At 59.0% G+C, this 67,886-nt stretch overlaps 4 protein-coding genes across 4 annotated transcripts in view; 2 read left to right on the top strand and 2 right to left on the bottom strand.

Annotated features, from left to right (window-relative positions):
- The window catches only part of HSD11B2 (hydroxysteroid 11-beta dehydrogenase 2), a 17,971-nt gene extending 17,827 nt beyond the window's left edge, over positions 1-144 (bottom strand). Inside the window, exon 1 of the mRNA XM_074151751.1 lies at positions 1-144. This exon is cut by the window's left edge and continues 127 nt beyond it. Within this exon, the coding sequence (XP_074007852.1) occupies positions 1-144 (144 nt within the window).
- Positions 145-8,362: 8,218 nt separating this feature from the next.
- On the bottom strand, positions 8,363-25,217 carry FHOD1 (formin homology 2 domain containing 1). Its single transcript, XM_074151237.1, has 24 exons — positions 25,025-25,217; positions 18,096-18,202; positions 17,905-17,969; positions 16,449-16,516; positions 16,245-16,350; positions 15,960-16,054; positions 15,452-15,563; positions 15,277-15,371; positions 15,045-15,188; positions 14,728-14,942; positions 14,459-14,569; positions 14,158-14,181; positions 13,585-13,638; positions 12,985-13,151; positions 11,858-12,753; positions 11,459-11,611; positions 11,125-11,307; positions 10,766-10,885; positions 10,401-10,562; positions 10,111-10,301; positions 9,838-10,030; positions 9,601-9,754; positions 9,339-9,515; positions 8,363-8,816 (listed from the first exon to the last, which is right to left on the bottom strand). Exons 1-24 carry the CDS (start codon positions 25,199-25,201, stop codon positions 8,734-8,736), a joined length of 3,852 nt encoding a protein of 1,283 aa, XP_074007338.1. The 5' UTR covers positions 25,202-25,217; the 3' UTR covers positions 8,363-8,733.
- A 4,273-nt stretch (positions 25,218-29,490) lies between these two features.
- SLC9A5 (solute carrier family 9 member A5) lies at positions 29,491-41,615 on the top strand. Its single transcript, XM_074151444.1, has 16 exons — positions 29,491-29,623; positions 34,919-35,221; positions 35,868-36,034; positions 36,332-36,410; positions 36,708-36,885; positions 37,017-37,237; positions 37,413-37,615; positions 37,926-38,015; positions 38,146-38,216; positions 38,913-39,042; positions 39,215-39,303; positions 39,453-39,579; positions 39,710-39,880; positions 40,467-40,536; positions 40,732-40,863; positions 41,149-41,615. Exons 1-16 carry the CDS (start codon positions 29,491-29,493, stop codon positions 41,613-41,615), a joined length of 2,631 nt encoding a protein of 876 aa, XP_074007545.1.
- Positions 41,616-57,150: 15,535 nt separating this feature from the next.
- Positions 57,151-67,886, top strand: part of PLEKHG4 (pleckstrin homology and RhoGEF domain containing G4) — an 86,911-nt gene continuing 76,175 nt past the window's right edge. Inside the window, exon 1 of the mRNA XM_074151749.1 lies at positions 57,151-57,278. Coding sequence (XP_074007850.1) covers positions 57,276-57,278 — 3 coding nt within the window. The 5' untranslated portion in view covers positions 57,151-57,275. The remainder of the gene's footprint in view (positions 57,279-67,886) is intronic.

Raw genomic sequence — 67,886 nt, 5'->3', positions numbered from 1 at the left:
GCTCTGTAGCCCGGCCAGCAGCGCCAGGGGCAGCACTAGCCCCCGGCCCGGCCCCGGGGCTCGCCGGGCCGCCCGCAGCGCCAGGCTACCGGCCAGCGCCGCCCACAGCGCTCCGTACGCCCAGCGCTCCAGCCCCGGCTCCATCCCGGGCCCCGGCCCCGCCGCTGCCGCCGCGCCCGGCCCCGCCGCGCCCGTTTATAACCGCCCCGGCGGGGGGGAAAGGGGCGGGGGCCAGGACGGGCCCGCCCCCGCCAATGGGAGACGGTCGGGCCCGCGCCGGGCACCACCGGCACCCACCGGTACCCACCGGTACCCTCGGTACCCTGCGGCACCCACCGGCACCGGACCGGCATCCACCAGCGCCCCCCCACCACCCCCCGGCACCGGAACGGCACCGGACCGGCACCCACAGGCACCCCAACGACACCCCACCGGCACCGGACCGGCACCGGACCGGCACCCATCGACACCCCACCGGCACCGGACCGGCACCCTGGCGGGGCAACGGGGCTGGGGATGGCGGCGTCTTGCCCGACAGGGCACCGGAACAGCTATGGCTGGGCACGGCTCGGCTGGGCTTGGCCTGGCTGGGGACATCATGGTGCCACCTCGGTGGGCATGGCTCGGCTCGGTTCAGCGTCGCTCAGGACGTCATGCCGCCTACAACACAGCTCAGGATGGCTCAGGACAAGATGCCACCTAGGTAGGCATGGCTCGGCTCAGCTCGGCTTGGTTCAGCCCATCTCGGGACATCGTGCCACCTACATAGGCACAGTTCAGCTTGGCACGGCCACCTACAGCACAGCTCAGCTCGGTTCGGGATGGCTCAGAACACGATGCCACCTACGTAGGCACAGTTCAGCTTGGCACGGCTGGGCTCAGCACAGCTTGGGACATGATGCCACCTGGGCATGGCTCAGCTCGGTCCAGCACAGCTTGGCACGGCACAGCTCGGCTTGACACAGCGCGGCTCGGCTCAGTTCAGCACGGCTGGGGACATCATGCCACCTCGGCAGGCACAGCTCGGCTCGACTCGGCTCGGTTCAGCACGGCTTGACTCACTCCTGCTGCGGCTCGAGGTGTCATGGCACCTACAGCACCTACCCCCGAGGTAGGCACGGCTCGGCTCAGTCCAGCACGGCTCGACATGGCACGGCTCGGCACAGCTCAGCTCGCCTTGGCTCGGCCCGGCATGGCTTGGCTCAGTTTCCACCAGCGCCACCAGCATCCCACCAGCACAGGGCATGGCCTTCCCCCAGCGCCACCCCCTCCATCGGTGTCTCCCCTCACGGGATGGTGTCCCCTTATCTGCTGGGAGAGCACCATATGGGCACTGCCCCACCTGCCACCTGGGTCCCGGTGCCTTGGCCAGCTGTGCTGGGTTTTCTCCCAGTGCCCGGAGCAAAGGTGGGAATCCCTTCCCCACCGCTCTTCTACGCTGTGGGGCTAACGACCCCTGGGTGATCCCACACCATTTCTCAGCACCCTGCTCTTTGTTGGCCACCTGGCGTTATTCTGGGGCTGGAAGCTGGGCTCCTGGCTGGCCACGGAGCTGCGTGGCCCGAGAGAAGCCCAGCCGTGCAGTGCCGTGTGCCACGTCCGTGCCACCTCCGGTGAGCGCTGGCAGGAGCTCCCTGTACCGCCCCGGCCGGGGGGGCAAAGTCCTCTCCTTGCCAGGTTTATTACACAGGGTAATTGCTGCTCCTGGGCTGGCTTTATTAAGTGCCTGCTTTAATATTTCACCAAGTCTTCGTACTCGGTGATCCTTCGTGCGTCCCTGCCGCCTGGTGCCACTGGTTCTCACCACGGGCCTGACCCTTGGTGCCCTCCGTGCGGAGGGTGGGATGCTTCTGCATGCCAGCATCAACACTGGTCTCTGGTCCTGGAGGAGCCGCCAGTGCTGGCTGTCCCTGCCAGACCCCGTGAGCCCTGGCACGGCGGTGGCAATGGCAGCAGGTGCCTGTGCCATCCTTCTTGGATACCATCAGAAAAACACATTTCATCAGCAGCGACGGCGGCGGCGCTGCAGAAGTGCAGCGTCAAACAGGCTGGGGTGGTTTTGCTGGGGTGTGGTGGTGGGACCCGGTTGGGTTTGCAGCCCTGCTCTTCCGATCAGGGGAATGCCGGGAATGCCGGTGAGGTAGAGGAGGATGAGGGATGTTCCCGACAGCATGGCCGCGGGCTCTCCCGCAGGAATCCGCTCGCTTGCAGTGCTGGTCTACTGAACTCTGTGAAAATGATGGGGATGGCCACAAGGCAGAGCCTCGGGGGACTTGGGCTCTGAAAAGGACCTTGTTAAACATCCCCACCCATCGTTTCACGGGGGCTTGAAAGATCCTCTTGGAGAAAGGTTGTTTTCCAAAGATGTGGTCTCTAGAGAGAACATCCCTCACCACACCGGCCAGGGCAGAGCTGCCGGGACGTGCAGGGGAGTGTGGTGAGGGACACTGTGTTACAGAGACAGCCAGAACGTGTAGAGCCCATCCTGACGGTGGTGTTTCAGCAAGGGCTGATGTGGCCATTCCCAAATCACAACATGAATTTGCGCATCTCCTTGAGAGCTGGGTTGGATCATCCATCCCTTCCAGAGCTCCTCATGCATGGTTTTGGGATCTTTCTTCAGCCCAGGCTTTTTTCAGTGGTGCCCAGTAACAGGACAAGGGGCACCAAGCACAAACTTGAACACAGGAAGTTCCATGTTCCTCCTCCATGAGGAGGAACTTCTTTACTATGAGGGTGGCAGAGCCCTGGAACAGGCTGCCCAGAGAGGTGGTGGAGTCTCCATCTCTGGAGATATTCCAAACCCACCTGGACGCGTTCCTGTCCAACCTGCTCTGGGTGACCCTGCTCTGGCAGGGGGTTGGACCAGATGATCTCCAGAGGTCCCTTCCAACCCTGATCATTCTGTGATTCTGTGATGCCTTTCTAGTGGAACACCTCAAGATGGGTTGTAGACAGCCATGATGTTCTCTGTTGGTCACAGTCAGGGTTTTCCATGGATGGTCTCACCAAGAGGTCTGCTGGGGTGGGGCTGGACCACCAGCACCCTTTGACAGCCTTGACTGTTCCCCAGCTCTCCCCAAAAAGGCCAGCGTGCAGTTAGGGTGACTTTGGTGGCGATTCCCTCCAAGACAGCACCTGGCCTTGTTCCTCTTCCCATTGCTCAAAGTCGGAGGGTGCCTCCCAGCCGTGCTGCGCTGTTAGGAAACACTGGTGATAGCCCCATTACCTTTTGACCTACTTGAGGTCCTCCGTACCCGTTCTGCTAATTACACCTCACCTTTTTCAGGGGGAGCGGGGCTGGTTCGACCGCAGCCACCTCCCACACCCTTCCTGGGGCTGCTCACGCAGGTCCCCAGCGGGGGACACACCACATCTTCCTAGTGCTCCCCTCGCCCTAGGCTGTTCCTCCAGCTCAGTGGAGCCTCCCATGACTAACAGGTTTTGAGATAATTGTTCCACTCCCTAATCTCATCTGCAGAAGATTCATGACATTGTTTTCAAAGTGCCATGAGCCATTTCCAGGGGCTCTAAGCCCATGAGGGATGTGATTCATCTGTGCTGCTCCCACAGGTACTTAATCTTCTCCAAAACAGCAAGTCCTTCTTCCATGGCTATTATCTCCTTAGGAGATAATAGGAAACACCACCCAGGCAAGCACCTAACAGGGCACTTTTGTCTGTTCAGCACTGATGGAGACTTGTACCAGCGCTGGCTTCCTTCCACAGGCCATAGGGTATAGTCCTTCTCCAGGAGCAGTTGTCCCTGGAGAGGGGACAGCAGGGCTTGGGACTCCCTTGGCCATCACTTGTGGGCTGGATACCTACCATGGACCATCAAGTGCATGGGAAAAGGGATGCGGGAAGTGTCTCCTGTTAACTAAAGCTTCTTCTTTTCCATACCATGCCCTCGAAGAGCCCGTGGGATGGACCTCGATGGGTCCATCCTTTGTGGTGAAGATGTGGGACACTGGAGCCTGTTGGCGTCTGGGGCTAGAGACAGTTCCGGGGTGACAAAGACCATTGAACTGCCTGGAATTAACTCTCGTTTTGACCCACAGTGTCTTGCAGAGGACAGTGATTAATTACTCCCAGCATCAAATATTTGTGTCCTACCGCTGAACTTGGGCTGTTCTACTGGTTCTGGTTGGACTTTGCTGCCAGAGCGGGAGCTTCCTGTTACCATGGCTTTCTTCTCTGGGGAGGGCAGATCCTTGGGTGGCTGCGGTTCAGGCTCAGCTCCAGGAGATGTTTCCTGCACCCAACACCTTAACAGCCCTGTGATCCGTCCCCAAGCCCAGGGCGTGGAAACCAAACACAGGGTCTACCAAATCCCAGCCTGGAGGCACTTCCTATGGCACGGCCAACCTGAGCCACAGCCACCCAAGGAGCCACCTTGACCCTTTGTGCTGGGATCTTCTCCCCCTTCCCCCTGCCAGGACTTTCCATCCTTTGTTTCCAACTTATGTCTGACCATGACAAAGGACTTTTTTGGGGGCTTTCCTTATGTTTTGCCACTGTAAAACACAAGCAACCATTTGTGACCATCACCTTGCGCATGTGATGCTGCATTGGTGGGATCAGGCCGAGTCCCAGGCTTTGATCCTCCATCTGTGGAGGGTGTTGAGGCACCTCAGCTGGATGGTGGGCGCAGCACAAACCTCTCCCCAGCTCCTGGTAGGACCTCTCTGCTCCTGGGGTGCTGTGGCTGGAGCAGGTCCTTCAGGGATCACCAGGGCTGCTCCCCAGGACAGTGTTCCTGGCAGCATGGAGCATCCAGCCAAGCGCTGACCCTGGATCTGGCTCTTTGCAAATCCCCTTGTCTTCGGAAAATTCCTGCCTCCGACTTGTTCTTTTCAGGTTGCGCAGGATCCCCAGGTATTTACAAAACACGGCTCCGCTTCCAGCTGCATTCATGGCTTCAGGAGAGGTTTCACCTTCTGGGAAGCCGCTCCCCGAGCCTGACCTCCAGCTTTTCCACCCTGGTGAGGACCCTGTGTCGCTGTGCCCGCTGCCCTGCATGGCCCTGGCAGCCCCTTCAGCAGCTGGGCTTTCTGCACTGTGGTTCTCCAAACATGAGCTGCTTTTGGGCTGCAGGGACCTTGCTCCTTTCCGTGTGGCTGGGAAGCCTTGGTGACACTCCAAAGCACTCCCAGCTCTGCTAATGGCTGGTACTCTGCATCCCCCATCTCCTGGGGCTTTTGTGGTACCCATGCCAGGCTTTCTTTGCCAGCCCAGCATCACCCTCCCACCTCCTGTCTCTCCTGCACTCATCACAGGGCGTCTACCTCAAAATTAGGGCGATGGGGACAGGGGAAACGCAGCTCCCCCTTGCTCACGAGACAAATCCCAGGGGGAAGCTGGCTTGGCCACACTCCAGGTGACATCCTGCTGCCTCTGCCCCCAGGGGAGAGGGCAGTAGGTCGTCGCAGCTGTGACCTGGTTCCAGTCCCACGCCTCCGTCCTGCTGGAGAAGGCGGTTGCAGAGCAGAGCGTGCCACCAGCCCCAGGTTGCTCAAGAGTGTTGGGGCCAGGAGGTAGAGGAGTCGTCCTCCAGCTGAGACAGCAGGAGGAATCTGGGGGCGGGGGGGGGGGCAGATGCTCCTGATGCTCCTGGAAGGTGGCCAAGGTGCTCCGGTGCTTACAAGAAGCTCTCTGGATGGCTCCGACCCATGAACAAAAGTGAGGTTGTGCTGTCCCTGGTGGGAACGGTGCTTCTCGTGCGAGGTGGTGGGGCTTCATGGCAACCATGAGCCCAGGACTGCAGGTGGTCCCCCACCGAGCTCGGGGACGGCCGTGGGGACGTGCCCACGTGGCACGAGAGGCTGGAGCCAACACCAGAGTGTGGCAGCAAAGAGGACCCCCGCACCGGGTCAGGGCTGGCAGGGTGGGATGAAGGAGGTAGGGGACAACTGGGAGTGGATCTTCACCACCAAACTGCTACAGAAGAGGGGAAATGAGACAGCAAGTGGAGCCGGCCTCATCACCGCTGTCCCCTTCTCAACCCCCCCCCGCCTGGAAGGGGGCCAGGGCGAGACGGGGGCCAGGGACGAGTGCTGGAGAGACGGCCGAGCGCAGGGGGGACGGGAGCCCGTCCCCGCCAGCCAGACAAACAGCTAGGACCAAGGACACGGCTGTCATCCCAATGGGGACACGGAAGCGGCAGGATGTCTCGCTGGGGCGGGGGAGCAGGTTTGCAGCCCCCCTCCGGGTGCTGGGGAGGGGAGAAGAACAAACCCAAGGCCAGCAGCGAGCACCGTCCTGGAGAGCGGTGGGACATGAGGCGTCGTTTCGGGTGGCCTCACCGTGTGCGTGGCCGCCGTGCCCCCTCGTGGCAGCAGGACACGGTGGCCACGGGCTGGTGTGGGCAGGAGTCACGCAGGGGCTGAGCCCGGGTGCAGGCAGGGATGGAGGTGCCAGGTGCCCTGGCAGGGTCACCTCATCCCACCCAGAGCATCCTCCTGGGGTGCAGCAACCCCAACCCCGGCTCTGCTGATGCTGCCCGAGGCCACACGTGCCCCAGGTCCCCAACAAGCCTCATGTGTCACCCCACGAACCTGCCTCCGCTCCCAAAGGAGTCTCCAGCATCCCGCCACCCCATCGCCTTCTCTGGGCGGGAGAGGGGGGGGGGGCTGTGCCTGCCTTGGTGGGGTTTTTTGGCATAAGCCATTTGCACCGGGGCCAAGCCAAGCACTTCAGGCGCCGCTCAAGGGCAGTGTATGCCCAGAGCCGGGGTGGGAATCCTGGAAATATCACCAAGGCTGCAAAAAACCCCAGCTGGAAAAAAACCAAAGGGGTTGGCGGAGGCCTTGACTGAGGATACGGCCGTCCCGAGTGCCGCCAAACCACTTGGGGGGGTGGGTAGGGGGGGGCGGACATTCCCCAGCACCCTGCCTCAGTTTCCCCCAGTGAGCCCTTGGGAGTGACAGTCCTGGGGTGGTCACGTGTATAATGTCACTCTGGGTACCTGGGGCGTGTGAAGGGGATCAGGAAGATACTTTCCGACCCCTTTCGCCTTCCTGCTGTGCATCTGAGTGGCTCAATGTCACCTACAGTGACCTCTTCATCCTCTCTTGCAGACCCAAGTCAAGCACCTGGCGCAGAGGAGAGACAGACCACATCTTGGGACACCTCTGGACACCTGCAGCACTTGGCATGGCACCCCCGCTGTCCCCAAAGCCACCCAGGACCATCACAGGCAGCTTGCAAGCTGGGATGGGCTAGCACTGCCCGGCTCCTCCGAGGCCACCAGGGGGTCCAGCCTTCTGGGCCAGGGACAACCCTGGGCAGGGGTTTGCTAGGAGGAAGAAGCTGCCCTGCCCGGTGGAGTTTTTCTTCATTCCTTGAAAGCCACAGAGACCTGCTGTGCGGGATTCAGGGCGGCAGGCATCACCGGGGCAGCGCCAAGGTGGAGCTGCTGTGATGGATGAGGTGACATCGTTCCCAAATGCCTCTGCCATGGGTGACAGTGCCCAAAGCATTGCAGCTGGCAGAGGGAGGTGGTCAGAAATGGTACCCACCCGCCATCTAGCACCCGTGCGGAGCATCACGGCTCCCAGCCTGGGTGTTAATCCGTGCCCGAGATGGCACAAGTGGCTGTGGACCAGGAGGTGGCATATTCCTGCCTGGACATCTCCCAGGCCCCAGGGGGATAGCCAGATGCTGCTGTGGCTGATTTCCACCATGAGGCAGCCCATCTCTGCCAAGCACAGGGAGATGCTTGCGGCTTGCCCAGGGCTGGGTTTGCAGGAGGCAACGTGGCCGCTGAACTCTGGACCTGCTCCAGGAGGGACCCAGGTCCTGGTCTGGCTAAAATTCCCCAGGAGAGGTTTGTAAGGGAGAGGTGAGGTTTGAGACAGGGCATATACCCTTGATTTTGAGCGCAAGGCCACAGCGCAGTGAGCCGTCGCTCCTGCCCTTGAGCATGCAGCCTTGAGCCTGGCAGCAGTCCTCGCTCCTTCCCCCAGGGTCCCCCCCCACCACCGGTGTCCCGGTACAGCGGGGATTGCGCCATCCCTGGGAGGGACAATGGTGCAAGGCCCAGTGCTGGCTGTTTGTCTCCAGCAGCAGGGCTGGGGATGCAGCAGGAGGGATGCTGGCTTGGCCCAGAGGGGAGCACCACATCGCCCCAGCCTCTCGGGGCTCTGCAGGGGGACAGTGTCCCCAGGCAGGGCCAATCCTGGGCATCACCAGCATCACCCAGATCCTGCGAAGGACTAGGGCGACTACTTCCCCACGGGATGCCGGAGAGAGCATCACCCCTTCCCTCCTGCCACCATCACCCTTGGCCCTGCCTGCTCCAGCCCATGGCATCAGGAGCCTCCAGTTTCCCCACCCAGCAGTTGGGGTGACCCAGGCGCAGGGACAAGGGACTCCAGCAGCGTGTCAGGTCATTTTATTGCCACAGCGGCCACGGGCCAGACCCAGTTCCCAGAAGGGGTCTGGGTGTCCAGCCCCTTCGCCCCTATAATACTGTTGAGAAGATGAACCCCGAGGCTCTGTGCCCATGCACGGGCGCTGAGCATCCTCCATCCTGGCCCCCAGGGAGCAGGTCTAGGGCATCACTCCCATCCTGCTGCCCGCACCTCTGGGAGTACGACACCAGCAGGGAAAAGTGAGGTGAGACGAAGAGGTGCAGAGGGTGCCAGTCCTGGAACAGCAGGGGCTGCCACCATGCATGTCCTGCCCAGGGGGCTGCCAGCGGTGGGGAGCAGCACGAGCCACCTTGGCCACCTCAAACCTCCATGCCAGGTGCCCGCCCCAGGCCCAGCGCCTGCACCAGGTCATCACTGAGCCCGCTCTTCAGCGTCCGTCTCACTGTGGGAAGAGGAGAGAGTGGCACTGGCAGCGCTGGCTGCCAGCATCTCCACGTGGTGGCCCTGGAACGCCAGCGAGGGCAGTGGTGGCATGATCTGGTCTCAGGGTACCTCCTGCTGTGGCCTGGTGGGCTCAGCGTGGGCGGTCAGGGGTGGCCAGTGGGGAAGGAGACAGGCATGGGGACAAGGGACAAGGGCACAGAGGTGGGACAAGGCATGGGGACAGAGAACAGGAACAGAGACAGAGATGAGAGAGGACATGGGAGACAGGGACAGAGGTGGGACAGGGACGCAAAGATGGGAAAGAGCATCTGGGCAGGGACACGGGACAGAGTACAGGGACACAGAGGTGGGTCAGGGCGTGGGGACAGGGACATGGGAACAGGCCACAGAGGTGGAACAGGGCACAAGGACAGGGACACAGAGGTGAGAAAAAGCATCTGGGCAGGGACAGAGTACAGGGACAGGAGCAGAGCATGGGGACAGAGATGGAACAGGGCATGGGGACAGGGACAGGACTTACAGGACTTCCGATTGCCGCGGGACCTCCTGCGCTCCTTGTTGGCGCAGGGCCGGGGGTTGGCGTTGTGAGTCACCGACTTCACGAGCCGGTCCATGATTTCATCCGAAGCATCGTCTGGGGAGCTGGGAACATCCTCCTGGGCTGGAGAGCCCTGGGCCGGGCTGACATGCCCTGTCCCTGCACGGGGACAACAGGGACGCTGGCATCAGCTGTGCCCAGCCAGCCGGGCATGCCTTGAGTGCCTCTGCCACCCCGCTCCTACCCCGGCTGGCCCGGCTGCGGCGGGCATGGGTGTCCGTGGGGGAGGTCAGGAGGCTCTTCATGCTCTCGTGACCCGCTTCCATCTGCTCCTGGGGGCCGCTGGACACCACGGCGGGCGGCGAAGCGACCTCAGCGACGCTGGAGAACTTCTCGGTCTGCAGAGGGAGGAGAGGTGGGCATCAATGACCTGGTGGGACATCATCGCCTGGTGGTGGTAACTGGCCGAGCAGCCCCGTACCTCGGTGATGAGCCGTCCCCGGGTCTTGTTGCGCTCGCGGTGGGCGGCCCGTTTCTTCTGCTGCTGCAGGACGCGCTCCCTGCAGGTGCGGTACTCCAGGGCGAACTCCCGCAGCAGCTTGCAGATGGGTGTCACCTTCACATCCCGCGCTGCACTCACTGGGTACCCCAGGTACAGCAGGAAGGAGTGAAACCTGCGGGGACATTGGTTGCAGCGGGCCACCAGCGGGACCACAGGGTTCCCGCTGCCTCCCCAGGACCTTGAGCCACCGACCTGTTGAGGACGCGCCTGTGCACCACCTTCAAGACGACAATGCGCTGGGTGCTGTCCTTGAGGAAGTCCGTCAGCTTGCTCTTCAGCACCGGCTTGGTCTCGTGCTTGGCAATCACCTTCAGGTTGTCCCAGGAGGCCCTGCACCTCCGCTCCAGCTGCACCAGGCTGTTGGCCAGCTCGTCAAAGTCAACCTGGAAGAGTCAGACATCAGTCCTCGGCCACGCTAGTGGAGCTGAGCAACCGTGGGACCTGCACCCTTGCCTTGCCGGGTGTCATCTACCTTGCCTCACCTTGGCAGAGCGGGTGATGGAGGCAATCTCCGAGTAGAGGTCAGTAGTTTCTGGGAACTTCTCTACCACCATCTGGCAGAGATGGTGGAGCAGGGACTGCCGGTGCACTGTGTCCTTCACTTCTGAGACCTTCTCCAGGTAGCCCAGCTCAAAGCCTCTGCTCTGAAAGCCCAATTGACTCAGTGGGGCCTCTCCGTCCCTCCGCCAGCAGATCATGCAGACCCACTGGGTCACCACCAGCACCTGAACCACCCAACCTCCATCCCAAGCTTCACACAGTCCACCTTGGGTACCCATGCACCATGGCTGGTCCTGTCCTTGCAGCACTCAAGACAGGCCACATCCCTCCATACCCTGCTCCTCACCTGGGAGCCATTCAAGAAGTTGCCCATGGCCAGCAGCGTGGCCAGGATGCACTTGAAGGTGTGATTTCTGGCCAGTTGCTCCATGCCCACCTTCAGATCAAAGAGTGGCTCCGCGATCTCCTGGGTGAGGAGAGAGGCAGGTGAGACCCCTTGGCCACCCTCTCCCTTCAGCATTCACCTTTGCCCATGAGAACAACCACCTCATGGTCAACCCAAGCCCATGCTTGCACTGGGGACATCCCCAGCCAGGACAGCACCTCCCATACTCGGACATGGCTGGTCCCCACCAGGAACATGCTTGGCTCAGCGCTCAGCACCACTGGGAGAATGGAGAGGCTGTGGGGTACATGGCTCTGTACCTGCTCCAAGCTCTCGTAGTCCAGTTTGAAGGCCCAGAGCTGGAGCCTGGCTGTGAGGTCGCTGATGGAAGACAGAGCGAGCAGGAACTGCTCTGCAGAGCCCAAGGGCACATCAGGGTTGGCCAACTGGGCCTCCTGGATCTTCTGCTTCTCCTCCTCAGTTGGGACCATGGTCAGGATTTTCTAGAGCAGGCAAAGAGGATGTGTTAGACTCCAGACATGTCACCATGGGACGTGTCACCCCAGGGCTGGCAGCACAAGCACAGAGGCCTCCTGGCCAGGGGAAACGACTCTCATGAGGGCCTCAGAGGGGACGAGCTTCTCTTGTGCTCACCTCAATCCCTTCCTTATTGACCGCAAATTCATCAAAGCTGAGCACAGCTGTCTTGATGATGTGCACAGGTGGCAGCACTGTGAGGCCAATGTTGATGGCATTGCTCCTCTTGGGATCCAGCACCACCACCACCTTCTTCCCATCGATGGCCTTCTGCAAAGAGGACAGGATGGATGGGGACAGCCAGGCAAAGGGGACACAGGGAGCTGATCAGGGACCCGGTGGTGAGCCAAACCTGCGCACTGCCTATCAATGTCCCCACCGAGCCTCCAGACGGTGGGTACCCATTCTCAGCACAGAGTAGGGGTGACAGTGCATGCATAGGGTCCCCACAGGAACTAAGAACCTTCCTCCCACCCCTCAGGTCCCCTTGACTGATGGGTGCCAGCCCACTGATACCTTTGAAGCTGGCACTTCCTTTGACCGTGACTCAAAGAGATGCTCCAGTTTGGCAACATTGACCTCGACGTTCTCCAGGGACGCCCACACTGTCGCCTGGCCGAACCTGCCTGGCCCCACAGTGCCATCCAGCTGCTTCAGCTCCTTCCAGAAGAGCTTTACTGTCCTCTTCTTCTTGGCTTGGGTGGGACCATCCGTTGCTGAGGGGTCTGGCAGTCCTGGGGGAGGTGGACAGCCAGGGACCACAGGAGGTGGAGGTGGTGGGAAGCCAGGGACCACAGGAGGTGGAGGTGGAGGTGGCGGGCAGCCAGGGACCACAGGAGGTGGAGGTGGAGGTGGCGGGCAGCCAGGGACCACAGGAGGTGGAGGTGGAGGGGGAACCATGAGACCTCCAGCACTCGTTGCGTCAATGCGGGGAGGAAGGAAGGAGCCATTGGTCATGGACCCTGTGTCCAGGATGTCGAAGTCTTCTTCTTCCCCCAAATCGGTGAAGTCCAAGTCCTTGATCTTCAGCTGCATGGGGCTGGCCTCCAGGCGCTCCCACGTTAGCTCCACGTCCTTCTTGATGGGCATCATCCCTGTGTTCTCCAGCTTCTGTGTGTGGGTCTCGGCATCTACATTGGACATGGCACGTGCCAGCTTGGCGTGAGCGCTGGCCACTGGCCCGTCCGGAGACCTGCTGCGGAGCCAAGCACCCTCCTGCTCCTGGCTGCCACCTCCTTCGGCATCCATCTCCACCTCACCCTGGGCCATGGGGGACAACGGGACCTCAGGGAAAACCTTCTCCCTCCCTGGTTCCGAGGAGCCCTTGGCATAGAGCATGTCCAGCATAAACTTGGTGTCAGAGGAGATGGCGCTGCAGGAGTCGGTGGCGTCCGGCCGAGCCAGGCGAGACCCTGCAAGGAGAGGAGCAGAGGCTGGGAGAGCCCGCTTGGAGGGGACAAGTGCTGCTGGGCTGCACTTAGAGCTGGGGTCCTGCTCCCCAGCAGGGACATGCTCAGACGCTGGAGTTCAGAGTGGGACAGGGAGGTACCACCCAGCTCCTCCATGGTTCTGGGGCCACTAACAGCCACCCCAGGGACCCCGGTGAGCCTAGAGCCAGGAACACATACCCCGGCAGCACCTACTTATGCTGGGTGGCTCCGTCCCAGGCTCAGGGATGCCGCTGTCCCTGTCCCACGCGAGAGCGGTGGGATGCTCCAGCGCAGCATCACCGAAGACATCGAGCCGTCCCTTGGCCATGGAAGAGATCTTCTCCTTCTGGGCTGCAGCCAGGTTCTCCAAGAAGCGAGCTCTGCGAGACAGGGGCGGACATTGGCTGGGAGCAAGGCGGGCATGGGGACAACGGGCAAACCACGCCATGCCACACTGCACTGCCACACTGCATTGGCCACACTGCATCGGGGACCCAGAGGATTCAACCTCCTCTGAGACTTGCAGAGAGACAGGTGATGCCACCACAGCTTGGGGACAGGGATGCCACAGCCCCATGGGAGCCAAAGGCTCGTGCTGTCAAGGTGCCACTGTCGCTTGTTGGTCCCAAAGGACCTGGTGGTCCCGCTGCCCTTGTCCAAAAGCTGCAAAACCCAGGAGGGTGTCCGGGCAGAGAATGGTGGGAACCCTCCTGCTCCTCATGCCCTGCGTGGCTGGAGCCCAGATGCCTCCAGCCAGGCTCCGGCCCGAGGAAGCGCATGCCTGGAGACAGACACACGCATGCCTCTACTTACTCAAACTTCCTCAAAATAGGCTTGTCCCCGCGCAAGGGGGGAGCATCCTCCCGCCTGAGGGAAAACAGGGTTTAGCCCCCCAGTTCTGGCAGCCCCCCAGGGCTTGTGCCCCCTACATGCACTCGTGTGGGACCTCACTCCACTGTCACCCCATGGCGCCGGGGTGGGGTTTGTGGGGAGCCGGGAGAGCCCCAGAGAGTCCCCTCCAGCCCAGGCACCGCATGGCACTGGGTGTTGGCGGGACGGGGCACCGTTCCCCCACCAGAGCCACCCAGTTTGTCACCAGGATGGCAATGCCAGCCTTGGGGAGGGCTGCGCTCCCCACCCCGCCCCGGCAGGGACAGCTCACCCCAGAAGAGGGGGGCGATCAGAGGGTGCCATCACCCCATGGGGGATGCTGGCGATGGGGGGAAGTGGGCTGGGGTCCCGCTGGCAGGAGCTTGGAGGGGAGAGGCGAGGGAGGGGGGTAGCGAGGTGGGTGCAGGGGGCAGCGAGCGGGGCAGGGCAGCACCCGCACCCGCTGGAGTATCCCGCTGGGAAAGGAGCACACGCGTGCAGAGCCCGGGCACTTACCAGACAGGGGCAGTTTGGCGCAGCCTGCAAAAGGAAAGATAGAAAAAAAGAGTGGGCAGAGGAGAGGGCAAGCGTGGGCAGAGAGGAGGAGCCAGGAGGAGCTGGAGCAGAGCTGTGTGTGCCTGAAGGATGCCCTGGATGGACCCTGTTGGATGCCTGCTCCCCCGTCACGCTGCTCTCCCGCTCTGCAGCCTGTCCAGACCCTGTTTACCCCTGGGATAGGCGCATTCCACGCTCCTGGGACCCCCCTCTGCCACCCCATGGGGACCCCCCATGCACCCAGCCCCTCCTGGCTCCTTACTTGTAGACGCTGCGCTCGCCCAGACCCGGGGCCTGCTCCTTCTCAGCTGGGGGGGAAGCCAGGGACAGCCGGACGCTGGACGCACTGTTGTAGATGCTGCTGGGACAGGGTCTGGAAGAAGAGGTGACAGGGACTGAGAGAAGGTCCCCTGGGGTTGTCCTCCTCCACCCTGGTACCGGGAAGGGACCCGAGTGCTGCTCACGCCGCATCCCAGCACCTTTGCCATCCCAGGAGCATCCCCACCACGGGCCACCTCCAGCCACACTTACTCCACTGGGCTGCTCGGTGCGGGGACAGATGGGGTGTCCTTGGTGGGGGACTCCTTTGGAGTGCCAGGAGACCCCACGAGTGGCTGGGCATTGGAGCTGGGCTCTGGGCAGCCACCCTGGGATCGCCATCCACGCCGTCCCTCGTCTGTCCTCCTCCGTTCCTTGCGTCCCCCCGAGGGTGGCTCTTCCATATCATCCTCCAGCTTGAGAGCACTCTGCAGAGGGGACGGGGGAGGATGGCACCCGAGCATGGCACCCCTGCCACCCCACGTACCCACCCTCCCCGCTGCCACGGGACGTGGCTGTGTCCCACTCACTTCGTAGAGCGTGAACTGCTGCTTCAAGTCCAGATCGGTGCCTTTGTTGCCCAGGTACTGCTGCACCACCCGCTCCATGCCCTGCTGCTCCAGGCAGTCCGTCACGTCGTAGAAGGTGTCCTGGTCTGGGAGGGCTGCCAGTGTCTGAGCAGGACCAGAGGGACTGATGTGACCCACGCTGAGCCCCCTCAGCATGGCATTGTGGGGGTGCCCCGCCACCCCCTCCCCAGACCTTGTTGATCAGCGTCATGGCGAACACCAGCAGCTCCGTGTCAGCCCCATTGCGTTGCTCCAGGATGGCCATCAGGTTGGACCACGGGCACGTGCCTGGGAAAAGCGACATGCGAAGGTGACAGACGGGCCATGGGAGGGGACATCGCCCCGCAGGAGGCTGGGGCTGCTCCCACCTCTCGCCTGGTCCACGACGTTGACAGCGCGGATGAGGAGCAGGGCATTGGGCTCTGTGTACTCCACGAACACCAGCAGCAGCTTCAGCGCCATCTTCACCACCAGGCGAAACTGGGACAAGGGACGGTAGCTGGGACGGTGGCAGGGGACTGCCAGCACAATGCCAGGGCAGTGTGGGTTGGCTGTGCCCATGCCCCAGGGCTGGAGGCTTTGGGGCCAGGGATCAGACTAAAGCTGTGATGCTGATGGCCAAGGGGCACCAGGAAGGAACCTGGAGTGGGACCCTCTCACTCAAGCTCTGTGCCCAGGAGCATGGTCACATCAGGACAGGGACCTCTGGAGACCCTGGGTGACTTCCAGATGGGAGGGAGCAGGACCCAAGGCACCCAAAGGTACCAGGGCACCCAAAGGCAGACGGTGGGGTAAATCCCCCGAGGGATGGTACAAGGAGACAGCCACAGGCAGGTGTGGGCACAGGCAGCCCCTCCGAGGGCAGGGGGGACTTACCGGGCTTCCTGACAGCGTGTATAGCCACTGGACGGTCTCGTTGTGGTTGATGACACCCTGCATCCCGTCCACGAAGAGCATGATCTGGCTCAAGGCTGCAAGGCAGAGAGTGGGCAGGGTGATGGCGTGGCAAGCAGGGCAGGGCTTTCCCACCCCTGTGCAGCATCGCCACGCCACGGGCAAGGGCTGGCAACTGCCTACAAGGTAAGCCCAGCCAAACTCTCTTGCTCGCCCTGCTGAATGCCAGCCTTCCTCCCTGAGCTGCCCCGGTACCCAAATACCGACCCCGCAGGATGTAATTCTGGTAGTTCTGGTCGGCCTCTGCCCCCACTTTGATCAGGCACGTCAGCCCCTCCAGGTTCACAAACTCCGGGACCAGGTCCTTGTCCTCCTGTGGGGTAAAGGCCAGGTGTTACCCCAGCGTGAGGAGGCAGGGGTGGGCATCCAGCAGCCTCCCCAAGCCCCCCCGCCACACTGGCATCACCCTACCTGAAAGAGCTGCTTGAGGGAGAAGAGGGATCTCCGCAGCTCCGGCCCCTGCGAGTTGTACAGCTTCTCTGGAAGGAAGGCAGAGACACGATGCCATGGCCTGACCCTGCAGGGGCTCACTGCTGAACTGGGGCTCCGAAATGCTCCCAGTGCCTGGGAAAGCCCTGCATCCTGGCTCAGCCCCGGTGCCATCACCGCCCGGCTGTCGGACACACAGGGTGGAAGCAGCTGCAGCTCCACAACTACTTATTTCAGCCCTGCCACCTTCCTCTATTTCCATTTCCTTTTTTTTTTTTTGCCTTTTTTTTTTTTTTTTCTGCCCAGCAATGACATAAATATCCCCTCTGGTTTCCTGTGCAGAACCGAAACTGGAACATGGGCAGGAGGCTGAGCTACTTTTAGCCGTCCCTCCCCGGGCACAGCCCTGGCACGGTCCCGGAGCCCCCAGCAGCCCCGTGGCTTGGGAAGGAGTCGCAGGATGGGGACGGGAAGGACGGTAGCATGACACCGTCTGCTTGAGGACAAAAGGACGGTCACCAAGCTGGAGCCTGGATGGAGATGACACGGTCATGGGGACAGTGGGCAGGAGCCAGCACGGAGCAGCCAGGGCAACAGGAAGCTGGAAAGCCCCACTTCAATTAGCAGAGACCAAAGGCATCGTGAGCCAGCGCTTCCTGCATCCAAAAATTGAGTTATCTGAACATCCTGAGTTATTTGGGTCAGGTTTAGAGCCGTAACAAGCCAAGACCAAGCTGTCCGAGGAGCCCTCCAGACATGCCAATGAGGGCTCTGTAAAACACGAGGTCCCGGCAGCCTCCTCCGCTCGTTTATCGGCTTGTCAGAGCAGCCGAGAGAGAAAGCAGAGCAGCCCGGGGCTCAGCCGGAGCCTGGGAACTGCCAGCAAAGAGTACGACCCCGACCCTGGCCTTCCTGCAGGGAGAGGGCTCCGTGCCCTGTCCCTTCCCAGGCTGCTCGGCATCGCTCTGCTCAGTGCCTGTTTGACCCCCTGCTAAGGAGAAAAAAAAAAAAAAAAAAAAAAAAGAAAAGGCTTGAGAGTTCTGAATATTTTGCAGGACCTCCAAGTGGGCTGCCCGAAGCCGCAGCAGCACTTTCTGCTGCGTGAGAGCTATTTGTTTGTATCCGGCAAAGCTATATTTAGAGCTCGCCTGAATGACCCAGAATATCTGCAGTGGGCTCCCAGCCGGAGAGGCAAAAGTCCCGATCTCTGAGGATGGAGGGGATTAACCCAGAGGGTCCCCCCCAGCATCATGGGGACCATGTCCCCCGCACCTCTGGAGGGGGTTATGGGGCAGGAGCAGCCCTGGGCTGTGTCACTCCCTCTCTCCATCACCGAAAGCCCAGCCAAAACCCACTGTGGAGATCAAACCCCCATCATCCAGGGGGGCCGAGCCACTGGACCCACACCAGCCTGGAGGAGGGAGCAGCCCCGACTCACCGATGATGGCATGGACTCGGACGGAGAGCTGTGTGCGCAGGATGAGTGTGGGCCGTCTCCCCTTCCTAGGGTGGGGGGAAACAACACGTGAGCACCTACAGCAGGACCACCACGGCCCCCCGCCCGTGGCCCCCAGCGTTCACATGCCCGTGTCCCGTCCCCGGAGGGCTCTGGCACCCCAAGTGCCTCACCTGACCTCCTCGTAGAAACCCTCCAGGTCATCCTTCTGCTCCAGCAGGGACAAGTCGAGGTCCAGGTAGTGTCCGGAAGGCGAGACCTGCAGCGTGCAGTCCTCCAGCTGGGGATGCAAAAAGCCCAGCTGAGTCCCGGTGCCCACCACATCCCTCCCGGCTCCCGGAGGATGCAGCATCTCCGGGTCACCCTCCCACCCGCACCAAACCCACCAGGCAGCTGCATTCCAGGTGGCAGGTCCCACTCTGTCCCCAAGCGCTGGCCCTGCAGGGAGATGCCCCAGCACCCTCCACCCCAGCCCGGTGGCAGACTGGGGAGAAACATGGAGCCTCAGGCTGGGAAAAGGCAGAGCAAGTGCGGCCCCGTTGCCGCCGGGCTCCTTGTCAATCCTTGGCAAGAGGCTGAACCGCTCCCTGGGGCTCCACTTAGTCTGCCAGGGTGCAACCAGAGCAGGATCCATCTCCTCCCAGGGCTGGTGCCTTCGTCTGGGTGGATGAATCACCTCTGCCTGCAGGGACTGGGTCTGCGGGACCCGCCAAGGCACCCAGCCCAGCCCAGGGACACCCCAAAGCAAGGCAATTCCCACGGGGATGTCCCCCGGCTGACACAGCCTCTGGCTCAGCCCGCAGCTGTGTGGCATCTTCCAGCCACAGGGGGAAAAGCACAGCCCAAGGCCAGGCTGGGGCGAGGGCATCTCCCCCAAAAGTCCATGCACAGCACCCATGGTGCACCCCAGCCACAGCGCCCACAAAACCCCCGAGCCACCTGGGAGCCAGCGGCAGCCTGGCAGGGCTTCTGGGCCAGCTCCCCATGGGACAGGGCAGAGGGAGGGTAGTGCCAGCACTCCTGTCACCCCAGCGCATCTGGTCCCTCTTCCTAAAGCCTTTGCAGCCCCCCGATCCCCTCTCCCGGCGCACCCACCTCACCTCCCAGCTCCTTTCCAAATCCGCACAGCAGCGCTGCGTAACCCTCGGGGGAGGTGAGGGTTGGTGATAAAACCCTGTTATTGGGTTTTAAATAAAACCTTCCCCTGATCACCCTCGGGCAGGCTGGAGACCCACAGCAAATGCTGTGTACAGCTCCTGCATCTCCACGAGAGCCCCGTCTCCTCAAGTCACAAGCTCATGCAACGGCTCACACGTACGACTTCACCACGACTCTGACGTTAAAACCAGAAGGCAAAGAAAAACACGCCACGTGCATTTAATATAATTAATGACCCTGACTAAGCCTTGGGATAACAGGCAATTTGGCAGGGCACTGCCGTCAGCTTGGACGCAGTTGTTGTGTTGTTAGTGTCCTGCTCCACCTCCTGCGGCTGCTGGCCACGCCAGCCGGCCATGGCAACGGGCAGCAAACACAGGTTGCTGGCACCGGGCGAGCGCTCCTGGCTGCCAGCTCTGCCTCCGCGGCGAGTGTTGCTAATGCTGACCCCACGCAGGGTTTGCTTGCTGGGGAAAGAAAGCTTCAATTCCCGCACGGGGAAAGGGCTCTCCTGGGCATCCCTGCATCCCCTCAGGCAATCCTGCATCCTCCTGGGCACAGGAAACCCCTCCTGCATCCCCTCAGGCATCCCTGCATCCTCCTGGGCATCCCCTCAAGCATCCCCCTGGGCATGGGAGACCCTTCCTGCATCCCCTCAGGCATCCCTGCATCCTTCTGGGCATGGGAGACCCCTCCTGCATCCTCTTGGACATCCCTGCATCTTCCTGGGCACAGGAGACCCCTCCTGCATCCCTGCGTCCTCTTGGGCATGGGAGTCCACTCCTCCATCCCCTCGGGCATCCCTGCATCCTTCTGAGCATCCCCTCCTGCATCTCTGCATCCTCCTGGGCACTGAAGATCCTTCCTGCGTCCTCCTGGGCGCTCAGAGTAAAGAGCATCTCACAGCTCCAGCACAAAAGCTTTGCCTTCTCTGGGCTGGCAGAGCCCCAGCAAGCCAGAGTTACTGTCCCCAGCTCCTACCAGTGACGTGTCCCAGCTGGCGGGGGAGGCCAAGACCCTGGGACTCGACCCTGTATGTTTCCCATGCGAGCTTGGCAGCACTCCCCACGAGGGATGCTGCGAGTGCCTGGCCCTGGGTTTGGCTATGACCCCCCCTGGTGAGCACCAGCCCCCGGGGATGGAGACGGGCTGTCCCGGGATTGGGCTGCCCTGCCAAAATTCCCAGGGTGGCACTTCCGCACCAGGGAGCACCGACTGCCCCGGGGTTGGGGTTAGTCCTGCGCCCTTGGATAAGGTTTCGAGCTGTGCAGGATCCGAGTGGGGACCTCAGGGTCACGCTGCTGGGGACAGCACGTTGGGGCCATGGGGTACTGACAGCCCCCGGTGTGGGGTGGATGAGATCCATCCGTCTCCTGCCTGTAAAACTGTTTTAAAATGAGCTGGGCTTTGAAGGACATGGGGACTTGGAGGCAAAGGAGAGCTGTGGGAGGAGGAGAGTGTCCCACGCTCACACCTCCAGCAGCATGGATGTCCTTAGTCCACCCTATTGCCTCAAGCCTGAGATATGGGAAAGGTGGAAACACACGGATGTCCCTGAGCCCTGAGGAGAGACTTGGGCGTATTGGTGGAGGACATGCCCTGGCAACGTGCACTGGCAGCCCAGAGAGACCCCCGCGCCCTGGGCTGCATCCCCAGCAGCGTGGCCAGCAGGGAGAGGGGGGGGATTCTGCCCCTCTGATCCGCTCTGGGGAGACCCCCCCCTGCAGGGCTGCCTCCAGCTCTGGGGCCACCAACAGCAGAAGGATATGGACCTGTTGGAGCGGGGCCAGAGGAGGCCACGGAGATGCTGGGAGGGCTGGAGCCCCTCTGCTGGGAGGACAGGCTGAGAGAGTTGGGGGGGTTCAGCCTGGAGAAGAGAAGGCTCCGGGGAGACCTTAGAGCCCCTTCCAGTCCCTCAAGGGGCTCCAGGAAAGCTGGGGAGGGACTCTGGATGAGGGAGGGGAGCCATAGGACGAGGGGGAAGGGTTTGACACTGAAAGAGGGGAGATGGAGATGAGATATTAGGAAGAAATTCTTTGCTGTGAGGGTGGTGAGAGCCTGGCCCGGGTTGCCCAGAGAAGCTGTGGCTGCCCCATCCCTGGAGGGGTTCAAGGCCAGGTTGGGGGGGGCTTGGAGCAACCTGGTCTGGTGGGAGGTGTCCCTGCCCAGGGCAGGGGGTGGGACTGGGTAGTCTTTAAGGTCTTTTCCAACCTAAAGCATTCTATGATTCTCTGATCCTACCAACCCCCAGCAGCTATGACCGGCTCAGAAGCTCAGCAAAGACACATGTGCCAGCAAGCAAGTCCCCAGGGAAAACCAGCTTTTCCTGGAATGACACTGTCTGTCCCCCCCCCGCAAACCACGGGGATGTGATGGAGACCTCTCCACCTCCAAGACGGAGACATCCTCCACCCACAGCTGCACTCACACCACCCACCACGGCATCACATCTTCCTGCTCACCCCTATCACGGCATCCCCACGCCGGAGGATGCTCCAAGGCCGGGCAGTGAATATTCTCTTTATCTGCCAGCAGAGGAAACACTTTCTCCCCTCCCGCCGCTAACACTTTCTTTTTGTGATAACCACAATTTCCCAACATCGCTGCGACTCTTCTAGGGAGGCTATGGGGAAATTGAGGAAAAAAAAAATATCTATTATTTGCTCCAGTTGAGGCAGAGCTCGAGGCAGCAGTTAAAGACAAGGCAGCGGCAGGTCAGAAGCACCCAGCATCACAAGGGTCTGGTCACCTTCCCAAAATACGCGGGGGTTGAGGGTTTATAAGAGCGATGCCGCTGGCAACCAAAAGCAGCCACCGCGATTCGGTTTCAGGGCTAAGAGGGGTGTTTATCGCCAGGGCACTCGGCCACTGCCTCCTGCCTGACGGATGGCAGCAAGTGGGTGGGAGCACTGCCATTGCCTTATCACAGGGGGGTAAAAAATAATACCCCGGCCGGGAGGGATCTCTGGAGGTCACCCAGAGATGGTCCAGAACCTCGCACTCGCTCACGCGTGTCCCTCTTGAAGCTCCTCCAGCCAAGCTTGTTGCTCGTTAAGAGATCTCGTCACTGTTGTTTCTCATCGACAGCGGGAGGATGCCAGTCCTGGCAAGCAGTCGGTATCCCGGCAGAGCCATGGCACGAATGCCTGGCCACAGCTCCTGTCCCAGGACCATGCCGGGAGGTGGTGAGCGCCGGAGGCCGCTGAGCACCAGCGCTCAGCTCTCAGCATTCAGCACGAAGCCGGCGGCAGAGTTTCAAAGCGGTTAAGTTGGGGGGGGGACAGCAGCGCTGCCGATGACCCCGTCTCACCGCTTTCCCGCCTGCCAGAGGTTAAGAGGGGCAAAGGCCCTCAGCAAAGCCCCCCCTTGAGCCGGTTAGGAGACAAGAGGAGAAGCAGGGATGGTGGGACGGGGCTCGTGTGCTTCACAAGTGCACAAAGGTCGCCCCAGCAGCTCTTCTCTCTCAAGCCCGAGAGCTCGCAGCGAGTTTATAAATCCCAGTCCGGCGAGCTCTTTGCTCTCCCCCAGGTTTCCGGGGTAGGAAGGGGAAAGCAAAAGTCCAGCCCCCTGGGTTTTGCAATTGTTTGGAAAAAATCCCTAGATTCAGAGGTGAGATAGCACTGGGGGCAAGGGAGTGCAGTGGCCTTTGTGGACCGAGGGGACAGCCAAAAAAAAGAAAATCTGCCTGGCCAAAACCTGCCTGCGGAGGTTCAGAAAACCTCCACACCCAGCGCGAGCATCACCCAAGGGTACTAGAAAAATGCTGGAAAGCAGGAGAAGATAGTATCGGCCGGGAGCCGAACAATGCGGCAGCGGCAAACAAAGAGGGAAGGTATTTTCAAACACAAACACACTTTCCGGCGAGCATGAAAAAGTCATCAGCGGTGAGTCGTGCTCGGAGAGAGGAAGCGCCAAGGGTGTCACGGGGCAGGACGGGCTGTTCGAGGCAGTGACGCTGGCACGGGAAACCTCCTGCTCATCATCTCCAAGCTGTGCCCAGGGAGGGCAGGATCCAGCTGGTCCACCATGGCAGCTCATCCCCTGGGAGCCTGTGGTTTGGTTCTCCTCCGATGATGCGGGGACCCCCCCATCCCAGCTCCCTCCCGGCCGTTGCATCCTTCTCCCGGTGCTTTGCAGCCCCGGGCACGCTGCCCAGCATACGTCACCTTGGGACAAGCCTGGCACCGGGCATCCCCAGCTGGATATTTTTTACAGCCAGTTCCTTGGGAAAAATCCGACTGTTCATTTACTAATTTTAGGGTGGCGAGTAATGGATCTGAGCGAGCGCTACCTGGCACAAAGGGCACCAAGAGAGGTTTCGGCTGGTTGTGCCAGGGTAACGACGTCTGCGCGGCACTGGGGTGCCAGCTCCAAATTGGGACTGAACCTCGGGAGACCAACCTCGCTCCGCAGGGTGTAAATCCCGTGGCAAGAGGCTCCTGATGGAGGCATTGGCTCGTGCAATGCCCAGCCAGCATCCCAGGTTGTCAGGTCGGAACGGAGCTCCGAGTAAGGAAGCAAGTGTGGTTTATAACCTATATAAACAAGGAATCTGGCTTTTTAACCCAGAGCAGGGTCCCAGCTGATTTTGCCCATAATTTTGCCATGGGGTGACGCAGGGAAACTACAGAAAAAAAATCAACTGGAGCTTGGCTTAGGCAGGGAACAGAGCCTGAACCCCCCCCCAGGATTAACACACCTCTGCCGGGCATGGGACCTCCTTGCAATGCTCCTGCCCTCGGGAATGTCACGTCCAGCTCCCCGTGCCACCATGGCAGCACCCCGGGCTGGTGATCCTGTTACAGCCAGCTCCTGCCCAGGGAGGAGAGCACACGCCTGAAATTTGAGTTTGCTCCATTCGTCATGTCTCGGGGCTGCTTGTTCCCAAACAAACCCTGTTTAGTCACCGCCTAAAAATCCCATGACAGCGACAACATGAGCCGTGGCTGCTTTGCTCCAAGAAAAATCAAAAGGGGGCTAAAAGGGAGTTTTTTTCGTGCAGGGAAAGGTCTCACAGCCATCCCCTCTCCCCTGGCAGGCCAGCAAGCTCGATGCCAGGCACACTGGGGTGATTTCCCCCTCCTGCTGTGCTCAGTTCCCCCTTCTGGCTCCGGGCAGGGTACACCCCCCCTGCCTGCCTGGGTCCCTGGCTCTCCGCAAGATAGAGATGCTCAGCCATCGCCAAAGCTCTGCTGGGTCCCGCGTTCAGAAGGAGGAAAACAAGCTGGTCCCCATGCTGTAAAGGATGCTCTGCAAAAGCATCACGCCAACAGAAGATACCCAGGAGGGAGGGACCCCATCTCCTCTGCTCCCCAGCCCGGATCAGGCCTGAGGGCAGGCAAGCAAGACCCAGCCCCTGGCTTCAGCTTCGGCCTCCTGCCTTCCTCCCGGCCGCAGGAAATTGCTCAGCACCAATTTCCGCGCCGCTCTCCGGCAGCAAAGCTGCCGCCGAACCCGAGGGGCGAGGGGTTGGTGGCTCCGCTGTCACCTCCCCAAGGCCCACGTCCGGCAGCGAGCGGGGAGGCTGGCCGGGTCCCCGGTTAGGGAGCCAGCGCGCTCCCGCCGAGGCTCAGCTCCACTCCCGGTAGCCGGCGTGGAAGGGGGATGCTGGGGTGGGAGAACGCTGCCTGGCTCAGCCCCGACGGCACGGGGATGGACGCCTGCCTTCATCCTGCTTCCCCCTGCCCGGGTTCCTGCCTGCTCTGAGCAAGCACATCCTCTTCCTCCCCGCCGACTCATCCGGGGCCGGCCGAGCGCTGGCATCTCCCGCGGCTGCTCACGGATTCTGCCGTGACTCACACCGGGACCGTCGCCCGGGATCCGGGAACAGAACGGAACGGGACGGGACGGGACGGGACGGGACACACCGACCCCCGTCCCTCGCCTCCCCGCTCCTTCCAGCCGACAATCCCCCACCACCATCCCGCCCCCGGCTCCCCCTCACCGGCAGCGGGGCTCCAAGCAGGCGGTGCAGGGCGGGCAGCTGCGCCCCCAGGGGCAGCGCCTCCTCCACGGCGTAAACCGGGGCTCTCCGGGGCTCCGGGAAGCTGCCGCAGCCGAAGGGATCCGCGTCCTCCAGGTACTGCACCCGGCAGGGCACGACCGGCTCCGGCTCCGCCATGGCCGCGCCGCCGCTGGGCTCCGCTGGGCTCCGCCGCCGCCGGGGGGCGGGGGCGGACAGGCCACGCCCCTCCCGGCCACGCCCGGCCACGCCCCTCTCCGGTAACGGTCCCGCGATGGTTGGCGCGCCCTCCCGCGGGCGGCCCGGCGGAGGAGGGGGGCTCTGTGCGTGATCCGGGCGGTGATCTGGGGGATGCTCCGGGGGGGTGATCCGGGCGGTGATCCGGGGGAATGTTCCGGGGGGGCGATTCGGGGGGTGATCCGGGCGGTGATCCGGGGGGATGCTCCGGGGGGTGATCCGGGGGGTGATCCGGGGGGATGCTCCGGGGGGGTGATCCGGGGGGTGATCCGGGGGGTGATCCGGGGGGATGCTCCGGGGGGGTGATCCGGGGGAATGTTCCGGGGGGTGATCCCGGGGGTGATCTGGTGGAATGTTCTGGTGGGATGCTCCGGGGGGGTGAACCGGGGGGATGCTCCACGGGGATGCTCTGGGGGTTGTTCCAGGGGGATGCTTGTCCTGATTTAAGCGACACAGGACTAGTTTCTCTTCTAATGCTTGGGAAAACTGCACTTTTAGAAGACTCTGGTGTCTGAATTGGTGACAACATTCCCTTTACAGCCAGCTCCGGGGTGCGGGTTTCAAGGCCTCAGTGTTTTCGAGCTCCCCAGGAGCGGGGACGAGGAGGAGCGAGACCCGGGCACTTGCCCCAAGCTGCCAACAGGGTTATTTCATACCATGAACGGCACATTCAGTATAAATTAGAAACTTTGCTGAGGAGTCCTCTCTCTCTCTCTCTCTCTCTCCCCTCCTCGATGCCTGGGATCCTGAGAACTCCTTGCCCCGGTGCCGGAGCCCTGAGCCCTTCCCTTCCTCCCGAAGCCGCAGCGCTCGCAGTGTCCCACATTGGCTGTCCCTGCGGGGAGGGCATGGCTCCCTGGGATGGGACGGGCTGGGGACAGTGTGTTTTATATTGGTATCGGGATCAATGCTGGTTCTTTAGTGCTATTAATGTTAGTTATTTAGTCTTATCCTATTCAATCTATGTATGCTTCAATCCCCATGTTTCCTCGTTTTTCCTCGATTCCCCTTCCTGGGTGGGGAGGGGTCATCGGGTGAGAGAATAATTGTCTAAATGACAATAAATTGTTGTGGGTTTCTCAAACCATCACAATGCTCCAGAAGGATGCTCTGAGGGGATGCTCCACTGGGATGCTCTGGCATGAGGGATGCTCCAGGCTGCCCAGTGGGGCTGCTCACCCCAGGTGAAGTGGAGCACAGGTGGGAGCCTGTGCTGAAGGGAGGTGGGCCCATGCCAACCTCATGAAGTTCAACGAGGCCAAGTGCAAGGTCCTGCACTGGGTCAGGGCAAACCCAAGCACAAATCCAGGCTGGATGGCAAGCAGCCCTGAGGAGAAGGTGGAAGAGAAGCTCCACATGCCCTGGCAACGTGCACTGGCAGCCCAGAAAGCCCCTCACATCCTGGGCTGCATCCCCAGCAGACACCCCCCCCCCAGTGCTGCCTCCAGCTCTGGGGCCACCAACAGCAGAAGGACATGGACCTGTTGGAGCGGGGCCAGAGGAGACCACGGAGATGCTGGGAGGGCTGGAGCCCCTCTGCTGGGAGGACAGGCTGAGAGAGTTGGGGGCGTTCAGCCTGGAGAAGAGAAGGCTCCGGGGAGACCTTAGAGCCCCTTCCAGTCCCTCAAGGGGCTCCAGGAAAGCTGGGGAGGGACTCTGGATGAAGGAGGGGAGCCCTAGGAGAAGGGGGAAGGGTTTGACACTGAAAGAGGGGAGATGGAGATGAGATGTGGGGAAGAACTTTGGTGTGAGGGTGGTGAGAGCCTGGCCCAGGTTGCCCAGAGAAGCTGTGGCTGCCCCATCCCTGGAGGGGTTCTAGGCCAGGTTGGAGGGGGCTTGGAGCAACCTGGTCTGTTGGGAGGTGTCCCTGCCCAGGGCAGGGGGTGGGACTGGATGGTCTTTAAGTTCTTTTCCAACCCAAACCATTCTGTGATTCTACAATTCTATGAAACTCCCTGTTCTGGGGCAGGGGGAAGGCAGAGGAGGGATGAGCTGCCTTGCCCTGGGCAGCCTGGAGCCAGGGGTGCAGTGGTTCCACCCCGGCACCGAGGCTGGAGTTGATGCCGATGAGGTTGTTACGCATCCAAGGTGTTGATGCTAATGAGGGCATCCAAGATGGATTGTGTATGGCTATGGTGGGCTTGAAAAGGAGGAGCATGCAAAGCAGAGCCGGGACCTCCAGGAGGGCTTTGGCTGCACCGGGGATGGGACTAGGGACATGGAAGGTCTCGTTGCTCTTGGACTCGGCACAAAGCATCTGGGCTCCCAGTAGGAGTGAGGCGTGAGCAGATTTGGGGGAGCACCGGTCTGGGAGGCACCTCTTCTCCGCGCCAGCCCTTGCCAGGCCATTCCCGCGCTGCCTTTCCCGGCGGGAGCCAGCTGGCAGGGGGTGGCAGCAGCAGGCTGCTTTCCCCAGCTGTTTTCTTCCCCTGGAAAAGATTTTCCGCATACTTGTGCCAGGTCAGAGAGATGGGAAGAGGTGATACTGGGAGGTGATGCCGGGGAGGTCTCCTGGAGTTCACTCCAGCGGGCTCTGGCTGACACTCGATGTCTGAGGGTGCCCCATAGGCAGTACCAGCCAGAGGGCTCGGTCTGACCAAGGTGTCCTTCTGTCCTGGCTCCAGGGACACACAGACACAGCTGACAGCACTCTGCCAGTGTCCCTTCTTGCCTCCTGCCAAGCGGCATCCCTGCTCCCTGGACTGTCTGAGCGTCCATCGCTGCCCGCCCGGGACATGGGGCCCCGGATCTGGGAGCCACAGGGATGGGACGTGGGAGACAGGGCACCCCACGAGCAGGGGGGGTGGCCCAGGGTCAGTGGGCAAGTGAGAGCTTCTAGGGGTGCCTGAGAGGGGCTGGGGAGGTGAGGGGGACCCAGAAACCATAGGTGCTCCCCTGGGGTGCACCCAGGCTGGTGCTCAGGCAGCGGCTGGGGCAGGGATGGGTGGTCTCAGCCGGCAGCAGGAGGGGCTGGGCTGGGAGGGGGATGGGGTGGGGAGACTGGGAATCCGGGGGGTGCAGGAGGACTGAACCAGGGTGAGGGGACTCGGGCAGAGCAGGGGCACCAGGGGAGGGCAGGGGGAGGGGGACTGGGGTGATGCAGGGGGTACCAGGTGGGCACCAGGGGCCTGGCATGGGGCAGGGGGCACTGAGATGGAGCCAGGGGACTGGCAGGGGGCACCAGGGTGATGCAGGGGGGACTGGGGCAGGAGCCAGGGGACTGGCATGGGGCAGGGGGCACTGGGTAGGAGCCAGGGGACTGGCATGGGGCAGGGGGCACTGGGGCAGGAGCCAGGGGAGTGGCATGGGGCAGGGGGCACTGGGGAAGGAGCCAGGGGACTGGCAGGGGGCAGGGGGCACTGGGGAAGGAGCCAGGGGACAAGCATGGGGCAGGGGGCACTGGGGAAGGAGCCGGGGGACTGGCAGGGAGCACCAGGGTGATGCGGGGGGGAGTGGGTCAGGAGCCAGGGGACTGGCATGGGGCAGGGGGCACTGGGAAAGGAGCCAGGGGACTGGCAGGGGGCAGGGGACATTGGGCAGGAGCCAGGGGACTGGCAGGGGGCACCAGGGTGATGCAGGGGGGACTGGGGCAGATGCAGGGAGGACCAGGACAAGTGCAGGGGGACTGGAACGGGTCAGGGAGCACCAGGGTAATGCAGGGGGGAGCGGGTCAGGAGCCAGGGGACAAGCATGGGGCAGGGGGCACTGGGCGGGATCCAGGGGGCTGGCATGGGGCAGGGGGCACTGGGTGGGAGCCGGGGGACTGGCAGGGGGCAGGGGGCACTGGGCAGGAGCCAGGGGACTGGCATGGGGCAGGGGGCACTGGGTGGGAGCCGGGGGACTGGCAGGGGGCAGGGGGCACTGGGTGGGAGCTGGGGACTGGTACAGGGCGGGGGGGGGCAGGGTGATGCAGGGGGGAGCGGAGCAGGCGCAGGGGGGCCGGGATGGGACCAAGCGGGTGCAGGTGCGCTGGGGCGGAGGGGGCTGCAGGGGCGATGCCGAGCACCGCCAGGGCAGTACCGGGCACCCGGGGCAGTACCGGGGACCCGGGCTGGGGGGGAGGCCGCTGCGGCGGGCGGAGCCCGTGGCGTGGGACGTTGCGGGGGGGGGGGGGGGGGGGCCGGGCCGGCGCGGCCCCACGTGCGCGTGACGCGGGCGGGGGCCGGTGGCGCGGCGGAGCGGCGGGGAGCGGCGGGGAGCGGCGGGGAGCCATGCAGCCCCCGGCGGCCTCCCCCGGCCCCGCCGCCCCGGAGGGCGCCGAGCTGCTGCGGTGGCAGTGGCGGGAGGTGCAGGCGCCCTGCCTGGTGGCCGCCTGGATCCTGGTGGCCAGCCTGGCCAAGATCGGTGAGTGTCCGTTCCTGTCGTGTGTGTCCGTCCGTACCCACCCCCCCCCTTTCCACTTCCCCGGTTCCCCCCGGGGCTCCGGGAGCAGCTGCGCTCACCCCCGGGGCAAGCAGGGTGGGATGCGGCATCCCCGGCGGGTGCGGGGGCATCCGGGGTGAGGGGTGCCACCTCACACCAGGACACGGGTCATGGGGACAAACGGCCGGAGCCTGGCTGGTCACCATCCTCAGCCGGGCTGTGGTGGCCTGGCGTGACCCCTCACCACGTCCTCCGTCCCCTTCTGTGGGATGGCAAGCGGTGACGAGGTGAAGGTACAGCCCGAGGGACGATGCAGGGGCCCGGTCCCCTTTTCCCCAGGAGGAATGGACGGGTGGGTGCAGAGGAGGGAGGGTTCAAGAGGAGGAGAGGAGCTGAGATGTCCAGCAAGGATGTCCCGTGCCCCAAAGGCTGCCATTGCACCTGCCACCAAACAGGGCTGGAAGCTCTGATCCTTCCCCAGCCCCTGGGAAGGGCTGGGGATGGGTCCATGCCTGTGGTCCCTTCCGGTGGGTCACCCCAGGTCCGCACGGCCTCGGGCTCTCCTGCTCCCCAGCATGGGACCAGGCAGGTGAGGGGAGGCTCCGCCGCGAGAGGCTGCGTGGGAAGGTGCGGGGAGGACGTGTGTGAGCTGCCGCAGGGCTGTGCCCCCCACCAGCACCCTGGGTGACGGGGAGGGGACACCCATGTGCGGGTGCCCAGCAGAGTCCCCAGGGCCTGGTCCCCTGCGGTGTCCCTGCTGGGCTCAGGGGACGAGACCATGACCTTGAGGCAGGTTTCCTCCTTGGGGGGCCCCGATGTGGGCACAGCTCCCCGTTGCCGGGGTACAGGCATCCTCTTAGTTTGGAGCCGGCTCAAGAAATGCAGGTTTGGAGATAAGCAGGGGAGTCTCTGAGCCGCCGGGGACCAGCAGCAGCTGTCGGTACACAGGGGACAGCTACAGCTGTGACCACCGGCTGGCCTCTGCCTGTCCCGAGCAGCATCAAAACCAGCGCTGTGGACCTCGCGCTCCTCTCTTTCCTTGGCCTTCTCACAAGGGAGGCCTAAAGCATCGCGAGGAATGAATTAAAGGGCGTCGTGAGCTTAAAAATCCAGCCCTCTGTCTGCAGCTGTGCCACCTCCTACCTGCAGAAGATCAGAGAGACGATTCCTTTCCCTGGCTTTATATTTTTTTTTCTCTCAAATGTCTCCTCGGAGCTGCTCCCTGTGTGGGTTTCCCTTGATGTGCTCCCCTTTGCCCCTAAGTTGGGGTCATTCCCAAGCCCCCAGCCCCACCATGCTCTTCCAGGCTTGAGGCGAGCTGATGGCCACCCTCCCTCTCCATCTGGGTGGCACAGCCCCGGTGGTGGGTACCTCCGGGATCAACGCATCCGATGGGTCCGATAGATACTTGCAGCCCAGACCTGGAGGCAGGGCTGTGGGCAGCACCCTGGCAGGGAGGGGGTCCCCGGATGTGGCACACGCGGTCCCCAGGGTGGAGGGGAGCCCATGGAGGAGATGGAGCTGGAGGTGGTGGGTGTCGGGGGCCGGGAGGGACCGTGGAGGCCAGGCGTAAGCTGGCGCAGAGGAGCGGCGGCGCTGGGCTGCCATCTCACAGCCCTGTGACTGCAGGGGAGGAAGCGGCCCCGCACCCCGGCTGATGGGGAAGTGACACTGCGGGCTCTGTTCTCGCAGGCGGTCACGATGCCAGGGTGCCCCCCCGAGCCTGCAAACACCCGGGGCGGGGACAAACTGGCTTGGGTGTTGCCTTCCTGCCCAGCGAGGCATCATCCGGGCTTTGCTGCCCTTTTCCGTCCTTGGTCAGAGCACAGATCTACGTGAGCGGGTTGTGGGGAAGAGGGAAGTGATGACGGTTGCCCCAAACCTGCTTCTCACCCACGGCTGCCCCGTGGGTGGGGGTTTTGCCAGCAAATGGATGTTTTTCAGCCCAGCAGCATCCCCGTGGGGCACTTGCACCACCTCTCCTTGCACCATCACCTCTGTCCCCAGCTCTTTGTGTCTTGGTTTAGGTGTTTCGCCGTTCCCAAAGCACCGGAGGAGGTTTTGGCCCCGAGTCCTCCCAATGGCAAATCCTGTATTATGGATGCCTGAGTGTGGATTATGGTTCTGAAGTTAATTCACATGTGGCTGAGTTACTGTTGCTGTGGGAACCTTTAGATGCTGAAAATCTTGCCTGGCGCATGTAAAATTAGAGCTCGTTCCACCCGTCCCTGCTGGCTGCTCCCCTGCGGCGCAGAGGAGCTCGTGTGCTGCCATTTGTTGGGGGGGGGGTGTGTGTGTGACAGCATCCATCCCCTCTCTGGCAGTGGATTTTGGGACAAGCAGTGTCGTTCCCATCGATGCTGCTCCCTTCTTTGCCCAAGTTTTTGGCTCGCGGGAAAGAATGACGGGTGACAGCCGGGAGCCATGTCCCCATGTCCCCATAGCATCTCTGTGGGCTCTCCAGTCGGCCAAGGGCGTATCTCTGCAGCACGGGGAGTGCAGATGGGTTGCCGGAGAGGGGAGCGGGGATCTTGGCAATGCTCCCGAGTGCGCAGAAAGGGGCTGGACGCCTCGTTCCCTTCTTGAGAAACTTCAGAGCCTTGTTCCCGTGGGCGGGAAGCAATTTCGCAACCTGCCGCAGGCGCTGAGCGAGCGCCGTTCGCCCACCGGCGCTGCCTTCGCCGGGCTGGCGTGGGGTGAACAGGGCTCTGCGGTCACTGAGCAGGAATTCGGCTGGGCTGGAGCTCGGCCAGCCCTTCTCCGGGCTTTGGTGGAGTTTGCTTGGAGGGCTGTGGTGTCTGTAGGGCCACCGCCTCCGGGGCTGAATGATGATGACCGTGATCTGAATGGCCACGGAGATGCTGGGAGGGCTGGAGCCCCTCTGCTGTGAGGACAGGCTGAGAGAGTTGGGGGCGTTCAGCCTGGAGAAGAGAAGGCTCCGGGGAGACCTTAGAGCCCCTTCCAATCCCTCAAGGGGCTCCAGGAAAGCTGGGGAGGGACTCTGGATCAGGGAGGGGAGCCATAGGATGAGGGGTAATGGCTTCAAACTGAAAGAGGGGAGATTGAGATGAGATGTGGGGAAGAAATTCTTTGCTGTGAGGGTGGTGAGAGCCTGGCCCAGGTTGCCCAGAGAAGCTGTGGCTGCCCCATCCCTGGAGGGGTTCAAGGCCAGGTTGGAGGGGGCTTGGAGCAACCTGGTCTGGTGGGAGGTGTCCCTGCCCAGGGCAGGGGGTGGCACTGGATGGTCTTTAAGGTCTTTTCCAACCCAAACCATTCTATGATTTTATGAATGGCAGCCTCTGGCAGTGAGCGGAGGCGGCTGGGGATGAGGGTGGATGCCATGGGCTCTGTGGCCAGGGTGCTTGGCTGCAGAAATATGGCAGAGGGTTGGTCCTGGGTGCTCTGCGGCTCTTTCCCCTTGAGGTGGTTGGTGATCGAGCTGCAGGTCAGGCCGCCCCAGTGCTCACCGCTCTGCCCTTGCTGGCTTTGGCAGTGCTCCCAGCGCATTATGGCAGGGGAGCAGTGCCGGGGCTCACCAGGATGGCATGGACAGGGTTCACCGTGCCAAGGAGCACCACAAGTCACTGTGAAGGTCTCAATGAGAGGAGAAGTGTCCCTTCACCTGCCTGCTCGGTGGTGAGCTCAAAGCTGTTGTATCTGCTTAGGAACCAGATCTTTGACATTGAGTTATCTCCTCTAATTCAGTGCTCAGCGGCGGTGAAGGAAAGCAAATCAACTAAGGTGCTAGGAAAGAAGAAAGGAAGAACATCAGGAGTCCGCGACCTCAGTGCCCAGGGTGTCCCCATCTCAGGGACACTGGGACTGGTTCCAGAAAGGGTAGAGCAGGACTGGGACAGGTTCAGAGGAGAATGACAAGGGCACAGAGACACAGAAGCCAAGTATTGAAGCACTGCCTGTTCCTGGGCTCCTCTCCAGGTCTGTGCCACTGGAGACGGGACCCTGGGCTAGGCAGGGCTGTGCTCTGTCCATGGGGGATCCTAAGGAGGGACGAAGCCAAGTGACCTACGGGTTGACGTGTGACCATAGCACAGCTTTCCTTCTGGTGGGATGACTTGGCACAAGCAGTGGGCACCTTCACTCCAGCTAAAGGGCTTTAAGGGACTGGGGTTTGGGTTGGCAGCAGGGCTGGGCTTGCAGCCAAGTGACGGCACAGAGGCTGCTCTGATGTCCCTTGTACCTGCGGGGTGCTCGAGGACAGAGGTGGCTCTGGAAGTGCCTGGAGGAACCCACTCCTCAGAAGCAGGTTTCTTTGTCTGATGGCCAAGCCATGCTACAGAGCTGGGCGGGATGTCACAGGCGATGGCAGAACTCAGCAGTGGGGCGGGCAAAACTGCTGTGACCCTCCGCAGCCTGTCCCCAAGCACTGCCCTTTTGGGTGGGGAGATAGTAAAAATACAGCACCCTGCGCTAGGGAGGAGAAATCCGCAGGGATGGGGGGTTGCACAGCTGGAAGCTGGAATGATTTGGGATTACCTGGGTTCCTGGAGGAAGGAGTCCCCTTGTGCTGGCTGGCATAGTGTCCCCCTGGCTTGTGCCCGAGCTGCAGGCTCAGTGCCACATCGCTGAGGGATGAATACCGGGGCATACTCTGCTTGCTTTAAAAAAAAACCCCATACCCTGTTCCCTGGCAGTTTAAGATTTGCTCCGAACCTCGCAGGGAATAAGCTGATTATTCAAAGCATCGCTAAATGCGCAGCTCCCGCGCCCCTGTTTTTCGCATGCAGGTAGTTCAGCCGGTGCTCTGGCACGGAGACCGGCCGACTGCCTGGTGCTGCAGTGGTTCGCCTGCTGCTCCCTCTGCCTGCTCAGACAAGGCTGCAAACAAGGTCACCCCGACGTCACCAGGGCTGAGCATCCTCGTCTCTGAGTGGGGTAACGTGTCCTGGTGAATCAGGAGGCCTTCGCTTGAGCAGCAGCTGGCATTGCTTGTGACACCGTGAATGTGCTCGCTGGCTGCTTTTGTCCTTTAAGTGTGGATACCAGAGGCCAAGGAAAGCAAAGTGGCTTATTAGACAGTGGCTGGGGAGGAGAGGGAGATCTCAAAGAGTCAAGGACCTGAAATTCTGACCTGGGTACTAGCTGGAAGGTCTTCTGCACGCAAATGGCCACGAAGCAGCCTTAGGTACTCCCTAAGGGAGTACCAACGTCCCTGGGGTCCGTCATGCATCAGCCAACCCTTCCATGGAACTTGTGGATCTGGGATCCTCTGTCCCTGTGCTTGTTTGGCTGATGCTCTCATTCTTCCTTTCCTTCTAGTTTTCCACCTGTCAAGAAAGGTGACGTCCATCGTCCCAGAGAGCTGCCTCCTCATCCTGCTGGGGCTGGGCCTGGGGGGCATCGTGTTGGCCGTGGCGAAGAAAGCTGAGTACCAGCTGGAGCCCAACATGTTCTTCCTCTTCCTTCTGCCCCCCATCGTCCTCGACTCAGGCTACTTCATGCCCAGCCGGCTGTTCTTCGACAACATCGGCGCCATCCTCACCTACGCGGTGGTGGGAACGCTCTGGAATTCCTTCACCACCGGCACTGCGCTCTGGGGGCTGCAGCGGGCCGGGCTCATGGGTGGGTGCACAGGGCTGCCCAGCTTGGACCACATCACCAAAAAATGAGTCGGAGGGTGCAAAGCACCCCCAGGTTCAGAGCCCACTGCCTGGCCCTGCCATGGATTCCCAGGAAGCGTAGCAGGAGCAGGGTCCTGGCATCCTGGGAATGGTGCTCTGGCAGGACCATCAACCGTGCAGGACAAACGGGCTCGGCACTGGGCTGACTCACGTCTTTGCTATTTTTGTCGCCGACCTTGGCTAGCATTGCTTGCTCACTGCTGCGTTCCCTGTCCTCGGCTGGAACCACTGGTTGTGGCTCACCTGGGCCATGTTTTGAGCTCTCCTGAGCCCCAAGGAATTGCTTGATGCCTGGACTTGAGGTGGGGCTGCTGAGCCTCCTTCAGTGCCTACCTGCCAGAGGGGCAGCGATGCACCTGGATGCCAAGGGGGACATCCAAGCCCCACTCCCCTCATGTTGCAGTAAGAATGTGCTTCACCTGGTGAACCCTGGAGGTCTGGGGACACTCCTGGGCTCAGCCTACTGCACTCCAAGTTGGGATGTTGCGGCCAAGTCACCGGGAGCAGATGAGGGACAGGCTTGTCTCAGCCTGGTGATCTGGGCTCTGGGGCGGATGGTCTGCCTGAGTTTGGTCCTTCTGTCCCAGCAGATCCAGGTGTCGAAGCTGGGCTGATGGATTTCCTGCTCTTCGGCAGCCTCATCTCAGCTGTGGACCCTGTGGCAGTGCTGGCCGTCTTCGAAGAGGTCCATGTAAATGAGACCCTCTTCATCATTGTGTTTGGCGAGTCCCTCCTGAACGATGCTGTCACTGTGGTGAGTTGGAGCTAGGGGGTCTCTAAAGTGGAACCTGACGTGGGTCAGGGCACTGGTGTATCCCAGGATGGGCAAAGGATGCAGGTGACATCCCCAAGCCAGGGGCAGACCCACGCCATGCTTTCTGGGCCCACTCTCCTGGCCTGGGGGGACTTTGCCTGCCGAGATGAGCTGTGTCACCTGGCAGATGTGGGGCAGGCGATGCCTCTTCTGCAGGGTCCATCCTGTCCGCAGGGGCTGCCCCTCTCAAGGCAGGACGATACCCTGCCTCCCCCAAGGGATTTGCCTTGCCTGCAGGTGCTGTACAAGGTCTTCAACTCTTTTGTGGAGCTGGGCCCAGCACACATCCATGCCACGGACTACGTGAAGGGGGTAGGTGAGTATGTGCCCCACCAGCCCTTCCAACTCTTCCTCCGGCGTGGAAGTGTAGGGGGTGAGCACGGGTGCTGTCATACTGCAGGGTGGGCACTGAGCACCACAGCTCAGTCATCTCCATCCCAGCTGTCATCTGGAGCAGGCACATGCTGGCCATCACCATGGGATGCCTTGGTGGGGACCCAAGTGGGAGCATGCAGTTTGGCTAGCCCAGCACAGCATGTCCATGGGGCACAGGACCTGGGCTCACTCACTCATGGTGAATCCCAAAGGTGCAAGCGAATCTTCTCCCCACCAGCCTCCTTCTTCCTGGTGAGCCTTGGGGGCACAGCCGTGGGGCTGCTCTTCGCCTTCCTCCTGGCCCTGATCACGCGGTTCACCAAGCGTGTGCGCATCATTGAGCCGCTCTTCGTCTTCCTCCTGGCCTACGTCGCGTACCTGGCTGCCGAGATGGTCTCGCTCTCCTCCATCCTGGCGTGAGTACTGGGGTGCCCCCAGGGGTGCGGCCAGGAAATCAGGGGTGCAGTGCTGGGCAGCAAGAGATGGCGAGCAGACCCACTCCTCATCCCGCCATAGCGTCATGCCAGCTCCTTCTGTCCCTCTGCAGAGTCACCTTCTGTGGGATCTGCTGCAAGAAGTACGTGGAAGCCAACATCTCCCAGAAATCCCGCACCACAGTCAAATACACCATGAAGACGCTGGCCAGCAGTTCAGAGACCATCATCTTCATGTTTCTGGGCATCTCGGCTGTGGACACTTCCAAGTGGGCATGGGACACAGCACTGGTGCTGGGCACCCTGTTCTTTATCCTGCTCTTCAGAGCTGTGGGTCAGTCTGCCCCGCTGTACTTCTGATCCAGCTCTTTTCATGCCAAAAAGTGGCATCCCCCAAGAAAGGCTGGGGCATGAGGCCAGACGTGGCTCCTGGCTGGGGTTTTGCCCTGTCCCCAGGAGCAGGCAGGGCTCTGTTGGCATCCGAGGCTCTCCTTCTCCTTCTTCCCTAGGCGTTGTCCTCCAGACCTACGTGCTCAACCGCTTCCGCCTCATCCCCCTGGACAGGATCGACCAGGTGGTCATGTCATACGGTGGCCTCCGCGGAGCCGTAGCCTTCGCCCTGGTCATCCTGCTGGACAGGGCGAAGGTGAAAGCCAAGGACTACTTTGTGGCAACGACCATCGTGGTGGTGTTCTTCACTGTCATTGTGCAGGTGAGGACAGGCACCGTGCCCTCCTCCTCTTGCCCAGAGCTCACCTGGGGGGTCAGATGGGCACTTGGGGACGTGTGCTTGGGGCAAGTACCTCTTTTCAAGCCACCTTTGGTCCTCCGTGCCTCCTTAAAGTACATCAGTGCCAGGAGGCACCGAGCACCAAAGGTGACTTGAAAACGGGTTGGAAGGTGTGTGCGTGGCCAGCACAGCTGCTGTCCCCAGTCACTTCATGCTGCTTCTGCTCCCCATGCCCCAGCCACGCACCTTCTTGCCCTCCCAGTCTTTCCTTTGCCTTCTCCTGCTGTTCCAGGGCTTGACCATCAAACCCTTGGTGACGTGGCTGAAGGTGAAGCGCAGCGACCACCACAAGCCCACGCTAAACGAGGAGCTGCATGAGCATGTAGGTGCTGGCGCTGGGGGCTGCCCAGCTCTCCACACCGCTGGGGCTGGGTGAGGGCGATGCACGGCCTGGGCACCCCTGGGGCACCTGCAGCCTCGCCACTGCTCTCACCCTCTTCTCCTCGCTCAAGGCCTTTGACCACATTCTGGCAGCGGTGGAGGACATCGTGGGACACCACGGCTACCATTACTGGCGGGACAAGTGAGTGTCTTAGCCAGGATCCTTTGCTGGCCATCAGGTGGATGGGGGACACGCGCCAGCCATGGGGACATGGCAGGGTCCCTGCTGGAGGGCACCCTGCTGTAGGCAGAACCAGGAAGGCTGTGTTTCTGTCTGTCAGTCCGTCTGGAAGGGAACCATCTGGCTGCTGTTGTGCAGCAGACCGAGGTCCCAAAAGCATCCCAGAGAGAGGTTGTGCAGGTGCAGCTGGGGATGCTGTGAGAGCTGGTATTGCTCACCCACGCTGGAGCTGCTGGGGGGCCGTGGGGTGTTCCTGGTGGTGGCGATGGCCCTGTGCCTCCCCACAGATGGAGCTGCACTGGGCGCTGAGGAGGGAGCAGCCCTGTTGAAGCCTAGGCAGTGTTTATCTGCATCGTGGCAACAGGAAAAGGATAGGAAAAAGCCGGTTTCCTGGAGGGGAAGCGCTCCAGCGGGGCAGCCGTGCCGGTCCCAGTCCCACTCCCATCACCTCCTGCAGACGCGCTGGTCTCCGGCTTCCCCTGGGGCAGGGATGAAGGCTCAGCATGTCCCCTCCCCTCCTGCCCTCCCTGGCAGCATATTCCTGGATCCAGCCTGCTCTCGCCATGCTTTGGACACTCTCAACCATGCGTGGGCAGGGGGTGCCCGGCCATGGTTCCCGGTGGGAGCTAAACCGCCCTTGTCTTCATCTCGTGGCAGGTGGGAGCAGTTCGACAAGAAGTATCTGAGCCAGCTCCTGATGAGGAAATCTGCCTACAGGCTGCGGGATGAGATCTGGGATGTTTACTACAAGCTGAACATCCGTGATGCTATCAGCTTCGTTGACCAGGTTGGGGCACATGGTGGGGGATGGGTGGTGGGATGGCCCCGACAGGAACTGGCTGGCCTGTGGCGGTGGTCTACCCTGTGTATGGCCACGACATGTCCCCTCTGGCCGGGCTGTGGGGACGCCCCAGCCCAGCTGGGTCCCCGCTGTCCTGATGCCAGCCTTGCCTTCCCAGGGTGGACACGTGCTTTCGGCCGCCAAGCTGGCGCTGCCCTCCATGCCCAGCCGCACGTCCATGTCGGAGTCATCGGTCACAAACCTCCTGTGAGTACGAGCATCCCTCCAAACCCCGGGGCAGACCTTGCTGCACCCCCCAAAGCCTCCCCTTTCCCCGGGGGGTGGGTTGTGCCGGGGGGCTGGCGGGGTACGGGCATGGAACCCAGCATCTCCCATCATCTCCACCTCCTCCCCAGGAGGGAGAGTGGGAGCGGCGCGTGCCTGGACCTGCAGGTGATTGACACAGTACGGAGCCGCCGGGACAAGGAGGACGCTGCCATGCACCATGTTCTGCGAGGGAGCCTCTACAAGCCCCGCCGGCGGGTGAGCACTCCCCGGCCGTGGCGTGCGGCTCACCCCGAGGGTAGCAGCCCCCCGCAAGAGGAGCAGGGATGGAGGATGCTCCGTGGGGTCAGCTGCTCACCCTGTGTCTCTTTGCCTCTCCCTCGGCCAGTACAAGGCCAGCTACAGCCGTCACTTCATCTCTCCAGATAAACAAGAGCGCCAAGATAAAGAAATCTTCCGGCAGAACATGAAGAGGCGGCTGGAGACCTTCAAGTCCACAAAGCACAATGTCTGCTCCTCCAAGAGCAAGGCCAGGCTGAAGGAAAAGGGCAGGAAAAAGGCAAGCGCTCCCCAAATGCCTGCTCCCTTCCTAGCTCTGAGCTTTGGCTTCCCCCAGGCTGCAGCCAGTGAGGTCCTTTGGGAGTTAGTTGAGGTGCTGCAGGACATCGGCAGCTCCAGAGCCAGCGGTTCATCTCATCTCAGTCCTGCGTTTGCTGCATCTGAGCATGTGGGTGTTGCATGTCCACATGTCCCCACCACGTCAGCACTGCTGTAGGGTGGCTGTTCCCTGGGCAAAGTGGTCCCAAGCCCTGGAGGAACCCCATGTTTGTTTTCCAAGAGTGCTCAGCATAAAGTAGCCTGGACATCGGTGCAGATCCAGGCTCAGAAGTGTTGGCACTGTGCTATAAATTAAGCCTTGGGTGTCTTCTCTTGTTTGGAGGCTCTTGAAGCCATTGCAGCTGAGCTGTTTGCTGTAGGGCCATGAAGATGCAATGTCTAAGGAGTAGGAACCACTGACTGCCAGCTGCCTTCTATCTGGGGGTGGGAATCTGTGTCCCTGGGGTTACCCTGGCTTGCAGGGCCACCTGGGTTGGTGTTAGGGGTTTGCACAAGGCAGGTCCCAGCCAGTCCCTCTTCCTTCGCAGAAGAACATCTCTCTGACCAGCGATGCAGCCAATGGGAAGACGCAGAGAAATGTCCCCTGGCAGGAGGCAGGTAAGGCTGGTGGCAGGCGAGGTTTGCAGGTCCTGGCAAGGGGATCTGGTGGGGTGGGATGGAGCAGCTCCCTGTGCCTGCCTGCCCGCTGACGGCACCCATGGTTGCACTAGCACCAAGTCCTTCTCCCATGGGTGCAGTCCTTCCCCCATCGGGTGTCCGTCCTCCAAACCAACTCCTTCCATCTTGCTGCAGCTCCTGTCCTGGTGATGGTCAGCTCAGAGGAGGAGGAGAGTGATAGCTCGGAGACAGAGAGGGAGGACGATGAAGGGATTGTATTCATTGCTCGAGCCACCGATGAGGTCCTGCAGGGAAAGACAACTCCTGGTAGGCACTGGGTCTCCCACGCCAGGGCAGCTGCCATTGGGTAGCCTGTCCTTCCTCCACCTGGGGAGCAAAGTTGCCTTGGCCTGGGCAAAACCAAAGTCAGCAGAGCATGAATGGGAGAATCACTCTTCTCTGTGGCTCTGGAGGGACAGCACTTGGGCTTCCTGGTGGCTTCTGCATCCCTGGGCCAGCTGGCCACCTGGTAGTTGTTGGTTCTGCAGTGCTTGCAGGGCCCAGGGAGAGAGCAAGAGCTGTGTCTCACTGTCCCTCCTCCTGCCCCTCCAGGCAGCCTGGACGTCTGCCCCAGCCCCTGCATCATCCCTCCATCACCCACCTTGGCAGAGAAGGAGCTGCCGTGGAAAGGAGACCAGGCTGATCTGGCTGTTTACGTCTCTTCGGAGACCACCAAAATCGTGCCAGTGGATATGCAGAAGGCGTGGAACCAAAGCATTTCCTCCCTGGAGAGCATCGCTTCCCCTCCAGGCATCGAGAGCGGACCCCAGCAGAGGAGATTCGCCTGCCCTGTGCTGGAGGAGCAACCCCAGTCTGCAAGCCAGGTGACGCCGGAGCAGAGCTCCCACTTCCAGTTCCCCAGCCACGTCCCTAAGAGCGGCAGGTCGCAGAGTGACAGCAGCCCAGACGGGGCTGAGCAGCAGGAGCTGCAGCCTTTGATGGCCACGGAGGGGCAGGGCAGGATGCTGCCCACGGCCGAGCCCAGATGGCTGATGTTCAACAGAGCAAGCCACCTCTGAGGCAGACGGTGCGTGGGGAAGGGGCTGGGGGCTGCGGATGGGCTGCGACCTGCTGACTGCTCCGCTGTCTTGCATTGTAAAGCTTGTGTGTGTCTCCATAAACTCCAGGAGAGCCCAGTACTCCTCCTGGAGCTGTGCTCCAGGGTGGGCTTTGCCCATGCACCTACTGATGGAAAACTGGTCGATAACTGGGCTTCATGCTGCAACAGCAGGTACCAACGCCTGTCCACCCAGGAAGACACAGACCCCAAACCTCTTTCTTCCTCTCTGGTTCCTACTCATCTTCACAGCGCTGGGAGGCCAGAGATGTTCCTCCCAGAGCTGGGATCCCAGCTGGACTCGAGCCCATTGTGGCTGTGCCACCCTGAGGTGTGGACGTGCTGGCTACTTCAAGGTGGTTCCTCACAGCCTGCATGGAGCTCAGCCAGGAGCTCGGCCAGAGGTGTGCTCCTTGCCATGGCAGCTCAGCGTTCCTCAGGTTGTAGAGGTACCACGGAGGCAAGGCCATGACCTTCTCAGGACTGGGAGCAGCGCTCCTGGGGTTTGGCTCCACCAGGAGCCGGCCTAGTGAACCCGTACGCACAGGGACTCCTCTAGCAGCCAGCCTGCTGTGCCAGCCTCACGCCTCCCCTCTGGATGTGTTCCCAGTAGCTCCGGTGTTGAGCTTTCTGGCTTTGCTGGGAGGCAGCTACCCTGCACAGCATCCTTGGCGCTCCTCCTGCCCACCTCCCAGTCCCTCCGTTGCCTGGGGGCCCATCAGCTGGGAGGGCTGGTCGTGGAGTGAGCAGCAGGTATGAATGTACATCAGGAACAGGGGCGATGGGCGAGACAATGAGTGCGTCTTCAAAGGTCTGTCCCCACCACCTGCCTCCCAGCCACCCCTGGGCCCTCCTGAGAGGGTGGTGGGATGCGGTGGCAATGGCCCACACAGTGAATTATTCCTTGGTGTGACCCCAAGGGCCGAGAATTCGTTCCCAAGCACTGGTTGGCATGCAAAAGCTCAGCACGGCAACTGGGCACCAGCAAAGTGCCAGTTTGGGGATGGTCCTCTTGGGGTGGGATGTTCCTCTTGGGGCAGAGTGGGGACTTGGGCTGGTAATGCCCCAAAACAGGTAAATAACTGCCTGTCCCAGCTAGGTGGGGGGACGGCAGGTGTCAAGGGGACACTTAGATGCATTGGGTGAGTGAGCCCAATGTGGGGCGAGCTGGTGGTACCCCCTGGTACTGTCAGCACGGCTCAGCAAAGGCCGTTCTGCTCTGAACCTGTTCCACCAGATGAGCATGAGGTTTTTAAAAAGGTTTTTATATAGTTTTGCATTTCTGGTATGCCTTATTCTGGTTTTGATTTCTGATACGGGGCCATACTAAATCTCTAGCTGGGTCAGTGTTTTCTGTAGCCATGGGCACCACAAATGACTCAAGACTTAATATCTTATTTGCAAGAATATTGTTTTACTGTGACAATATATGCAGAGTATTTTGTAATGTTCAATAAATCGGAGTTGGAGCAGGCATCACGTTCTGGTCTCTCTGCTGTCTTGGGAACCTTGTCACCTCCTGGTTCCTGCAGCTCCTGGTTCGGTTGTCTCTGTGCCTCTGCGCTCTTCTCCTCTCGAGGCCACAGCCCTGCTCTCAGACTCCATGTGCCTAACTGGATTTCCTAGTTTTGATAATGTTTGTGGAAAATGTGAAATTCTTTCCAAAGAGAAGCTTGCCTGCAGCCGTCATTAGGCCATGCCTCGGGGAGCAGCCAGCAAGAGGCCAGCAGAGCCCTTGCTGGGAGCCCAGATCTTCCCATGTCCACGCTTCCTCTCTCTTTGCCAAAAATATGGTTGAAATGGGTCTGTTTCAGGGTATTCTGGATCACAGGAACCTCCCTGTGTCAGTGTGTGCTGGCTTTGCTCTTCCCTTGATCTGCTGGCTCCACTTCTCCTAAAGGAGAGTAGATGTGGTTTACTTGATTTGCAAGTGGATGTTTGGCTTAGATTCAGCCTGGCATCTACTGTCACCCCTCGGCCCTTTTTGGCAGGGTCCCCATCCAGCTTCCCAGCCCCGAGAGCATTCTTTTGGTCCCTCAGGAAGCTCTGGCTCCTCCTGATGTTTCCCAGCTGCCTCGCATCCCACCACCCAAGGATGCTGGCCGAGCCGAGCTCTGCGTGCCGGACCTCAGCGCCAGCGTTTTCTGCAGACACGATGGCCTTGGCAGGGCACCAAGCTGTGCGGGCCAGACTGTTCCCCTGGAAGCAGTGGGTCTGCGGCATTCAGGTCCTCAGAGGAGGAAAAGTAGATATCTCGGCTTCGGGAAATGCTGGGGCTGGTTGCTGCTGTCTCACAGGGTTATCTGAGCCTCGCAGCTAATGTGTGTGCAGGCTCTCTGTGCCACCAGCTTGAAGCCTCCTCTTCCCACCCTTGAGCTCAGCCGTGTTGTGACCAGGGGTGGTGGCTCCTACTACACCCTTCCCCGCAGGGTTTTCTCAGTTTTTATTCTCGTACCCTACTCTCTGTATTTCCACTTTACAGGGGGAGACAGCAGGCAGCATCCTTCCTGCACAGGACCGCTCTCATCCTTCCAGCACAGCACAGAGCCGTCTCCTTCAGCCTAAAAATACCACAGTGCTTCAGTGGAAAAACACAAGAACTGGGCCAAACCACGAGCACATGTGCCCAAACCTCTGCCTCTCCAGCACGGAGCGAGGCACAGCCCAAGGAGTTGCCTGTCAGGCTGTAACCCAGAACGTACAACCCTCTGACTGTTATTATAAGCAACCCCATCCTGGAGCTGCCTGACTCTTGCGGACCCATCATTTTGCACACAGGCTTCTCCTACAGCCTGCCATTAGCTCTGCACAATTTTTTCCACCGCGACTTTACTTTCTCCGATGCTCAGCTCCTCCAGTTTCTCCGCAGAACTTGTGAAGTCAGCAGAGGATGCAAGGCAGCTCTGGTGACAGGGGCAGCAGCTGGATGGAAAAACCAAGCTGCGGGCAATGGATTGGTGTTGGCCACCTCCCAAGTCAGCTGAGCAGCAGCATCGCCCAGTCGTCTTAAAATCACCACTGCACGGCGCACACTGGAGCATCAGGTAAATTTTAAGCTGGAAGGGGCTCGGGAGGTCTGTGATCCAACCCTGGCTCTGTGCAAGGCAGGTGGCAAAGATACAGCAAGTAGCTCAGAGCCTTGTCTAGTTGGGCTTGGAAAGTCAACCTGTGACAGAGCCACACCACAGAATGATTTTCTCCTTAGGCCCAGCAAGAATTTCCCCTGGTGCAGCTTGTCCCTGTTGCTTCTTGTCCTTCCAAGGTGTGCCTCTGAGAAGAGTTGGGCTCTGGTTTCTCTGTGCCCCCCTGTAGGTAGCTTCCCTCTTTGCCTTGCCTTCCTAAAGCTGGTTCTCTCTGATATCTATCTATCTATCTATCTATCTATCTATCTATCTATCTCTCTCTCTCTCTCTCTCTCTCTCTCTTGTTCTGGAGAGCCCCAAACTGGAGCCAGTACCCAGTTGTGTCTCACAGGTACCAAGTCAAGAGGAATAATCATTTCCTTGAGCCTGCCAGCTTCACGTTCTCCATTGCAGCAAGGGTGCTGTTGACTTACGGGCAACCTTGAGTGATTTTTCATTCTGCTCTATTTCCCGACACCCTCATGTGATGCTTTCACGATGGCCCGTACAGGCACAAGCAGTGGGAAGCTAGTGAATGGGAGCCCAGCTTCCCACCTCCCACTTGGCCCCAGCAAGCACGAAGCTGGCAGATGCTTTGGCCACATTTTCATGGAGAACAGCAGGAAGGCAAATGCAGGAGAATTGAGGAATTCAGACTGATTGTGTCAGGGTACACACATTTCGGAGACACATTAGTCCATCTCTGGTCTTTCCTGCTCCTGCCTGTGTGTCCAGGCATCCATCTCACCTGGACACGATCAGAGTGAACACCTCTCCGGAATTCTCCTGCATTTGCCTTCCTGCTCTCCGCACGTGAAGCAGCCATCCCTTCTCCCTGATTTCCCTGGATGCCTCCTCTGCCTGTTGGTGAAGGGAATGATACCTTTTCACTCCGGCATCACCTCTGGAGGGGTGGGTGCCAGCCCTGGCCCCTCTCTGCCCCGCTGCGTCGGCTGGTGCAGTCGTGCAGAAGTCACTCGGCCGACGGGATGCAAGACAGCCAAGGCCACAACGGCGAACGGCTGGTGACGGAGCTGGGATCCGTCGGCAGCCAGGATGGATAATGAGGAACAGATTTGTGCTGGGCAGCGGTTCCCATGCTGCGTTCCAGGGCAAAGCGGCCAGGATGGGAGAGCCTTTGTGCTTCGCGCTGCGCCCCTCCGGCGCGTGTCGAGCCAGCCCCTCGGCTCGCCCGTGTCTCCTTGCCGGCTGCCGGCACTGAACGTCCCTGCAGAGCTGGGGACCCTTCTCCAGTGGCCGTGCCACCCGCCAGGCCACGGGGCTGGCCAGGAGGCTTTCCCCCCACCCCAGCTGTGTGGGGGAACAAGCTGCAGCGTGGATGGGCTGAGGACAGAGGAGATCAGTGGGATCTTGAGGTCAGCAGGAGCTGGGTGGGGTGATCCGCACCCCCACTTCGTGGTTCAGATTTCTCTGCATTTGCCTGGAGGAGCAAGCGCGGCTGTGGGACTCCCTGCCCTGGAGAGCGGCATGGCCGGGCTCCCACTCCAGGGGACTCTTGTGGAACAGCCAGGATGGATGCTGACATGGCGGGGGCTTTGATTTCACCAGTACCCCAGGTCCTAGAGTCGTGATCTTCCCCGCAGCCTGAGCTGTTCCTTGCAGCCACGGGGAAGGCAAAGATCTCTGAAGAAGCCACCTGGGCTCCTCTCGCCTCACCTTCTCCTGGCATCTAGCGCCGTGCAGCCAGGCTGCCCCAAAGGTAAACGAAACCTGTGGCGGGTTAGTTGGAGAGGGAGGGTGCTAAGGTCTGGTCTGGTCTACATCAGACCACAGGTTGACCCAAGCCTGTGGGCAACCCGTGAAGAAGGGCTTGGAGAGGCCAGGGTGGCCCATCTCCTTGCCGGGGGAGCCGGTGGATGCCGGTGGAGACTGGACTCTGCAGACAGGTATCTGCGCTCTCCCTTTCCATGATGGGGGGTGATTTTTGCCTGTGCAAAGCTTTGCCGCCCAGCTAATCCCACTCTTGTTGAAGTTGCAGAGCCAGGTAAAGCTTGGCTTTGGCTCCTCACTGGCTGGGGGGAGGCTGCCTTCTGGGCTGTTTGCATACCCGGAGTCTCACTGTGTGCTGGTCCCCGGTGGTTTTTGGGGACTCTGAGGCTCTCACAGGCAGCTGCATGAACCCAGAGCTGCCCCGAAAGCCCTCCTGGGCCACACCAGGGCTCTCTGGGACCACATGAGCATCACTCGTGCAGGGGTCACCTCCTCCAGGTTTCTCCCGGGCACTTAGGTCCTGCCTGTGTGCTCAGGAAGCCCCATCTCCCCAAGGCCAGGATACCCTCTTGTCGACCACACACGCGTGTGTAGATACATGTATTTTCAGATGCCATCCCTGCCCTCTCCTATTTATGTAGAAAGCTGGCAAAAGCTTCGGAAAGGTACCTCAGAAAGAGGTATGTTTTCACACGCCATGGCGCGGGGCTGGCTGATGGCAGCTGGTCAGTGACAGAGCATGAGGTTGTGTTTGCCGGGATTGCCGGGCAAGCAGGTTAGCCAGGCTGGTGGCCAACAGTTAACCGGTGACCCCAGTTTCTTTGTTTTCTCCTGCTCAGGAACAGACAGAATTGTTATAAATGTTTGATCCACCCCCCAGTGTTTGAAGCAAACAGGAAATTACAGAGACTAAAGAGCGCGATAAAGAGTAAAGAAAGCCCAGCAGCTACCTCACCGCACTTGGATTTGTCTACAAATCCAGCTCCAGGTGGGGTGTCACTTAACCAAAAGCAACCAAACCGTCCCAAAATTGCCAGAAATTGGGAGGACCGTGTCCCCCCTCGGCCCTGTTGCCTCAGGAGGCGGCGGTGTGAGGAGACCACCTCCCCTCCGACGAGGGTTAACGAGCAGCGTCCCTGCGGGGCTGTACCGGAGGATCCCCACCTCATGGAGCCCGTTCCCCGCCCCGGCCTGAAGGAGCGGGGGGGGGGGGGGGCCGCGGAGGCCGCCGCTGCCCGGCCCGACCGGCGGGTGTCGCCCCGTCCCGTCCCCTCCCGCCGCCAAGATGGCGGCCGTCCTCCTCACAGGGGCCTCGGGCGCCGCGCCCCGCTGGCCCCGGCCCAGGCCCCGGGTTGTGACGAAGGGGTAGCCTTAAGGGGGCAAAAAAAAAAAAAAAAAAAAAATAGATATGTAGTAGTTTGAGGTCGCTTTCGGTGTGGCGGAGAGCAGCCGTGCGTGGGGAGCTCCCCTGGTGGTGGGTGTGATGTGCCGGCAGGGGCTGGCAGCTGGAAGACCCCGCAAGGTGGCCATTGCTGTGGGAGGGCATCCAGCCCTTGCTCTTCCTCAGATGCCTTCATCCCGCCCGGCGGCAAACGCAGGCTGGGGCTGCCTCGTCAGGGGCAAAGTACGACCCAAATCCAAAGCCTTTTTTAAAGGAAAAAAAAAAAAAGCAGCAAAGAACACATGCTTGCAGCTCAGTAGTGGCAAGGAAGCTGCCGCCTGGACTCGAGGGCCGAGGACTGAGGGCTCCAGCTGGGCTGCTGAAGGAATTAATGGACCCGGAGAAGATAGTCTAGGGATAGCGGGAGTGTCAGTCCCATGGCTCTTGACCCGCTTGTCCCAGTTACGGCTGAGCTCCTCCAGAGGTACATGGCCCCAATCTAACAATGGGGCCAGCATGGCTCCTATGTGAATGCTAGAGGGGTCTAAGCCTCCTGCTCCCTTCCCGTGGTTGCTCTGTAGCTGGCCTTACCCTGGAATCCAGGAGGAAGAGACAGCGGTGATGGAAGATGGGCGAGTGAGAGGAAAGCAGGAGCGACCGATGGCATGAGCCCTCTGCCGTTGCAGGCCTGAGAGGAAGCTGCTCATCTCCTTCAGGAGACACATTGTTATTGCTGCTGATGGGATTAAATCCCACGATTTCCTGCTGGTGCCCTCCAGCCCATGGAGAGGATGTGCCCACCCCGGCTGTCACCATACTCACAGCCTGCTTGTCACATACTCGTGCCCAGCACAGGGTCCTCTCCCTTAGACCCACACTGTGAGTGAAGGGTCCCCAGTGTAGGACCCATGGTCCCCATCATGCCACCTCCTCTGGGAACCGGCTGTGCCCCGTGTCCCACCTGCTCTGCCTTCCTGCCTGGCACCCTCGCTGTAGGCATTCCCTGAGGTTCACTCCTCTAATTGCCAGCTTCAGATGTCCCATGGCAGACTGCTCCTATCCCTGTCAAACCAGCTCTTCCCAGTGGCATCTGAGGAGCTTTCCCATCACCTCCTGTGCTCTGGATCTACAGAGCTGGCTCCAGACTCCCATGTGGGGAGAAGACCCTGACCCTAAACTGCTGTTTGCCCGCTGCAGAGTGACTTGAACCTCAGCCTGGAGCCTTGCGGAGTGGTCTCTGTTGAGACTGTGAGATGGAGGAGCCAGATCTTTCCCCTTGGCTACCATATGGGCAAGGCTAGACGGGGGCAGAACCCATGCCTGCATGAGGAGAGACCATCGCTCGGCTCTGAGCGCGTTGCCATTCCCTGCTGGAAATCCCAGCAGGATTAAGAATTCTTTGGGAAGCACCTGGAAGACCTGCAATGGGTCTGCATGAGTTCAGTGGGCAACGCAGCCCAGCTGCTCCAGGCAACATGAGAGCTGCTCCCAGGGAACGCCCATGTGGCTGTATAAAGCACTGATTGCGTGCCCACAGCTGGAGCTGCACCTCGGGGCTACTGCTTTGCCCCAGTCAGTACTGAGCCAACCCAGCTGCTTCGCTGCCTGCCTTGATCCAGAGGAGCAAACTGCAGGCAGGTGATAGCTTTCCTTCTCTCTGGAGAGGCTCTGCCATGGGAGAATGGTTTGCAGGATCTCCTGGGATCTGCTGGGCACAGGCGCTGCAAATGCTGGCTGTAAGTGTGGGGTTTGTGAGGGGCTGGGGAATAGCAATCCTGGGGCTCATAGCGCCTGGAGCAGAGTGAAGGGAGTGCTGCGGTCCCTGGCTGTCACCCCGGGTAGGACCTGGGTGCTGGCCCTGGCTCTGCAACCCGTGGGGCAGGGACTGCAGCCAGTGGTGAGAGGGAGGGGGGCGTTCCCCTGGAGTGGGGTGGTTAGAGCTCATAGAACAGTTTGGGGTTGGAAGGGACCTTAAAGACCATCCAGTCCGACCCCCTGCCCTGGGCAGGGACACCTCCCACCAGACCAGGTTGCTCAGAGCCCCCTCCAACCTGGCCTTGAACCCCTCCAGAGATGGGGCAGCCACAGCTTCTCTGGGCAACCTGGGCCAGGCTCTCACCACCCTCACAGCAAAGAATTTCTTCCTGAAATCTAGTCTAAATCTCCCCTCTATCAGTTTGAAGCCATTACCCTTCATCCTATGGCTCCCCTCCCTGATCCAGAGTCCCTCCCCAGCTTTCCTGAACCCCCTTTAGGGTCTTGGAAGGGGCTCTAAGGTCTCCCCGGCGCCTGAAACCCCCATCTCTCTCAGCCTGTCCTCCCAGCAGAGGGGCTCCAGCCCTCCCAGCATCTCCGTGGCCTCCTCTGGCCCCGCTCCAACAGGTCTGTGTCCTTCCTGTGCTGAGGACTCTAGAGCTAGACACAGTACTCCAGGTGGGGTTTCACCAGCACGGTGAGAGTTATACTTAGAGCTCATAGTCCTCCATCCTAGCAGGGCATAGTTGGGTTTAGGTTGCTTTTGGGAAGAGAAGGGATGGGTTTTCAGCTCCAAAGTGTGTCCCAGCCCTTGTCTGATAATGGTTGATGTTTAGTATCTACTCAGGGTATCCACTGAGGGCATCTAAGTCTCTTGGTGTGGGTTGGGCGGGTATCTCATGGTTGCTGGTTGCTCAGGTGCGAGCTGGGCACAGAGCAGGGACACAAGACGAGGGGCTCCTGGTGGTGCAGAGGTATGAAGGGGTGGGGTGTCTGTCTGTCCTCACAACCCTTGCTTTGTCACATGGACCTGGAAAGAGGAGCAGGATCTCGGAGCTGCGACTGAGGATGGTGCTGGTGATAGCTGCGAGGCTCTGAGCTCCACATCTCCCGTGTCTGTGGGAGAGGGGCTGGGGGGTGGCCGCTGGGCCAGGAAGGGCGTAGGTCTGGCTGGGAGGTGAGCATATTGTCTCGGAGAGTACAGTCAACATGTGCCGTGGGGACTAAATAGCGTGCAACATCCCTGCTGGCAGGGAACGTAAAGAGATGACTGTCTTGTGCCATTAAAAACATGGGATGTGGAGAGAGACGGGTCAGTTTTAGGCTGTTCTTCAGAGATTGTCCATCCTCTAACCAGAGGTGGTGGTGAGTTTTGAAGCAGAAGTCCTGAAACCACAGCTGGATTTCTAGGCCAAGAGCACTTTGTCCTCAGGAAAGGGAGGCAGTGCCTGAACTCCAGGGAGACAAACAAGCAGCTCCTCTGAAAGGATTTAAGCTTTCCTAACTGGGTCTGCATCCTACAGGTTTGTGTTCCAGGCTCTCAGGGGGATTAGGATCTTCTCTCCAGGGTGGTCCTGTCCTGCTAACTGGTGCACCGGCCTAGTGCAGAGCACTGGGATGTGGAGACTCAGCAACCAAACAGGGGAGTCCACCCCAGTGGGGAAGTATCTCTGGGGGGGTTGTGTGCTGTAGAGAAAATGTGTCTATTGGGAAGGTGCCCAATCGGGGCAGGAGGCTTTGTTTCCATCCAGGCCTTACTCCTTCCCTCACCCCGTGCGTTCGTGACTTTCACATAAGGAGAAGTCTCTGGAGGAACCCATTGTAGAAGTGTTAACCCAAGTGCAGCATGGACGCTCCGCAAGGCCTGGGGCGCACCTGTGTCCTCCCACAAGAACAGCCCAGAGTTGCTCAGCTTGAGGCAAGTGTCTTGGGTGTACGTAGAAGCAGGACTGTTGTGTGGGCTCTGGCAGGGATCAGTGCTAGCACTGGGCTGTTGGTGAGCTGAGACCCTGGGCACTTGGGGATGCCTGGAGCAGGCGTTACACTAGCAAGTGCTCTGCACATATTGAGCCCAGCTGGCTTGTCTGGGGAAGACACTATGTGTCATTCAAGGTGTGCCTACGTGTCTGTGAGGGGAGGCTGTAAGGCTGGCACTGCCCCGCTGAGATTCCTTTGCTGTGGGACTGCACAGTACGTGCTTGCACATGTGCTGCAGTAGGCCTGACACAGGATTTTTTTTATTTTTTTTTTTCATTTTCCTTTCCCCCTGTGGCACGTGTGGGTATTTGAGAGCCCTAAGTGGGACTATCCTAATTTCTGTACCTATAAAACATCTCCTGTAAAGCCTCCTGATGGTTAACTGCGTGCCAGGCTTGCACGTGGCACTGAACAACATCTTGAAGTGGAGCCGGAGACCTAGTAATTGAGTTGCTCCTGCTCCTTCAAATGGTGAGCGTGACCAGCTGTTGTTATGTAGTCTCTCCTCCAGTCCTTCTGGGAAATCACACCACGATTATATTTCTGGCTTAAGAATTTTTTTTCCCTTAATCAGACTGGGCCTCACAAAGAGGTTGCCACTTAGTGGTAATTACTTGCTTTAGAAGCTGAATGTCTCCTGAGGATTGCAAATAGGGGATTATCAAATTAATTAGTTAAACCAAGATGTGCTTTTGTGAAGCCAAGGCCTGCTTTACTTGTGATGTGAAATAAAGGTTTAAATATTATTAAACCGTGTACAACCCCCTCTTGTCTCCCTAATGGGGACAGAACTAGTTCTTTCCTGAAACGCTGTTGTTGGTACAAAGGGCTGCTTGCAGCTCTACTTGCTGTAGCACTTGTTGCTTTTATTTGACGAAACCTGCTTCAAGAAAACGTCTGTCACTGGACTTAAGGCAGCTGCTTGTGCTGAGCAGGGTCTAACACTGCTTCTTGGTGGCTTCTCATGTTTTTACAGGCTGCCAAGGGGAATGGGGTTCATAGTGGGTGGCTTGGTGGGACCGTAATGTACACTTCTTGAACCTGTACTTTCAGAGCAGAGCTTAATCCACAGGACATCTGCATAGCCATGGGTGCGGGCACGGGAGCTGGTGGAGAGCCCCGCTCTGGTGGTGACGAGGTACCTGGAAGTAGATTCAGAGGCATCCACTGATCAGTGGGTTAGGAGGGGCTGGAGGTCCTGAAGCCCTGCTCTGCCACAGCCTGCTCCCGGGTTCTGCATTCCCTCGGAAGTCCCTATGGATATAGGAAGTTCCCTCTGCTGTGCTGAGGACTGCACCAGTGATCTTGCTAAGCTAATGTGGAGTCCATGGGGGTGTTTTCCTAAGAGCTGTTGGCCGCTGTTATGCAATTGTCTAGCTCGCATGCGTATTGCTCAAATTCCCCTAGGTCAGAAGATGTCCTTATCTGGTATCTAAAGCATCTGTCCTGTGTTTCTTCCAGAACAGCTGAGTTCTATTGGTGACAATATTGAGCTTTCCCTGATTTGCACAACTGAAAAGCAGAACTCTGCTAGCGGTGACTCAAAGGCAGAGGTCCCCTGCCTGTGCTCTTTGCCAGCTCTTACAGGGCTCTAGGTTGTGGTACTGCTTCAGCAGGCACTCTAGAAGTACTGCAGCTCCAGGAACCACATCCAACAAAGGGGAAAGGGGAGAAAAGCAGGAGAGGGTAAGAGACGTGGGTCTGAAGTTATGACCCCTGAAGGTTTCAGAAGAGTTGATGTACTGACCCCTCTCCCACCCCCTCCTCTTTCAACTCTGGGGAGGCCCTACAGCTTTCAAAGTTTGGCTCCCCATCCTTCCTGATGTCAGCGTTTGCTGCCTTTTGCCATACTTTTACCTCCAGGACACGTTGTGTTTTGCAATATTCAGCTGCCGCCGCAGCCGGGTACCAAAGCGGTTCCCTGAGGGTAAAATTGCCCTTCGGTGCATGCAAAGGAGCTGGGTCTGCCGGATGGGAAGCTGGAGCACCCAGGCTGGCAGAGCTGGGATGGCAGCAGCCTTTTGCACTGACTTCAGCAATTAAACCAACCCCGAGGAAAGCGCAGGCCTCACGCAAGAGCAAGGAGCTGCTCCTGTGAGGAGACAGTGCGAGACTGTGTGGGGGAACAAGGGCAGCTTTGTTGTCACCCTCCGTCAAGAGGGGCTTTTTAACGCCCGCTGAAGTCCTGGCTACAGCTGTCTCCCATGTGCTTGTGCGGGAAATAGATCTACAATGCAGGAGAGGAGGGAAAGGCTGCTTTGCAATTGAGGGAAAAAAAAAAAAAGAAGAAAAAAAAGCTATAACAGGATCTGGCCATGAGTAAACAGTAATGCGATGTTCCCCTTAGTGGCAGTGACAGGAAATCGCGTCACTGCCTCCAACTGGGATGGGGGTGAGCGGGAGTTGGGATCTCCAGCCTGGAAGTCCTTGTTGGGGGAAGGCGCTCCTGAGGTTCGAGGGCAGCATTGAAAAGGGAGGAGGCATGAGGTTGGGCTCTAAAGCTGCTCTTGTGTTTGACAATCCATTCACCTTCTGTTTCTATAAATGTCTTACCTACAGCCGTCGACTTTTCTGCGTTGTCCTGTATGGCGTTGGCTTGGGAACTTGTGGAGAGCTTTCAGTTGTCATGTCCACAACTGAGCTGGACACTGCACTGCAAAAAGCATATGGTAATGGCTATATAGTTTGAGTAGGACCTGGATAGAGAGTGTTGGCTGTATGGTCTGGGGAGCACCTGGCTCTGTCCCTGGTCACAGAGGTGGAAAATGGGATAGGAACCAGATATGGGCTCTGTGTGCTTACGTGGTGCCCTCCTCATCTTTTTATGGGGTTCTGCATACTCTTACATGAGTCCCTAAAAATATTGCTTTTCTGGCCCTCAAAGAGCTTGGAATTAGGTGGTTGACAGTGTCTTACCTGCTGATTCAGAGAAGAAGGCAACCTTGTGCTTCAGGCCTGCGGAAGCCACCCAAAGGGATGAGGAAAGCCGAAAGCTGCTCTCATCCTGGAGCTGCTGCCAGAGGTCTGGGTGCAGGAGACCTGACCAGTTCACAGTGACAGCATGGCAGCAGGTTCTCAGCTCCATCCCCTTCCATCTCCATGAGCTCTTGGGTTGCCTCAGCCCCACCTGGGTCTGCATTGCCTTTGTGCCTGGGGAGAAGACGTTCCTGTTTCAAAAAGTGATGTAGCTCCTGGCTTGTGCAGGAGCCTGTGGGACCCCTTCCAGCCCCACAGCAGGCTTTCAAACGGGATGTATGCAACTGGTCAGGGCTTTGGCCCATTGCTGGAGTAGCCCTGGAGATCCCAATCTTGGTACTCAGGCTGCTTGGAGGCTTCACATCTCTACTCAGAGGCTGGTCCCTTGCAGAGACCTGTTTACTGGATAAAAATAGTTGTGTATGAGAAGTTGGGTTACCCCTGGGCAGCTGTGGCCTCCTGAAAGAAAACCTGTGTATATTGGTGGGGTTGAAGAAACGGCAAGGAGACTTCCACAAAACATCTAGGCACGAGAGGCACGGTGGATCTCTTCGAACTCCTATTGCTCTGTGGCAGGGGCCGTGCCTCCAACAGAAATAGCTCAGCACTTCTGATAGCACGAGGCTCGTTGCAGCCAGCTGCATGCCATTGTGCCCTAGAGGGATGTTGCTCTCTCTGCTCCCTTTCTCGGAGGGTGGTCGGTCCATAGGGAGATTCCCAGCACCCATGGGAGGATGTTGTGAAGGTTTGTGGGCTGGGAGATGTGTTTGGGGAATAGATGAAGGGCATAGCTACTCTGCAAACACAGCCTTGTGCAGACTGTGAAATCTGTGGTCGGAGGATCTGCTGGGGAAGTATGCCTGGTTCCTCATCCTCCTGCTATGAATATAAGGGGGAAAGAAAGGCTCTCCTGCATCCACAGAGGAGATCACAAATTCCTTCAGTTGCTGCAGACAATGACAACTAAGTAGTGCCTGTGCTGGGCATTGGCAGGGATGCTCTCCTTCACCTGTTTTGGGATTAGCAACTGATCTCACCTGACCTGGGCTGGAGGTTCTCACTGTTCTGGTGTACAGTGGGCAGCTGGTGTATTGAATGGTTGGCTTTGGGACTGCTTGAACCCTTGTTTGCTGGTTATATCTGAAAACATGCTGTGAGGCCATCAGGTGCAATAGGTTTTAGGGCCAACTGTTGGCAGTGCTCCCTGGGAGGGGAGTATCTGAAGGTGTTCTTGAGCTGGACCAGCCACGTGAGCTCTGCTGTTGTCCCCATGGAGCAGGGTTTGGGAAGGCTGTGGGGGCCTGCCCCTTGAGCCAAGGTGACAGGGATGTACGGTAGCAGTCTCTCCAGTTTCAGCAGGCGAGTAGCCTGTGCTCCTCCACTTAGCCTGTCCTTGCAGGGGACATCTTTCTTCCTGCTGTGTGTCCTCAGGTCCTGCCTGAGTCACCTCTTGGGATGGCTTGGTTTATGTGACCACTCCCAGAAGGGAGGACAGCAGCCAGGTACCAGCACCATGGCCTCCTTGATGGAGTGTCAGTCCCCAACCGAGACTGCTGAGACCTTCTCGGCCAAGGCTGGAGAGGCATCTCCCAGTCCCAATCCCTGCTGCCAGGCCCTGCACCTCGTGTCCATGGCTTCGCCTGTGTGTCACTTCCCGCCCCGCTTCCCGTTAGACAAAGCCTTTGTGTGTCAGCAGATCCTGGGATGCCCCGCGGCACCTGCCTCTCCCCTCCCTCTCTGCCTCTTGTGGCTCTGCCCTTTCCCGTTGTCACTTCTGTAGGCTGTTCCCTGCCTGTTCGGTGACCTTCCCCGCTGCTCCCACTGCTCGGGCAGTATTTTGGCCCCTGGCCATTTTAAACAATTAATGGGGGGGTGGAGAAACTTGCCATGTTAAATTACTTCCTCCTTTGGGAGGGGGTGAGGTCTCCACATCTCTTGCCTGATACCAATGCAGTTTGTTGCTGTTGCCTGAAGCGGTCACTGCCTCTCTGTTTTCCTCCTAGAAGTTAGAAAAACAATATTTCAGAGCAGTCTTTTTTTGTATTTCTCGGCATTCTGCTTGACCTGCAGCACTGCCTCAGGATCTCGCGGAGCAGAGAAACTTCTTTGGACTTGGAGAAAAGCAAGCCGAGAGGAGGCGAGGGGAGGATTTTGCTGGAAACCTCTTTGGGAAGCTGGAGACCTTTTCGGGATGCCTGCCGCGGGCTTGTTCTCCTATAGCGGCTATTCACCTCTTCTCGGGCGAAGGCAGCTCCCTGCCACGGAGCATCTGCACTAAGTGGGTCTGTGCGGAGGGCCAGGCACGCTCCGAGGGACGCAGGTAGCAGCGATGCCGTAAGGAGCAGCCTGCGAGTGGTGCTGGTTCTGCCCGCATCCGTAAGGTCCCCCCGCAGGGCTGGGCAACACGGCACCCTGCGCTCGCCATGCCCCACCGCCATCTGAGCGCTGGAGTTGGCTGTCAGAGAAACCTTCGAGGTCCCCTGCTCAGCCCCGGTAGTGTCATGAGTTAGATTAGTTGGAGCTGTGCTGGGGGCGGCGAGGGCTTGGATTACAGTCCAGAACTCAAAGTGCTTCGGTGGTTCACGTCGGAGGGGAGAGGAGACGCCCCGTCGCACACATGGAGGAAAAAGAGAAAAAACGCTGCCTTCGGAAGTGAGGGGGAATAAAGGAGGCCGGGAACATGGTAAGGAAACCTCTGCAAAGGGCTCCTGCCCTGGGCACGAGCGGAGCTGTGCGGGATGGAGCTGCTATCGGGGCAGCCTGCCTGGAGCCAGCACACGGCGCTAATGCTGGGAGTGGGAAACGGCTCTTCTGGCACTTCCCGTTACTCGGGTGGCACACTGTACCCTGGGGTGCCAGCCCCGGATGGTAGCTACAGGGACATGGGGCTCTTGGTGGCAGTGGTCCCCTGCGGGGTGCCTATTGGGGTACAGCCCCAAAGTGAGGGGCTGGGATGGGGCAGGTCAGGCAGGGCCCTATTTTTCAGGCTGCCTGGATGCTGGGCTCCCCTCCTGCCCTCCCTCTTTGCCAGTCCTGCTCCAGGGCTGTGGGCGCTGCCCCTTTGCAGTGGGGTCGCTTCCCCCCTCTCCAGGGAAAGAGAGAGCTTCTGCTTCATTTTTCCTGCCCAAGGTGGGCAGCCAGGTGTTCAGAGGAACCCCTGGAGCTGGGGAAGGATCCCTCCCTTTCAGTGCCAATTTCTGCACGTGGGGATCCGTGTTTTGGGAGGGCAGAGACTGGCGAGCCCAGCTGGGCAGCAGAGCACCCCGTCTCCCTGGGAGTGGCTGCAGGGCAGTCCCCTGCCCAGCCATGCTGGCACTGCCCTGCAAACAGAGGTGCCCAGCCCTGGGGTGGCAGAGGCTGGAGTATTCACTAGCCCTGTGGCAAGATCCTGCTGAGCACCAGTCTGGCTTCTCATGGTTTGTTCATGGGCTCAGGAAAGGGCTCTGGGTGCCCGGCAGCCCTGAATCTCCTGGATGTGTCCTGCTGTGCTGGGAATAAATCATGGGCTGCTTCTTCACAGCAGAGGGAACAAAGTCCGTGAGCGGGACAAGCAGCTTGCATTGCTGCTGTGCCTGGCAGTGACTTGCTTTTTCTTAAAAGTTCAACTTCTGGGCTTGGAGAAACTCGGCTTTCATTGAAGGAAGAGTTGCCCGACTTCAGGCTTCTGCAACCTGAGCTAAGCTCATGGACCCATGTCTCTTCCCTTTGCCACCCTCCAGCTCCTCTGCCAAGAACCTTGTGGCTCTCTGTGCCTATGTCAGAACCGTGATGGCCTCTCCTCTCCTGCTGTGCACTTCCACTTCTCCACTCCAGTCAGGAGACTTCTTTCCCTTACCTCATGCCTAGTGTGTTCTCGGCAATTTTTGGTCTCTGCTGGTTATTGTGTGAAGTTGCAATCGAAGGAGAGCAGCATTCGGGGCTGTGCAGGGTGGGTGCCATCCCTCGTGGTCCCATGGGCTGCGTTTTGCCATGGGAGCTGGAGCAGGGCTCGTGACCAGCTGCTGCTATTCTGCTCCTGCAAACTGGAGGTGACTTTCTGATTCCCAAGTGCTTCATCCCCAGTTCAGGTCCTTCACCTTGTTCTAGTGTGTGATGCCAAAGCTGTCAGAAGCTGGGGCCTTGTGCAGAGCAGTGCCATGGCCAGTCTAGGTGCCACGGTGGGTTGTGGGCATGCAGGGACCATGAGGAGGGATTGTGTGCCTCTTGGGTGCTGGGTTCAGGCTTAGCAGCTGCAAGGAGCAGGAACTAGAGGCCAAGATGCCACCTAGCAATGGGTGCTGGTCACACTGTGGTCACCCGTGCTCTGTGGCAGGCGTCCATTCTCAATGCCATGGTAGACCAGTCTGCAGTTGGGGAGGTGTGATCTGTGAGCGGCTGAGTTGTGACTGTAGCTCCAAGCTGTTCAAACTGTGAATGTTTGGTGTCCTGGTGAATCAACCAAACCCTGCAGGCAAAAGATTTGGGTCTAAGTGAACGTGGGTCAGTCTGTTGGCCTGCATGAGGCTTCCCCATGGCTGCTGGCAAGTCTGCAGGACTCTCAGAGGCTTGGCTCCTGATGGGAGTCTGGTGTGGTGCGACTGCTGGCTGCCCTCTTCTGTGTGAGGCAGGGGATTCTTTTTCATGGGGTGTTTGTGCTTCAGAGTGAGGGATGCTGTAGTACATAGGGTGGTTGCAGCTGGGAGATGCCTAAAGCACCATATGTGTAAGATACCTTAGGCCAAAGTAGCCCGCTTCCACTAGAACTGACTTTTGCAGCTGTGGAAACCCCGTGGTACAAGCAAGGCAGGAGCCTGGCTGGGCTCTCGCCCTTCTTCCCCAGTAGGGATCTCTCTTCCACGGGAGGCTTCACCTTGCCTGGTGCCTGTGGACAGACCGGAGGGTGCCCCACTTGAGGAACAGTGTTCACCCAAGCAGGTTCAAAACCCTGTGCTCTTGGGGGGGGTTGGCTTGGGTGGACCCAGCACATGAGTTCAGTGAGGCTCCTGCAACTGTGTGCCTTGGGTGTGCCTGGGCTACCCTTCTCACATGGTGGCAAGCTCTCAGTCCCCAGCCATCACACAGACATGTAGAGCAGGGCCTGTGTGTATCACGACATGTGCAAACACTGGTGTCTTCCTGCAGAGAAGTTCAGGTGGCACCTCTGTGCTGGCAGGAGGATGGGTTTCAGCAGAAAATATAGTCTTTCTTTTGTCCTCCGGTTATGTCTTCTCCTGGGGTGGGAAGGAAATTAGTCTGGGAATCACAAAGAGCTTTAACCATTGGGGATCTTCTTTCTTTATTTCTGTGCCAAAGCCATGAGCAAGATGTTGGAACACAGACAAAGCCCAGAGACGTAATCCTGAGCACATGGAAGTGGTTTGAAAGCATCTTCTTTGGGGTAACAAGCTTAATGCCCTGCTTCTTTCCAGGAATGTTGGGCAGGTGAACATGCTGTTCATTGTAGCAATGATAATAATGGCTAAATGCAGGTGACAGGCCAGCTGCATCCACATGTCTCTGCCCAGCAATCACCGAATGCGTTCGGTTCCCAGATGGGAATGCAAGACTGCAAGTGTTTATGGTGAGACGTGGCAAGCGTCCAAGGAGGAGCGTGCGCTGAGTGTCAGCGCCTATTTTCTGAAAATCATTGTCCTGCAGCGTAACCACCTCTGGTCATGCTGCTGGCCATCGCACCTTGCTCAGTGCACCCTGCTCCTCAGTGGGAAGCTGGCAGAAGAAGACATCACAACGTGAGAGCCTTGTGAGAGTCTTGCTGCTGGCCATTTCAGAGAAGATGGCCAGCCAGCATGTCTGCTCCTAAATATTAGAGCACAGTCACGGCCTCTTGGGTCCCAAAGCCTCATTTTCCAGCTTCACCTCAAACGTAACCATGTCTGTGACTGAGCTGTGGAAAACTGAACCATCCTACACCCTGTGGTCACAGCCTAAACCTGAGCGTCGGCACTGAGTGAGGGTGGAAGTCACAGGCACAGGGGCTACAGGCCCCTTTAGTAACAAAGACCTGAAAAATCTCTATTAAAGCAGTCAAGGTATCTTCTGCAGAAGCTATAGACTCAACCCACCTGGGGGCACTTAATATATCATAGAATCATAGAATCTTCTAGGTTGGAAGGGACCTTCAAGATCATCTAGTCCAAACATCAATCTAACCCTGACAAAAAAACCCCATCACTAAACCATGTCCCCCAGCACCATGTCAACCCGTCTTTTGAACATGTCCAGGGATGGTGCCTCAACCACTGCCCTGGGCAGCCCATTCCAAGGCTTGATAACCTTTTCAGTGTAAAAATTCTTCCTAATATCCAACCTGAACCTCCCCTGGTGCAAGTTGAGGCCGTTTCCTCTAGTCCTGTCGCCTGTGACTTGGGAGAAGAGACCAACCCCCCCCCGGCTACACCCTCCTTTCAGGGAGTTGTAGAAAGCAATAAGGTCTCCCCTCAGCCTCCTTTTCTCCAGGCTGAACAACCCCAGCTCCCTCAGCCTCTCCTCATAAGACTTGTGCTCCAAAGTCCCCAGCTCAGAGCACCTTTTTCTTCCTGTTCCTGGCTCTACCCATGAAGGAACCCCCTGTTCTTGTCCTGCAGAGCTCATTGTAGCCAAGGTCTGGAAAAGCAAGTAGTAGCACCAGGATAAGATGTGTTGCTGGCTGTAGAACAACAAAAAGCAAGGACAGCCCGGTAGGGTAAGCTCCCCGCTTCTGGTGGTGGGATGCTCTGTGCTGTGCTTTCTACACCACTTGTGATACCAGGCTTGCAGCTTGGAGAAGTGAATGGATGTGCCCTTGTTGACTCTGAAGGTCTGACCACGCTAATATCTCTCTGCCACATGGGGTGCCTCATCTCTGTTGGCTGGCCTTTTATCTTTCATTAAAAAATGAACAACAACAACAAAAAAGGACCCTTTCTTGTGGTAAGTGCTCCTGGCTGGTTTCATATGTATCCTATTTTTTGCATCACTGGATACCAAGCTGAAATTTCCAAGATCAAAGCAGCACAGAATGAATCTGAAAGTCTTTGGTTTTGCTCAAATTTACCATCCTGCCATCAGCCTGGGATGCCCAGGATGACCCCTTGCTCCAGGTGGTGCAACCAGCCATTGATTTGAATGGTGTCAAATGGCTCGGCTGAGAGCGATGGGGACCAGATGAAGACTTGCATGAAGACTCCTGCATGTTGTGGAGGTAGAGGAGCCTTATGGTCACTCCCGTGGACACCTTAAGGTCCACGGGGCTGTATGGTTACCCCCAACGGGATGCGATGCTGTGGCTGGATGGTGGTTTGCATGGCGCAGGGAAGAAAAGCTGTAGGAGTTCTGTTGATCTGAGCTAGGTGTCCACCTTGAGCTTTGCAGCCTGCCTTGGGTGTGGCAGCGTTCGCAGGAGATGGAGGTTTGAGGCTTCCTGAGCAGGTTGCATCAGGAGCTACCTGCCCTGGGGCTGCCTGTCAAATCTTAGTGCCTCCCAACAAAAACCTAGTGCTGCTGAGCCTCCAACATGGTTAAAGGATGTGGATTATTTGCTGTCTGTTGTCATCTTTCTGAATACATTTACCTTTTGAACAAGGTCCTTCTCATACGCTCGGGAGGCTGGTATGTAGACCCGTTAATGGATCAAGGGGAAAAATGCCTGTGGATGTATTCTCCTTTGTGTTTGGGCTTATAACCACCCACGTTTTGGCATACATCCCTTCTGTGCACAAAGATGTCTTTTAGAAATCGCTAGTTAAATCTCCACCCTCCTTTGATATGTATGGAAATAATGGGACACGTGAGACTGTTTTCTGTTTGGAAAAAAAAAAAAAACCTATAAAGGGAGTAGCTTTAAAAGCCTGTGTTTACTCCTTTCTAACTCAGGAGTTTAGTAAGACTAATGCCCTGAATTTATGGCTGATTTACTTAGCTATCGGGGAGGCGTGCGTTTAGTGTGGTATCCGAATATAGGGGAAATGTTTGCATCTGACTAAGTCCCAGGCTTGGCTGCTCAGGGGCAGGAGAGCTTGAGCACGTGTGTGTGTTCCCCAGTGAGCTCAGAGAGTCTTGGAGCAAACCTGGGTCCCTCTCACCAGGAGCACTTCTCCCAGCTGGGCACAGACCGAAGCTTCTTGTGGTTGCCCAGGACTGAGCCGGAGTAGCCATGGGCATCCCTGGGCTGCCTGCTCTGTCCTTCTGGTTGATTCTTCCTCAGAGGTGGCATCTGATGGCTGCTGCCAGCTCCTTTTTCATATCAAAGGGATGTGCTCCTTCAAGGAAGGGTCCTTGCATACTTACTGTTTTCTCATGCGATGGACCAGCCCCTCCTGGATTTCCTACACAACTTCAGAGCATTTTCTGTTCCCTCTTGATGTAGCAGGACTTGTATTTCATGAGCACGTGGTAATATGGAGTGTTTAAGGCTAGAAGGAACTATGGCCCATTTGTTATGGGACACTGGGACCACAAAGTGTTAGCTGGCTCCCACATTGAGTCTGGGAGCTCTTTTTTAACTAAAACATGCTATTTTCTTAGCGGCATCCACCTTCAATTATGGAGGCTGCAAGAGATAACGAACCTACCGGTCCCCTCAGGAGTCTGTCCAGCAGCTCGTACCCCTTGCAGAGGACAGGATGGCATCTGAATATGATCCAGCCACAGCCTCCAGCTCAGAACGCGTGCAAAGCTGGCCCAGAAGTAATAATCTAAATGCTGACCCTGCGAAGATCGTTTCTGGCACTCATCAGTTGTCCCGCTGAAGGATTATCATTTTCTCTTTGAGCACAGGAGGCTGCCCATCTGGTGTAAGATGCCCCCAGATGGGTGTCTGAACGCAAGGTGTTGGCTGTGGCCTCGTGCCTCGGACTAAAAGGTGTTAAAATAAGCTGACCTGCTTGGCTAAGGACTTAGCCAGGGTATTTTATAGCTGGCTGGCAGAAACAAATCTCTCCTCTGCCTAGAGCGCCCTATTCTTTGGTAGGTGTTAGGCACAAACGGCAAGGGGTGCGCGATGCTGCTGCTCAGGTTGGTTTGCCAGAGGGATGTCTGAAGTTGAGACTGGAGTAAATACCCTACTAAGATGAATGAGCTCAAGCAATTCTCTTGGGTAGCAAAGAGAAAGACAGATTTATTTATTTTTTTAGTGCATTTCCTAGAAGAGCCCTGTAAAGAAAGGCAGTCTGCTGTAATATCCCAGAACTTGTCTTGTGTGGAAGCGGCCTGGGAAGCTCTTGGCTCTGTCGGTGACATCTGACAGGCTCTTGCAAGCCTTGTCCGAGCCTGTTGCAGGAAAAGGACACTTTGAACGTGGAGCTCCCTGGCTGGCCCATGGCAAATGGTGCCACGACCAGACTGTTGGTGCACTAGCCAGGGCAGCCCATGGAATCGGGTGGTGGGAGAGGGCACAGCTCTGCCCCGGGGGGGGTGAGGTGGTGGTGGTGGTGTCTCGAGAAGCTGGGGAGTTGCCGGTGGCTAATGCTGGGCGATGAAACTGCAGCCACCACATGCTCGTGCTCTTCCAGCATGAGTCTGTTGCTGCAAAGGGTGTTTTTAAAAGTACCCAAAGCTTTGCATCACACCGAGTACAGCTTTGTTAATTAACCGCATGGTTAGATCTATGCCAATGATGTTTTTTAAAAAAAAATCTGTGCATAGACAGTTATTTCAGATTAAGGACTTAATCCCTTGATTAAACTAAACCAAAATAAGCTGGTCTGCAGCTGTAGGATGGTGTTTTATACACAGCTCTTCTCATCTGCTTATAGGCCCATGTTTCAGCTGGAAGATGTCTGTTTAAGGACAGGGCTTTGGTTTATTCTCTCACATGCCCTTTAAACACCTACATCATCTCCCTGATCTATTGCTAATAGAAAGTAACAGGCCTTTGGCAGCAGGGCTCGTTCCTTGCTCTGGATAAGACCTACCTTCCGCTCAGTTCATAGAGAGCTCAGTTAGGAGCAGGACACATCCCTGCGAGGAAAGGCTTATCTCCATTCCCCCGAGCTCTATATTCACGTTACCTCTCTCTACCCTTTCCTTTAGCTTTTCCTACTGCAGGTTCTTTGGAGCAGGGCCTGTGCCTTTCTCCTTTGCCTGTGCAACAGCCAGCACATTAGAAATGCCACTGGCAACTGAACAGATTCGAGAGGTCAAACTGGGGATGAAACACTGACCCATATATGGGTGTGATGCCATTTCCTTTGGGGAGCAGCGTTTGGTCAGGTGACAGCCAAACAGCAGAGACCTTGCTGTGCAAGGTGCTGGCTTCCCCTGGGGACACGTGTAAGTGGAAGGCTAGTGACAGCTCTGCTTCTCCAGGTGCACGGGCTTTCTTCCGCAAAGGACTGCACCAGGATATCATAGAATCACAGAAGGGTTTGGGTTGGAAGGGACCTTAAAGAGCATCCAGTTCCAACCCCCTGCCCTGGGCAGGGACACCTCCCACCAGACCAGGTTGCTCCAAGCCCCCTCCAACCTGGCCTTGAACACCTCCGGGGATGGAGCACCCACAATTTGTCCTTGGCAAGGATGAATATTGGGGCTTGGGTACACTAAGAGCAGATTTGCTTCTTGTGTCGCTGTATCAGACCCCTGTAAACATCCCGCTGTGCTGCAGGGCTTTACAACAGGGGAGCTCAGATGACTCTTGCTGGTCGTGTTGCCATATGCTAGTGTTTGGCCACCTGAAGTGTGGTGCAGAGCCAGGGATGGACCTGTACCAGGTTGCCTCTGCTCTCTACTAATCCCTACCTTTCTCTCCAACGTCGGTATAGCTGTGCACTAGCTCCAAAGCTCGAGCCTCGCAGAAGGTCATGCTTTGCTTTCAAAGCAATCTGGGATGTCCCCCTTGAGTGAAAACAAACCAGCCCTGGGCTGGTGGGGTGACGGCCCAGCTTTGGGCCTGCCTTTCCCAGGCTGAGCATGCTCAGACCTACAGCATGCGCAGAAGCGGGACCTCTTAGAGCCGAAAAGCAAATACATCATTTTTCCCTTTGTTTAATTAAATGAGAGATCATGAGTTAATCGCTTCCAAGCGCTTGTTTTCCTGCAGTGCCTGGAATGATAATCCTGTGCGCTGCCCAGTAGGAGCTGCTTTGGCTGCCGCAGCCGCGTCAACCCGGAGAAAGGCCGGGGGAACAGAGGGAGGCATCTGGAAATGATTCCGCAAGCTCTGTCTGCGGAGCACCACTCCCTGCAAGGCTGTAGGAGCTGGTTTATCCGCAGGCTGGGGAGCCGTCCTGCCTGCCCCCGTGGAATGGGAGCCAAGCTGGGCTACGCCGTGCCCCGCACAAGGGATGCCGTGGTGGCAGCTTGCTTTCGGAGGTACAGCCTGTGGGCGAAGCTGGCCTGGGTGAAACTGAAACACATTCCCTCCAAATGGAACTGGGTGCTGTGCTTTTCTCCCTGGAAAGCCTAAAACAATAGCCCAAAGAGCAGGTAGAGCCGTTCTGGTTATCTCACAGGAAGGTGGGGTAATTACAGCAGCATGAATGCTCTACCTCTCTAGCTGCACCATTTAATAGCACGTTATTTTAGCGCAAACATCCAGAGGCAGGCAGGGCGCCGAAGGCAGGCGCCCTCCTCCCAGCCTCCCTCTGAGCCTCGGAGGGAGCAGCAGAGGGGGGAGCTGGCACTTGCTCTGGGAAGATTTTTCTCCCTTGAACTCATTGCCGCTGTGATTAGAGCGGCTCAGGAAATGGGGCTGGGAGGGTTCCTCCTCCCTGCAGAAATGGAGTGGGAAATCTCAAATTTTGTCAGAAAAACAAGCCGTGTTTTTAGCCAAAGACCTTTTTGAACAGAGAAGCGTCTCATTTTTAAAGGCAAAGCGGCCTGGTTTTCCACTTTGCGTTGTCAGAAAGTGGAAGGGCTTCGTGGAAAGCCCAGAGGTCTGTTTTTACTGGAAATGAGGTTTCTCACGTCAGCTGAGAGCGGAGCAGCCCTGGCCAAGCGGTGCAGCACGGCAGCCTGTGCTGGCGGAGGGACCAGAACAACCCGGCCCCGCTCAGTGCCTGCTGTGTGCTCTTTTCCCCCCAGCCCCAAAACTGGCTGGGGGCCACAGGCAGGCGTTGTGCTGCACTGCTTGGAGCTCTGCCTCTTCCCAGTTTCACTGTTCTTTTTACTTTCCAGTTCTGGGGTGTGGGAGGGTTGGGTTGTCTCTCCTCCCCTCACCTTGGCAGTCTCTGGTCCCCCCCTTGCTTTCACGCTGTCCCTCAGTATCTGGGCAAGAAAATGGGTGCGTGCAGGACGTGGCCAGGCTCCGGGCAACCTGCGCAAGGAGGGGAAAGTTGTGGGAGCTGCTGGCAAGGTCTCCCTGTTGAGCGGGAGCCGAGACGCTGGGTGACTCAGAGCTGGGCGTACCACGAGCACCGCTCGCTGTGCTCACAGCCTCTCGGGCTCCGCTCCACCGCCCAGCAACGCTCCTCGCTCTGCTGAGCCACGGCAAGTGCTGGATTTAACTGGGGCACATTGGGATATGTAGTTTCAGATGAGAGGGTCCAGATTTCTCAGAGCAGAGCTGCAGATCCTTTAGTTAAATTCCTGCTGCCAGATGAATCCTCAGTGTGTTACGTGGGCCAGTCCAGCCCGCTAGAAAGGAGCGTTGTCTGCTGTAAGTCATGGGTTAGTCTGGCCTCACCATACTGATGGTTTTCAGGAGTCTTCAGACAGCGTCTGGGCTGTCAGCAGGGAAGATCTGTGCCTCTTCGTGTTTTCCTTGACCAAGACTCGGTGTTTTGTAGACAAAGCTCTTGAGCAAGGCACTCTTCTTAGCGAGGTGCTTGGGTGAGTTGTAGAGAAGATGCTGCCAAGGCTTTGTGGGCCCAGGTGGGTCCTGCAGCATTGCAGCCCTTCCCTTCACCGACTTGCGTTGTCCTGAGCCACTTGGGTTGTTGTCCCAGGCACCTGCAGGGAGAGTGCAGGTATTCTGACACGGTGTGAGGTGTGTAGCCCTGGGGATCTTCTCTCTGCTCCCAGGGCAGGCTGACTTCTTGTTCTCCAAACCTGTAGGAGGCTCTTCAGGGTTCAGACTTAATTGGTGAGCAGCAGGTCCGAAAGAGGAAGAAGCTGAGTCCTGAGTCAGGAAGAAATGTAGCATGGCAGGAGTTCCTGGTGGCTGGAGCTGCTGTGTAGCGCTCTCTGTGCCTACAAAGTTCAGGTAGAAGATTCAATTGGTGTACCTAGAAAAGTCCAGGAAGCTCCTGGTTACTCCAGATGGTTCTTGGCAGGCTCCTCTCCCATCCTGCAGCATCTGCTTGCACCAGGAGAGGTAGATATGTTCCCTGAGCAGGGCTGTAACTGATCCTGGGCTCCTCTTCCTGCTCCCTGC

The sequence above is a fragment of the Numenius arquata genome, chromosome 8, assembly GCF_964106895.1.
Source record: "Numenius arquata chromosome 8, bNumArq3.hap1.1, whole genome shotgun sequence".
NCBI lineage: Eukaryota > Metazoa > Chordata > Aves > Charadriiformes > Scolopacidae > Numenius > Numenius arquata.
The sequence above is the reverse complement of the archived record's forward strand: the minus strand, read 5'-3'. Positions and strand labels throughout refer to the sequence as shown.

Coding starts and splice junctions, on each gene's coding strand:
- FHOD1 (XM_074151237.1), bottom strand. CDS start 25,201: ATGGCGGAGCCGGAGCCGGTCGTGCCCTGCCGGGTGCAGTACCTGGAG. Junction 10,563..10,765: donor ACTTCTTGAATGGCTCCCAG/GTGAGGAGCAGG, acceptor TTGGGCTTTCAG/AGCAGAGGCTTTGAGCTGGG. Junction 8,817..9,338: donor CCGCGGCAATCGGAAGTCCT/GTAAGTCCTGTC, acceptor CTCTTCCCACAG/TGAGACGGACGCTGAAGAGC.
- SLC9A5 (XM_074151444.1), top strand. CDS start 29,491: ATGCAGCCCCCGGCGGCCTCCCCCGGCCCCGCCGCCCCGGAGGGCGCC. Junction 38,016..38,145: donor ACGAGGAGCTGCATGAGCAT/GTAGGTGCTGGC, acceptor TCCTCGCTCAAG/GCCTTTGACCACATTCTGGC. Junction 39,881..40,466: donor AGGAAAAGGGCAGGAAAAAG/GCAAGCGCTCCC, acceptor CTTCCTTCGCAG/AAGAACATCTCTCTGACCAG.